The sequence below is a fragment of the Mya arenaria genome, chromosome 10 (assembly GCF_026914265.1).
Source record: "Mya arenaria isolate MELC-2E11 chromosome 10, ASM2691426v1".
Lineage (NCBI taxonomy): Eukaryota > Metazoa > Mollusca > Bivalvia > Myida > Myidae > Mya > Mya arenaria.
In genome coordinates this window covers 6,022,820-6,094,908 of record NC_069131.1, presented here as the reverse complement: position 1 = coordinate 6,094,908, position 72,089 = coordinate 6,022,820, and the positions used below count along the sequence as shown (strand labels likewise).

Sequence of the window (72,089 nt, the reverse complement as noted above, 5' to 3'; positions counted from 1 at the left end):
AAGGAGCAGCACCACGATCGCTTTCCTGACGATCCAAGTGACGAACCAGACTGACCGTAAGCGCGCGTCGCGGGAACAGCAGGTTCCCGGTCAAGTAGCAGATTCAGGCTTTCAATATCTGCAAAACTATCCTTCCATGTACGATTGCCTCTTTCAATGTCCAGCAATATTTCCTGGTGAATGTTTAAAATGCTCTTCAATTTATAAACATGTGCAAAGCACATCATGGATCGTAAATGTGTAATCCTGCGGTCTTTTTCATCCAAAGAAATCCTCGAGCCTTCATGAAATAAATGGATTAAAATTGAACAATACCCCGCAATAAATTGAGTCATGGATATGTCATTGTACTCGATCTCGGACTGTTTACATAACTGGCTAGGTACAAATGCATGAGGCCACAATTGGGGTCGTTTAACTTGTATATCAGTACATTTCGAAGATTTTCCTGATTTAATTTTCTTTGGTTTGACATTACCTGCCACACTGTTCAATACCTCAAGCGGCATTTTTGAATCCACGTTGCGGTTGAGCGATTCTGAAGCACGCAGCAGTTGAATATTTTCTGCAACCCTATGTCCAAACATGGGTCGGGATGTGGAGATGGGATCACGTGTATCTGAAATTTCCAACTCTGAAAGTTGATCTTTTAGTTCTTTAATGTCACGCCTTAATCGCCGGGCCTCAGAAGATTTACGACGCTCCTCAACCAAACGTTGGAGGGTAGCCCTTTCTTTCTTCAAAGCTTCAATGTCCTGCGGAATAGGCTTCTGTCTGGGGCTCAACAATTCCAAGTCCCTTTCTAAAATATCTTCCACACGTTCCATCTCGGAAATTTGTTCGTCCAGCGACGTTGGCCGCTTCGAACGCGAAGCTTTCGGCCGAGCTCCCGAATCCGCCATGGATAATCAATTAGACAAAAATAATCGACGACCGTTCCCGCGACTTAAATTCTAACAATAAATGTGAGCGCCAAATTAAGGAAATCAAGCAAAGTATTACCGAAAAGGAATTAAAGGTACTAGAGGTACAAGAGTTATCTCCCTTATAATTAAGATTTTTGAAGCAAAAATTGCAAATGATGCACGTGAAGTCCGTCTTTGTTGTGCAATGACGCTGTTTCTCTCGTGAGTGCTCATATATAATGTAATCCATTTACTTAGTCATAAATGGTGTCAGCCAAGTACATGCCGTGATGTAAGCCGTTAAATTGCTTTTAAATGATGAAATCCGTGTGCATGATCATTATTGATGTAAGCCGTTAACATGCTCCTAGATTATTCGGCCCTTCGGATAATCCTAAATGAGGTAGGTCATTGACATGATTTAATGATGTAGGCCGTATGCTTGCTTCTGTACGTTGTTATCCATTTGCGTGCTCATAAATGATTTACGCCGTCCGACATGCTCCTAATTGATGTAAGCCGTTTGACATGCTCCTAAATGATGTACGATATTTGACATGCTCCTAAAGGATGTACGCCGTTCGACATGCTCCTAAAGGATGTACGCTGTTTGACATGCTCCTAAATGATGTACGCCGTTCGACATGCTCCTTAAGGATGTACGCCGTCCGACATGCTCCTAAATAATGTATGCCGTTTGACATGCTCCTAAATGATGTACGCCGTTTGACATGCTTCTAAAGGATGTACGCCGTCCGACATGCTTCTAAATGATGTACGCCGTTTGACATGCTCCTAAATGATGTACGCCGTTTAATATGCTCCTAAATGGTGTACGCCGTCTGACATGCTCCTAAATGATGTACGCCGTCCGACATGCTCCTAAATGATGTACGCCGACCGACATGCTTCTAAATGATGTACGCCGTTTAACATGCTTCTAAATGATGTACGCCGTCCGACATGCTCCTAAATGATGTACGCCGACCGACATGCTACTAAATGATGTACGCCGACCGACATGCTACTAAATGATGTACGCCGTTTCATATGCTCCTTAATGATGTACGCCGTTTGACATGCTCCTAAATGTTGTACGCCGTTTAATATGCTCCTAAATGGTGTACGCCGTTTAATATGCTTCTAAATGATGTACGCCGTCCGACATGCTCCTAAATGATGTACGCCGACCGACATGCTACTAAATGATGTACGCCGTTTAATATGCTCCTAAATGGTGTACGCCGTTTGACATGCTCCTAAATGATGTACGCCGTCCGACATGCTCCTAAATGATGTACGCCGACCGACATGCTTCTAAATGATGTACGCCGTTTAACATGCTTCTAAATGATGTACGCCGTCCGACATGCTCCTAAATGATGTACGCCGACCGACATGCTACTAAATGATGTACGCCGACCGACATGCTACTAAATGATGTACGCCGTTTCATATGCTTCTTAATGATGTACGCCGTTTGACATGCTCCTAAATGTTGTACGTCGTTTAATATGCTCCTAAATGGTGTACGCCGTTTAATATTCTTCTAAATGATGTACGCCGTCCGACATGCTCCTAAATGATGTACGCCGACCGACATGCTACTAAATGATGTACGCCGACCGACATGCTACTAAATGTTGTACGCCGTTTAATATGCTCCTAAATGATGTACGCCGTTTAACATGCTTCTAAATGATGTACGCCGTCCGACATGCTCCTAAATGATGTACGCCGACCGACATGCTACTAAATGATGTACGCCGACCGACATGCTACTAAATGATGTACGCCGTTTCATATGCTCCTTAATGATGTACGCCGTTTGACATGCTCCTAAACGTTGTACGCCGTTTGACATGCTCCTAAATGATGTACGCCGTTTAATATGCTCCTAAATGATGTACGCCGTTTCATATGCTCCTTAATGATGTACGCCGTTTGACATGCTCCTAAATGATGTATGATGTTTGACATGCTCCTAAATGGTGTACGCCGTTTGACATGCTCCTAAATGATGTACGCCGTTTGACATGCTCCTAAATGATGTACGCCGTTTAATATGCTCCTAAATGATGTACGCTGTTTGATATGCTCCTAAATGATGAACGCCGTTTGATATTCTCCTAAATGATGTACGCTGTTTGATATGCTCCTAAATGATGTACGCCGTTTGATATTCTCCTAAATGATGTACGCCGTTTGACATGCTCCTTACGGATGTACGCCGTTTGACATGCTCCTAAATGATGTACGCCGTTTGACATGCTCCTAAATGATGGTCGCCGTTTGACATGCTCCTAAATGATGTACGTCGTTTGATATGCTCCTAAATGATGTACGTCGTTTGATATGCTCCTAAATGATGTACGCCGTTTGACATGCTCCTAAATGATGGTCGCCGTTTGACATGCTCCTAAATGATGTACGCCGTTTGACATGCTCCTAAATGATGGTCGCCGTTTGACATGCTCCTAAATGATGTACGTCGATTGATATGCTCGTTTATAAATAAATAAGGAGATTAGGCGTCCCTAAATTATGTAAGCCAGATAAAAGAATGAATCGGTTTTCCTACACATGAGAGTCATAAGCCTTTTGGGAACTTTTAAATAGTGAAAGCCGCCTGCCTTCTCTTATGTGTTAAGTCGTGTCTGTTGCTGCTCAAAATGATTGGAGTTTTTTCAATGACAAAAGCCGTTATATGAAACTCATTTCTGTGACATAAAACAATAATTCATAAAACAACTTGAAAATAAACAAAATGGTTTAAAAGACGCTTATGAATACACACAATTGCACTTTTTTATTTGTTGATCTTAAATTTCATCAATGCATGTATCTTATTATTATACGAAAGTATGGTAGCTTTGTATGTTTTGAAAAATAAGGGTATATTTTCTCATGGAATAAATTTACTATTTTATTGTTATTGCGTATATTAAACATAAATTTATTTAAACTTATAAATTATACATAATATTTCTACTTATTGAATGTTCTTCTCGGCATACCAATCTCATTTTAAGCAATATATATCAGCGGCAGTAAAATGTAACTGATTCGCTTAAATGCCGCCAGCCCATGCATAAAACGTGCACATATATCAAATATGTGATGTTATACTCAAAGTCAAATTCGCGTCCTCCTTCTTTAAATTCTTGAACTTCACTCTCTTCTTTTTTATGCAAGTTTAGCTTTTAAAGGGACTCGCCCATGGTTTATAAAATGCACTTTGTGATGAAATAAGGTATGGCAATTTATACGGACTGATACAACTAAGATACTGACGTAATACTGACGTCACCCTCGGACATATTTTGTTGTAAGTTTAATTTCTTTTTTTTCTTGACTGTAACGTGATGGGTTTGCCCCAATTAAAACCAGGGTTTTATACTCATTATAATACTAATTGTATTTTGTTCTGCAATTTCGGTATCAAAGAGTAAAATAATAATAATAATAGTGTTTTCGGACGCATTACCGTAAGCAATGGTCCATAAAACGTGAGCTAGTCCTGTTATAGCTGCACTCTCACAGATTGAACGTTTTGACAACTGCTTTATTTGTTGTCTTGGAACGAGCCAATTTATGCAAACATGCATGGACACCAGTCATAAACGACTGCTGACAGAACAAAGATCGCAGATTTTTATATTTAAGTTCAAAAAATGATGTTTTATGCACTTTTTCTTAAACCGTTAGAAACGCTTTTAGCCATAAAACATTAATTTATGGACGGAAATATCAAATTCTGCGATCTGATCTTTGGCATCAATCTTTTAGAACTGATTAGCAGATACGTACGCAAAAAATGGCTCTTTCCAAGACCAAGAATAAAAAAAAAGTTGTCAAAACGGTAAATCTGTGAGAGTGCAGCTTTAACAGGTCTCGCTCATGTTTCATTAGGAAGTTTAAATTCGAGGTGATACATATTGATTGTAGGCGGTATACAAGCCAATGATTCACGCTACCTAGGACACACATTAACAAACGGAATTGTATACAGTGGAGCGTAACTACCTACCCTAATAAAGTAAAATAATCATTCTTAAACTGCGTATATAAACAGGATCAGGAACGATAACTAGATTCAACTGGAAAGAATGTGTTATCACTTTATTATCTTCCTTATACAGTGCGAAATTGACTATAAGGTATTTTTTCAATCCTATCTTGAAATTCTTGATATAATTAAATAACAACGATGGCATTACATATATCTGACATAGATCTCTTTTATCTATGCCGAGCGTAACCAGTACCATAAAGATCAATGCAAAAAAGGTTATATGCATGTATCGCTTAGTACTCCTAATATTATAAAACATTTTAAGTACGAATCTGTGAGGCGGCTACAAAATTAACGTCCCACTACTTGGCTAATTTTGAAGGAAATCTAGGCGTTAATTGAATTCGGACATAGTGTTCCTAGCTCCGACTTATTTCGAAGGTCAAACCCTGGTCCACTGCAGGCGCAATTGTATTTCATTAAGATACTAACAAATCATCTATAAAAACCGAAGGTCAAAAATCATTTTGCGCTTATCAAGTACAGACACATAGTGCTTAATGCATGTGTTTACCTTTTATGACCAATACTGGTTCATGCTGGACCGAATATATATATTTTTTTATTTAGCCCCATATTACGCTATTTACGAACATATAACGAACCGACGCTAAGGCGATTATCGAGTGCATAGTGATGAGTTCCTCTGAACACTGAATGTCCAACGATGGTCTATTGCAGGTCAACTAATATTTCCCTTAAGAGTCTAAAACCCATTTACTTGCGATGTAATTCATGTCAAAGAATGTCACAAACACATAAAGGTAAAGGTTTATGCTTTTTAACAATAACAATTAAATTCGTAAAAAGAAGCTCATTTTGTTCCAATGATCGTTCGAATGCTTCAACGTTATTCCTCAAGTCAATAAACGCACAAAGGTTCCGGAAATGATTGAAGCAACAGGATGGGCCAGATAAGATCTAAGTAAAAAAGTGGGTCTTGAGTGGTTATTGAAAAGGGGACTTTAAAGAAAGACATCCAAGAACGAAACAAATGCAGGAACAACATATTCCTTTAGAAAGAATTAAGATTCGTTATATCATTCGATAAGTTGTATAATGTTTGTTTCTTAATTTGAAAGCGACCAATAAGAACATTAGTTAAGTATACTTTATCTTGTCATTGAGTGTTTGAGAGCACATCAATCTACAAAGATACCATTAAAACTAAATCACCTAAAAGAACTATAATAATAACCAAAATATGTTACTATGATCTTATTTAGTTGCTCAGATTTGTCAATTAACCCAGGACCAAAACCGCAAGCAGTTTATCAAATTACGCCACAAGAACGCGGAAAACAAATCATTTATTTAAATCACTTTTAAACGTAAATTTAAAATTGCCAACTGTACATTGACATATATTTCATTAACTCTTTATAACATGTTGATTTCAGTTTTATCGAGGCCTGTTGACAAAATAAAAAAAAAATAATGATATAAACAATTCATCGAAAAAAAATTCGCAATTGCCGATGGCAGTTCATTAAAGGAATTGAAACTGAGGTGTAAATATTGAAAAATAACACCCTTGAAAAAACAGTTATTTTTTTAAATGTTCTGTTATATCTTTATTTATTTTTCATATATATCAAAAGCAATAAATCAAAATCAATACTCTCTTTTATGCAAACATTATACTGCCTTTACCTTGCGATAATCATTGAATACATATTTAAATATTTTCAATGTCATTATTAAAGATTTAAATGGAGAACATATCAGTGTGCATCCGCTCCCATGAACAAACATTTTTAAAAACAAATATATTGTAATAAAAAGCAAAATGACAAAGTAACAACATATTTCGGTAACAAACAAAATTCCAAATTATTAGTGTTAGTTTGAATGCATTTGTATAATTGAAAACTGCATTATACCGACATTATTATGTTCAAAATAAGCCTTACTGAAAGGAACATATACTTGAGCTTGTATGAATATGTACAACACACGTTAAATAAAATAAAAAAATAACAATCTTAGTTAAGAAGTAAATATCACTAACATTTTTAATTCAAAGGTCACTAACGTTAAACACAAACATTTTATATTCTATATATAAAATGTTCATATGCTGTCAGATTCAACAGAACTCAAAATCACAGTTGTGCATCTGACGCAGTTGTCGTAATCCTTCCTCAAGCTGAAAGGATACGTACATCTGCTTAGCCTTTGTTGTTGGTTTATTCGGAGTCACTGTGTAGTTTTGTTCGTCCTGCGTAGCACTGTTGCTCCTCTCACTTACTCTTCGTTCGTCGTTGTGCGTTTTTTCACCAGATAAAATTGAAATCGCATCAACAGCAGTCTTGCCTCTGGTAAACCGTTCGGCACAAACTATTGCACCGCTATCTCCCTTTTTCGCGAAAACCTGTTTACCAGTGGTATATGTAGCTCCCGCTGATGCACCTTCTTCATCTGAATCACTGGACGTTTCTAAATCTTCTATTCCGACCATATACTTTTGATGTCTTTCGTACAAGTCTGCAAAAGTTATTTTTCCGTGTCCGGGATTCGAGGACGCTCCCCATATATGTACAGGCAAACCTTGAAGATCACTTCTGTCATGTCCTTCAAATGTTATCACATTGCTTTCGCTTTCTTCAAAATCAGCATTCCTTTGCTTCTTTCTGCATACTGTCATATCTTCCTCCATTATTCGTGCTGCGCAAATGTCAACAGGATAGAGCTGATCAAGGTCTTCCCTTGGCCTCAGAATATTGGCTACGATAATATCCCTTCTATTCGCACGCTCTATTTCCAAAACATTCTGGTTGTTGTTTTCTACAACATGTCTCGCAGTAATGGCGCATGTGCTCGTAACTTCGCCTTCGGTCTGTTCTGCAAAGCCACCCAATGTTCCAAAACAGGACCCTGCGGTTACAACCTTACTTCCTACTCTACAAATGTTGTCGCATAGCCTAATTTCTTTTGTGCCAAATCTAACAAGATAATTGCCTAAGTGAATTGTCCTTTTTTCAAGACACTCATTTAGTCGATGTATTATTTGTTGTTTTTGTTCTTCGTCGAACCCTGCATCCTTTTCTGCAAAAAATACAAATGTTCCAAACCTGTTTCCCATCGTTTTGATTTCTTTAACATCATTAAATATTGCATCAGCAATCTGAAACGAGAATTTGGAATAGTTCGAATTCTGCATCTTTTATAACAGAAAATGATTACCATTTGCAATTATTAAGTCACGTGTCTAAACTTTTTGTCACAAAGGGCACGAATTAAATATCACTGCTTCTCAAATACACGATCACATATAACGATTTCAGCAACAACATTATGTGGACGCTTAAAATGCTTTTCATTTAAATAAAAGAAAGGCGAAACGAATAAATTATATTACATACGCAATGGTCAATTTTTGTTCCAATATTCCTTGATGTTGGTCTTTCACTGATATGCACGTTGCTGCGTGCGTACATACACAAAATTTCTCCATGTAGGTCTAGTATTGACTGTCGCAGAACACCGACAAGTTGTAAATGTTTGTCTGTGGTCACTGTCAAAAAATCAAGATCCCTCGTGCTTTCTGAAAAAGAACACACATCTTTTTAATAGAATGGACACACGTATGTCTGCATAACAAAGAGTAAAATCGGTAGTCAGGCATTATCGTGCGTATACAGGGATGTGTAGTAAAGTATTATTGGTAAGCATGACCATCAAAGACACATTACACAGCGATTTAGGATGCAGTTAAATGCATATTTTATTGCATTAATTTTCTGTTATTAAGGTATTATATATATATAAATACCCTGTTCGTCAGAGCTGCTCGAAATAGCTGCATCTACTCCGCAAAATGTCTTTGTCATTTTAATTGGAGTGACTGGTGTATTTGCCCCAGACAAGTTGAACTTGTTAAGTCTTTGAAAATAATCTATGTTATCACATGCGTTAGACATCACATAAAGTATTTCAGTTCTTTCCTTGATATGACTAAATACATACATTTCGAGCATGTTACTAGCACTTTCTGCAAATGATTCCTTCGATGAAACCCAGATATTTGCGTCACCGGCCTTAGAGTAATCTTTTTGGCTCGTCGGATCATCATTGATTAATATTACCCAACGTCCAAAGAATTCCAGTATTTCTCTCGTTTTGCTGTATGCGTGTGATGACGCAACAAATATGATGGGGTTTTTGACTCCTTCTTTCATATTCGTAAAATCTCTTCTATTAAACTTTTCTATCGACATATTCTTTTCAATAACTTTGTCTTCACCTAATTCTTTGAATGGAATGTGATGTAAATCAAGAAGGTTTTCGTCATTTCGACAAAAAACGTTGACAATCACATTTCCGAATTTTGGCGGTGAATCGTTTGAAATGCCACATTTTGTTATGAGTTTGTTGCTTTTTCTATTTAGTCGCTGAACATGCTGACACGTAAACCGGTATCTTGGATACGCCTCCGGTGGCAAATTGAACTGCTTTACGGTTTCCATAATAAGTTGCTACAAGAAAAAGATAGACATTGACAATAATATGATCATTGTTAATATTCTGCTGTACGTGCTCGTATTTACTTCAATGATTGCTTTATTCTATTAATCCCTGTTTGGCCCTTTAATGTGCGAATCTGATACAATCATGTACTAATTTCGAATTAAATGTATATCGCCGAGCTCATCATTAGCTGATACGCATAATATCTTTAAATAGTCCATTATTAACAGATAACTAAACAACCCCGATTTCGTTTTGTAGTTGTTTTATCTATCACATTTTGCCCTGGACCTTATAGATTTGTAAAGGACACTTTATAAATCATACTATGAGCAATGCTGTTGGTATATGTTTCCTTTGTAATCACAATGGCAATGACAGAAGAAAAGCAGTTTATACATGAAATATTATCACATGTCATTTATTCTGTCCTGGTAATTCCATTTACACTATACTCTATTTGATTTCTATGGTTTAAATGTTTATGTAGGGTACTGATAAAATAAGTTAGCAAATGGTAACAATAAACATTTAAAGATCTTGAAATTAATGATATAGTATTTAAACAGAACTACTACTGCATTAAGAGAAACAGTTTTAAGGTAAATGAAGAATTATGCCCAGTATACATCTGAAAGATCCTGTAAAAATAATACATACTATCATCTTTTGTACTTATATAATTAATAAATATATACATAATACATCTCAAATTCTAAACGAAAATGATAGAACTTACCTTCTAAGTCCAAAATTACTTTCAATAGATAGTTGATTCATTTAATAACCATAGAACCATTCTCCATAGTTTCACTAAATCAAACATACTTATCAAAAATTATAAAATATAATTCCAGTCATTCCCTCGAATACATTTAACTCACAAGACTAACACACAACTGATCATTAAAACCTTGGCAGATTTCGTTTATTAAACAGCCGTCTTTTAAAATCTTTGGTAAATTTGTTACACCCCCAGCCCAAACATTTCCCAAGTTATATCAAATAATAGCTATATTTTATTCAGATGTAATTGATACCGTTAGCTGATATAACAATATGTGGTGATATCCATGTTGAAACGTTAGCTAAACTAAGTGACATCAACTAAAGAAGGAGATACAACCTTTGCCGGATTCACCCAGCGATGTCAACAGTGTTATAGTTTTAAAACTACCCGTAATCTATATATTCAAACTTCCGATAAATTTGTTGAAAGATTAATATGACATGTACACAACTGTTGATTATATTGTGAATCAAAGTACAAAATCTTTTTATAGGACTGTAATCAACAGAAGGGTTTAAATAGGATTTTCGCGTCGAGAGGTTTCGCGACTATGTTACTGCATCATCTCTAGTGGGTCGAGGGGATTGACAGCCATTAATTTGCCATTTTGTTTGGGTGGGTCGGTGCGTCGACTTACCAAATGCGGCTTACAGAATCACCCTAGCAACCAGCTTGATTTTGATGACTTAGTCCGCCATCTTGACTACCATTTGGTTGCATCATTTCTGGTGGGTCGAGGGGGTTGGTAGCCATTTTGTTTAATTCGATCAGATAGCGATAAAACCCATAAACCGTGACTCTATGAGTAATAGGAAACATTTATTCGATCACTGATTGTATAAACAGTGGGGTGCGAGATAACCATCAGCAAATGATTTATGAAGAAAGACCGATTTTCAACCCATAGTTGATGAGTTCAATAGTCGTGGAAAATGGCAAGACCAGTGTAAATTCATATCGCTTATAACAACATTTTCTCAAATGAAAGACATTGAAGACTATATTCCCAGACAAAAAAAACGGATCGCAAAAGCTTTTAGCACTTGGTCTGTTCCACTATACTTTTATTAACTATTTTATAAACCATATTGTGGGAGTGCGTAATTAAACATGTTTCGACATACTCAAACCATCGGGGCGTACCCCATGCATAATTGAAGGACATATGAAATGGAATGCCACTCCTATTGTGGAAGTTGTGAATATTTGAAAATTCGTCAGGTAAGATCAGCTTTACAATTTATTTGTGAAGGTTGTAGACTATCAATGTTTAATTGCCCCAAATGCATTAAGATAACACACATTCTAAATATGTGCAACAGATGATTATCCTGTTTTTTTTAAAATTGGTAATTATGTTTATCTACATGTATAACAAGTTCTGTAGAAAATCAAATATTGCTATTTCACCAATCAACCCCTATTTGATGATAACAAAAAGCAAGTAAGACATAATAAAAAATATAGAGACTTGAAAATGTAGTCAATGGAGTCGGATTTCAATATTTAAGTTATTAATTATTAGCACATAAAACTTAAAAAAATGTCGATATTATAGTTAACTTATTCACAGCTAACAGTCATTGCCGAACTCGTTCTGTATTTTTGTGGTTCAGAATCTATTTACAGGAGGGAACCCTTTTCGCACCATCAGTTTACACAGTCACCATTGTGTGTTGTTAAACTTACGGATTCAAACATAAGCAAAGCAAATGTTTCTAGGCAAAAAAAAAAAAATTTGGATGCCTACTGGAAGGCTACACAAATGAAATGCAGTTCATTACAAGTCAACATTCAAACCAGTTATATAAAGTTCGCACTGAAATATTTCCTTATTGAACTTTAAATGTGTTCCGTCCTGAAAAGGAGAATTATAGGAGATACAGATAGAAAAATAAATTTATTTTAAATACCAGTGAACAACAACAACAAATGTTCATGAAAAACAAAATGTCAATTTGATGATATAAAAGAAATAATTGACAATGCAATCATGGGAGATATCACAATATCGGACATAGATAAAAGGTTTTAATGCGATTTAGACAAGTTATTCTTAAATTGGTCTACAACGGATTATTATTAACAATATAATTTATAATTAATAAAACGCTGTGAATTATTTCTCTATGATAAATGTAAATTCTTAATATGCACATATATTTTATAAACGTAGTAAAATGTTCAAATCAACAAGAATTATCTGTCCAGGACAAAAATATGGATTCACAACAAGTTGTCGTACAAACAACATTAAATAAAGTAAAAAGAAAATTGTTTGTAAAATAAAGCAATAATGCTTTTGAAAAATTTAAATAAAAAAAATATAGAAGTAAAACATAGACAATGCTTAATGTTAAAAAACAAACAGAAAATATGGTCAAGTAAAAAAGATCAAATGGCTATCGAAAACTGTGTAACATATTTTTCCTTCAAATTTAAATTTTCAACTCAAAACATTTAGCGCATTTTCCCCTCCAAATATATTTCTGCGGATTGTTTCCGCTATTTTAGTTGCTTTCATACGGTGCCACTCTCAGTATGAAAGAAAAAGCTCATCATAGAGTACATAGCTTTCGATGAGTTAAAAAATGAATTTCGTAGAATTATGAATTCAGTGCAAATCAACTCTTTTCCAAAATTATATATAATGCAAAAACAATAACAACAAATAAGTGGAAAAAAAGGTTTCCAATGCTATATTTGTGAGAAGGTGAATAAAACAAAACTCGTCTAAACATACCTATTTTTTCACACAGTACACCTCTGCCATGCGGTTATTGTTGGCATGAATTGCAAAGAAGAGACGTTCTAAAAACATGTAAAAGGAAATCATCAATTGTGATAACGTAATTGATGTCTAATAACTCTTAATGAAGTAATAAAGTTAATATTACAAAACAAAATAGTGATATCAGCTAAGTATCGTTATAAGGGGCTTAAGAGGTTTTGAGAATCTGGGGTTAACATGGTGGACGTATGAAAAATGTTAAAATTGTGGATTCACTGATCACAACAATTCACCTTCATCACATCTAAGGCATACACTCAACTCTAAACATACACAGAAGTAGGTGTTTCATTGTAGTCACAAATCAATGCTAAACAGTCACATACAGAGCTTTGACTTGATAGGCACAAACATCAAGGCTAAGCAAACACACACTTCAACATTGTAGGCACAAACACCGAGTCTAAACAGACACAATTTATAATCTTGTTTGTGATTCTTTGTTTTGTGTTCTATGTCTTTGGCGTATACCCTGTGCAATTAAAAGGGGCTGATATTTAAACCTTTGGCTACTGAGCTTGTTTCTGTATTTTTTCACATACAACTTAATACAGTAGACACAACCGCTGTGTCAAGGTTTCTCATATTCGCGCGAGCAGTACGTCCATTAAAAAGAGTTCCACACTTATGGAAACGGTTGTTGCAATTGAAATTATTTTAGATAAAACCATACTAACATCAACGAAACCTATGAGTATTAACATTCATTGAGGCCAAAACAAGTATTTTATCAAAAGCATTTCGGAAATAATAAAAAAGTATATCGCGTAGAAATATATTTGAATGAAACTGGAGCATGTGGCATTTTATATATATTCAAGAACAATTTCAACATATTTGAATTAACAAATGTGAACTTATAATAGTGTGTATGCGTAAAATCAGCGGACGTCTGTGTTCAGTGTTTTTCTTAGTCTATATATTTTCACTGTCGCTCTCAAACTCTGAATATTACGGTATTTTGTCGTAAAGAATTCATGCTGTGCAGCAAAAAGATGTTTTGTTGTTGAGATAGCGAATTAGTCTCATATCAATTAAAGTTGAATGTCACGTTTCCGCTGAAATTTGGGTTTACGAAAACCCAAGAGGAATTGTCGAGGATGTGACCGAAGATGCTTTTGAGAAGGATGGAGCGCAGACTTTGGAAGTTTAATCGACAAGATGTCGGAAATCACCATGACCTGTATCACCTAAATGGCCGTCAACGAGTCTTTTCACGATTTTTTTACTACGGCTGACTCGAGTTACAGGGATACATGAGAAACGTCAAAATAAGATAAAATACCCCTGATCGCTCATTATTGTAGCTAGGCCTGCTGGGTTTTATAATCTGCTATAATTGTTAAGGTTTTTATGGCTGATGATCTTAACTTTTTAATAAGGTGGGACTCCTTTATCGCTCAGCTTTTGTTTGGATAAGCCTTTTCTGAGCATTATTCTCAAACAGAAAACTGAATGTTTGAACTGATTAAGTGAACAGTTGAAGGAAGTTAGTTAAATACAAAATGCTTGTGCATGCATGTACGCTGTTAGAGTTTGCAGGTAAAAATTACCTTCAACTCTATTACAAGCACATATGGCCAAGTAACTATTCAACCGATACCTACCAAGACGGTTCAATGTTACACTATGTTACATGAAATATTAAGTTTTTTTATAGTAATAATCAGTCGCAAAAATGATCGTTTCATTAAAAATATTGCATAATTTGATAATGACAATTCCATACGATTTCGCCAATGTATCTATTACTGCACTACAGACGACAACAAAACATATATACTTGTTACAAACATGTACTTTTCCAAGTCAAAGGAAGCAAATCTTATAAAAGATGGAAAAATTAGTCCCGAGTTGTCCACAGAGTGAAAAGATCAAAAGTTATGTTCAATTGAGAAATGGTTTCTTGTTTTGTTTTATTTACTCTATATATTATGTCATTATCTTGACCAATAAAACAATACAGTATTGCATTGGTTACAATAACTAATGCGGTGCTGTTTTTTAAGTTATATTTTTAATCAGATAGATTGCTAATTTGTCTTTGGATTCAAACATATTTGATATGTTCTTTACATTTTATACATCGGGTATGCCCAATGCGTTCTTTATTGCGATTCATTTGTTAATTCTTCAAAAAGATATCATAAAATAACCTTGTCCTTTTCATTACAATAAGATCAAACACGTCATGGAGACGTTTGTTTGTAGAGTTGTGTGCTGTTCTATGTTTCTTGTTTGTAAATTTGTGTTCTATGTCTTTGGCGTTGCCCATTGCCACTAAACCGGGTTTATGTTTAAACCTTTTGCTACTGAGCATGTTTCTGTAGCTTTTTTTTATATATATATTGGTATTTTTGTGGGTTTTTTTTAAGGGAAAACAGAGCTAAAATGAAATGTAAACGAACTTCATCACCTTACATGTATCAAAATAGTGAAACTCAAACAAATATTGTAAGTTGGTCTTCTAAACTTAACAACTGAGTATTTGAAGATATTACTTATGTTAAGGTGATGAATACATGATAAGAAAGTGTTTAAAAACAATGAATCGAAAATAATGCTTAACGTATGTGACTAAAGGAATGAAACTTATAAAACCTAATGACCCTGGCGTCGGTATTTCACAACGGCTTACATAGTGACCTATTGTGATAGCTAAAAACAATAAACAGACCTTAGTTAGTCTGGATGATAACCAAACTGTATCATTACGATAATAATTTCAATCTCGTCTTATGGACTTTAAACCCATTATTTAACCGACTTTTCAATCTTATCACAATGCGTCAGTTACGTGTGATTTTACACAGAGCAGAATCAAAAGTTTGATCACTCTTTAAAATAGAAGGGGTTAAAATTGGTCCATCGTCTGATAATGGAAAATCAATTAAATGCAATACTATTAAATAAATTGATCGATAATTCTCTGTTCGAAGCTTGGGGGCGTTGTCATTTAAAGTACAATACACTGATTTTATAAGAATGACAATGCTATTGTTCGAAGCGTATCATATACCCCGGTAAAAAGGAATACTCTCAATCAAACAATGAACCGGTCAACATTCCGCGGAAATCGCCATAAACCCGTCAAAGATGGCCGTTGGCGGTACCCGTCAGTTACGCTTTTTTTCCTTTGTAAAATAGGTGGACATATTATTTCTTACTGGACAAAGATATCATAAATTTTTGTGGTAATGAAGAACATTTTTTCTTGACGAACAAGGACAGCAAAAATGAAAATTTGAAAAATATTTGTCTTAAACATTCTTCCAAACTATTATTGTATGAAACGTGATTCTTTGAGACTTATAAATCATATACAATGATTAAAAGGAGAGAAGTTATCATAACTAGTGAAAACCTATTTAAAACTTGCGGAATTGTACAGAACGATGGTTGTTATCAAAGCCTCTCAATTGTGATGTCCGATCAAGAATGCCTTTATTAATACTTTATGTAAACAAGGATGAATCCCTTGTAAAAGATGGATATCAAGTACAACTATTATACCAAACGTTATATGATAAAGATAACACGATACGATTGTTCTCCCAGTGTATATAATTTATATAATGGACAGCCGAAAAGTGAGGTTAATGAACCGGGCTAAAGCTGTTTTGTGGGAATGATTTTGTCGGTGATTCATCAAAATAGTTCATCTCTTTTTTAGTTATTCCTCACCTTCAATGTCTAGTACATCATATATTGTTCTTTTAAAACTGGGGAAGAGGGCAGAACATTTGCTCTAATTTGACTATAAAAAAGGTTTTTGATAATGATATAAACTCAATTTTGACAACAAATCACATGATATCGGTATGTTTTTTAAACATCAAATAAATCCTTAAACTAGTTAAGACTGCCAGTAAATTAACATTTTACTGACCTTTCCAAGGCAGTACCTTACACTCCTTGAGAAACACCCCTAGTTATGTAGAGCATTTATGTAGTGTGTTGTGTGTGGAGTTAGGTATTGTTGTTCCATGTTTCTGATTTTGATTAGTTGTTGTTTGTGTTGTAGCTTGCTTTAACACTGTGCCATTAAACGGGGCTAATGTTTTAACTTTCGACTTCTGGACTTGTTATGTTGTTTTCATATAAATATTGGACAGTTGCCGTAGAACTTGATTAAACCTAAGCTGTCTACATCCCTGTTTGATATTTAAAAAAAGCATCTGCAAAACCAGCCACCGAGAGCGAGGTTCTACAATGAATATTGTTAATATTATCTATTAGTTTCGGTGTGAGACCACAGTACCAAGGCAAAAAAGCATAATCGATATATCCATGCTATATTGTACTAATGGGTAACAAACAGTTTTACGAAGAGGTTTGTATATAATAAAAAATCTCAAAGTGAGCCATAGTATTTGACTGATTCTTGTGACATTAGTTCATAGTCATTACATTGAATGCTAAAAAAACTAACTTTACCAATATCTTGTCTACTGATATAAAAGTCTATCTGAGAAAAAAATAGTGCGCTGTCATACGCATTTATCAATTAAGTAATAAGTATCAATTTGCATTCAAATTAAAAACAGATGCTTTCATTCATGCATTAATATAGCATAAACACAGCATCCAACCTAAAGTACGTTATTGAAGTAGGCCTTACTCAACTTCACTGAAATCATATGAGGTATTATTTACCTGATCAAACTGTTTTTGTCAGCTAGGTCTAAGCAAAACTATCAAACAGACTCAACATCCAAGGCCTGCAGTTTTAGCATAACGTTATCGTGTTCTACAGTGTCGAGTGTCTTTTGCCGATCTTAAATTATCATGCCAGTAAATAGGCCTTTAGACGACTGTTTACTTCTGCGATCTGTAAGGTGTATTAGGCAGGAGTCAGAAGAGTCGTAACCACGGAAACCACTCTGTTGTGCATAGAACGTACAATGTTTATCTACGAACTATTTCAACTGAATATATTCAGCTTGCTCAGGACTTTAAACGCATACTTCTGATCTACTACCTTTTTCAATTAAAAACTGAAAAATGAATTATTGTTAATTGCAACAAATGAAAGGTGTATCTTTAAATGATATTGTACATAGTTTTTCAAATTCCTACAAATGTAATGGTTGTGTCTAGTTTTATTAGTAGAATGTTTCCATATTGCACACAAAATGTTTGTTTAAATAACCAAATATGTGGACCTCTAATAAGGTTGTGTAATTAACTGTTTTTGATTTTCATTTCTATTCAGTGTGTTGTCTGTCATATCGATGTGAACATTATTCTGGATACACTTATCAATTTTATATGCCCCGCTAATAATATTGTCGCTGGGGAGCGGAAGAGGTAAGTCTACATTTCTATTTGAAATGCTTAAAAAGTTGAAATATAAACTATTTCAATATTTAAACACAGACAGCAGTTTTCTTTCAAACAAGATTATGACGCATAACATTTGACCAAAATAAAACTACGGCTTGTCAAGCAAGCCAGGAGATGACATAATACAATGTTAACAACAGGGACAAGGCCAAAAGTCAAAAGTACAAACATAAACCCTGTTAAGATGCACCGAGAAAGGGCGAAAGCGGCAGTGAACAAGGGACACAAACGTATAAAACATATACGCACATACAAACACCGCAAACAGACCACACACATGAAAACACAAGATGTACCTGGGTTCCCTAAGAAACTTGCATTCTTCAGTTTCCGTTCGCCTGTTTATACGCTCTTTCGTTCAGACTGTGTAACAGGTAAAACATTAACTATTTTTTCTATGATAAAAAATAAGCATATATTACGCAGGTTAATAGACTAAAGGTCAAAGCCCTATGTCCTATATTGAATATCTTCGAAATGTGTGACAAATGATCATATCACACTTCATATACTTTCCCACGCTTTCCGATAAATAGGTTCCAGTATCCCTACTGTGCCAAGGCAACAAACGACTTCAATGTCATCATTCACAATACAATTGAATCCAACCCCAAAATATGAGTTTAAAGATTTACGCGTGCAAGGAAAATCCTTTCTGCATAGATTTTTTTGCTAGCGAAGTATTGATTTAATAAACCAACAATTTGTTTTCATTAATGTATTTCATTTCAAATTAGTTGTTGTTGTTTCTAACTGCGACAAAAGCAAACATATCCGAGAATGAACACTCTTGATAACCAAGTGTTTTAGTTATTATCACAGGTAAAATCGCATCTACGGATCGTGTAGAATCTCTATACATCTTGTAGAACCTATTATTCGTGCATAATTCGTGCATAATAAGTAGGGATTTTATCTGCATTTGGCGTAGGTTAAAATAGAATATATTCGTTATGTATAATCCGTTCAGAGCAAATGACGGCGAGAACTTACATCGTCGTGTGAGGACATGGCTAGTACAATTAAGCCGTACTCATGTTCCAGACAGTAATATTTAAATATTAACTTTTTTTCTGCCTACGTATTTCATTAAAATGAAATGTAATAGTTCATGTTAAGAATTTAAATCATTACAGCTGTACTTTGATTTCGTATTTTATAAATAAACATAAAGGTATATTTTTATGAAAGTGTATACATGTATCTCAATTTTACAGAAATAAAATATTTATCAGGCAGTTTGTTATATATTTTGTCTCTCGAACATTATCTGATGGTGTAACAAGGGGTTTTGACGCGGCATTGTACGTCGATGTACTCACAGTGGCTTGATGACAAAGGCTCATTATAGTCATAATAAATATTATAAGTTAAACTAGCCGAAATTACATTGTATACATACTTGAACATGTATATCATCAATATAATACATTGTCTTAAACATAAAATGAGAGTTGACCAAATTCAAAAGTACCCTATACTGTAATATGAAACAAGTGAAGAATGTTCGTACGGCGAAAATGTAAACAACGACCAATTCTGGTTGAAAATTATGACTTCTTCGTAAGCTACAATCAGAATCCCTGGCGCATAGATGCAGTGACCCGTAATGTACACGTAAACACCGGTATCCCTGTCGAGAGAAACAATCTACAATGAAAATGCTTCAAATTGCGAATTATCACAAACGCTAGCCAGACATTGTTCTGTCAAAATGATGTAGAACCCGGCTCGCCTTCATCGATTAATGAATTTGTCGTATTTAGATTAATAAATAATTATTAATAAAACAGTCGTACATTTATGTTGAATAGTACGTGAGGTTAAAATTGTCGATTCCAAATCAGTCGTGTGACACCATTCTTTTTTAAATCATTTGTTAAAGATTAATGTCCAGAAACAGGAGATGTAAAATTAAGGCAGATGAAAATGACAAAATCTTAAACAATGGCAAAATATGTCATTCCAATTGCATTTCTGTTTAATTAAAACTTAAATACATTTGTGAACAATACTATTTTCCAAGCATGTTCCTAAATGGTGTAAGCTATTTGCACGCCCTTAAATAATGTATGCCCTTTACCTGCTCTTAAATGATATTAGCCATTTGCAAGCTCCTAAATGATGTAAGCCGTTTACATGCGCTTACATGACGTAAGTCTTTTTTAGCTCCTAAATGGTTTGAGCCGTTTACATGCTCTTAAATGACGTAAGTCATTTGTAAGCTCCTTTACTTTGTAAGCCGTTTACATGCTCTTAAATGACTTAGGTCATATCTAAGCTCCTAAATGGTGTCAGTCGCTTACATGCTCTTTATTGTTTTTCTTACATGTGTACATCTTCATGCTCAACAAGTGTATAAAACATTGTATTGTATTTTCTAATTGTTTACATTTATGATAAAGTAAAATAGGTACTTCAATGATGAATTCTATAACGTTTTAGCTTTTTGACGTTTTTTTCTATATGCTATTACTACACTCAATTTAATGATCAGCGTCAAACATTGTCCTTTCCTGGTATTGACAAAATTATGTATGCTTCGACATTAATGATCCTTATGATGCGCTTTGCTTTGATGATTTAAAAGTTATCGGTACACATTTCTGACAAATACTGATATGGATACACAAACATGCATAGTCTGTAGATATGGATTTGAAATACTAATGCATGAACCTACCATGATGTATGAACCTATGATTTAGTACTGCAACGTTGTATATTTTAAATATATGGGTGTCCACGAACGGTTTGAACTCAAAATTCATGCAGGCTACGTCATTTATGACATAATTATGAAGTATATTTTTCAAGAAATCATTAAACTAATTCATCAATTTTGTATACATTATACTTAAACTTTTTTTACTTTTAAGTTATACGTCACTTCTCTATTTCTTGAATGAACTATTATACTCAGAATACCAATTTCAAGCTGAAGCAGAAAATACTCTCTTCGATATATATCCATCCTCGGCACCACAGCGTATTCAAAGTCGACATCATATCGGTAATGAATACGCTGGGGTGCCTAGGATGTATTTATCAGTAACAATGGAAATGCATAGTTTGCTTTTATTATTATGCACACAAAGTCGTATTCGCGTGTACTCTATTTAAATATCTATTTTAATATTTAAGGCAGGCATTTCACTAAGCATTAAGGCAAATAGAAGGAAGTTTAAAAAGATGAGTGTAATGTAAAAGTATCTATACATGCTGATGATAGCCTTTGCTTCAAGCTAGCCTATACTGATACAAGAACGCGAGTGTACGTAATGGATCGTTATTATCTTCAATTATGAAGTAAAGTTATCATATTTAACTTTTGTTCAAAAGCAGTATCAGGAAAGGTAACAGATTTAACACGAACGCCTACGTCGTTACTTAATAAGCTCCCTTATATAACGTAAAGTTATTTGTAATCTTATGTTTAATGCTTACCATACATTATTTAAAACAAATACAACCTCAGAATAAGACATTAGATATTCTGAATTGGGCAACGTACTTATATTGTACAAAGAACAATGGATTCAACGAAAGTAGACAAAAACACTTAAGCTACATTTATTGCTTAGTGTGCTTAGTGCTAGAAAAATATGAAACCTTGTAGGGAAGAATTAAGGAGATGGCTGCACAACTTTTACTTCATGGCCTGACAGGGAAATCTCAGATGACGCGATGGCGCTGATCGAATGCTGACATGTAGTGCTTGATGCACCTGCGTATTATGGTGGTCCAAGGTTGGTTCACTGCAGGTGTGAGTTCATTTTACTTAGATACGAAACACTACTGTATATACTTAAGGGAAGTTTTGCTTTCATGCTTATTAAGCTCAGACATACATTGTTTAAAGCACTTGTTTATCCTTTAGCCCATTAATGGTTCATTGCAGATGAGATACAGTTTTCTTTCATGTCTTTATGTGTAATATTATCGGTGAAATAACAACAGTGACAATGTCAATGCAAGCTAAGGGGTGAACTTTAAGAACTTCTTGTATAATCAATTGTTGTTTCTGTCTTTCTCTTAATCAAAACAAAAAATATTGTTTTTGAACAAGAAAATTGTGTTAAAAATCATATTCGTATCAATCTTCACGTAATGACGTCAATTTTGAATTCGCGAGGCCTAAAGAACAAATAGGTTTATAATTAAAAAGTACAGAACATATTTATCAAGTGTGCAATTTATAGCATGCGCAAATTTTAGGTACACTATATGACCATCGTAATGCATGAAATACCTGTTTGATATTTTAAAACTGTTGTGCAGTATCAGAAGAGCTATGTTTAATGAGATAAGAGGTTATTGGTATCCTTCACACTTTTGTCGTTGGTTAAACCATACAGGGATTATGCATTTGTACGCAAATACATAAACAGAGCATTAAAATGTGACGTTTTGTTTACTTTGCTATACTATTTCATTATCACCGAGATTAAATATCATAACCTGACCCAATATCCCCGTCCAAAAACATCACGAGTTCCTGTAACCTACCTTGTGATCATGCATATCTCAGTGTGACTTTGCAATCTTATTGTTGAAACAAAATACATACCATAAGCTGCATTGTTAGCTATTCATATTTTTATTCTTTAAACGAAACTCATTCTAGATTTAACAAATTTAATCCATGGTGGCTTTGCTGTTTTTTTATTGTCAATTATAAATTATCATAATACCATATTGCCTCATATTTGCATTTTAACAACGTGAATCTATGTGGTGTTACCTGTATCTTCAGCAAGCTTATTAAACTACCTCACAAATATTTAAAGCATAGCCGTTTCTTATATGTCTATTAATAAACGAACCAGGTTGTTCCAAAGACGATTTTATAATTAATAAAATATAAAAAGAATAACAACGTTGTTTTTCAGATATGTAAATCATGTTGCAACAGTGTTTTAGTTACATGAACAAGTCTACAAATGTTATCAATGATGCGAAAATTAGTTAAACATGTTTCTTTTATCATCTTTCATCGTTAGCTATAAACCTATTGGCATGCACGTAGATTCAGAGTTTTAAGAGCATCTGCAAGTCATAGAAATATCATTCAATAACTAAAACTGTCAGTCATAAATTAAACTTATTGTAAACCATGACACTTATATATATCAACACATATATCAAGTTATCGAATAACACAATATTAGATAAGCATGCAAATATGTATGAAGCACGTTAAAGAAGAACAGAAAAAAAGATTGATTTATTAACAGCTCGTCGTCACACAGGACTAAATAATATGCAGTATGCTCATTTTTTGGAATATATATATATATATCTTAAATAAAGCAATTTACTAAAACATTCAAATAGTCAATGGTATTATGAAAATAGCCTTAATTGAAGGTTTGATAAAGATCCTTTTTTATTTAAAAAGTTATTAAAGGTGCTAGCTTCACAGGAAGTGATTTAATATCGATTTACAATAAAGAAATCATCTAGGATATCTTTAATAATGTATTGGTATATTTTTTTACGAACATCGTAAAGCATTTATAACTCGTACAAAAATACACTTCATTGGTACGCTTGAACATTTTTAGAGGTTGCGAAACTAATAAAAACAGTTGCATTGAGTGTCAGTAAATAGCTACATATAACGTAATTAAGATAATTAGTATTGATGATTTAAGATAAAGCCTAGCCTAATAGATAAATTCTGCCTTTCCTACATGCTGATTGACAACATGTAGCCCTAGTCCTCATACTTTGACACATGCATTATGCTCTGAAATATTTATTTCGCCTCGAAGGAGCCTCTTTTGTAGGAACTCCATGTAGGGTGTCTCATTTAATGTTTCGGCAGAGGAGTAATTATTTTATTCACACCTCTACTCATATGTAAACAACAATTCGTATGCTAGCCTCTTTTAGTGATTGAATGGCCAAACAAGCGGTCTCAGTAGAGTCGAACACGAAATTTATTCCAACCAAAACATATCATCCCCTTGCATAAAGACAATGAAGTTGAACAAACTCTTGAAATCGAGCAAAATTGACACCACTACCAACCAAAATCAGGGCCTATGGCTCAACAGTTTCTTCCAATTTTATCACCCCCTCTGCCAATCTTTCTATAAATTATGGTCAATACACTCTTCCTTCCTTATATTTGTGTACCTAATGATGTCCAAATTATTTCTCTGAGTTCAAACGATTGAAACAAAAAGCGATTAATTCTACCGTTTCGATTATTAATTTTAATTTTTTTTCCAAATATTGCAATTTTAGTCTTGCTTTGAAAGGTCGAGCGTCGTATTCCTTAAAACGGTAGTCTGTATAAAACGGATGAAACCACAACATTTATATACGTTCAATCAACATACACTGAATGTTATACAACAGTTGAGTTAATATGTTACAGTAACGGTCGAAACGGCATTGACCTTCTGGATAAGCAGAACAGTCGCTTATGTTAACTTTAAGCATTATAAAACTACATTAAAATTTGAAGCGTGTTGCTTACCAAGAATATAAAACATAGCATTATGTCATGAACGTTTTATTCTTGTTGCATTTTGTTCGCAGATCAATTATCGTATACTCAGGAAAACTTTTCTACTAGAATTAATAAGTATTCTATGAAATGGTGTGTTATTCTTAATTCAGTATCATGGGTTAAGTTTGCTATGATGTCATGCTAAAGTTTGATTTGAAATGCTTGTTTAATTTTACCTTGATTTAAATTTGTTTTTTTAAGCGCAAACAATTTTGTTATTCAGTAGGTCGATAAATAATTTCACACACGTTAAGGTAACATGTGTTAAATTTTTAGTAAAAAGTGTCTTGTTTATTGTAATTCAGTTTGTTCTCTTGTTTTTAAACAAATAAATAACATTATATAAGACTTAATTGATAGTATTCGAACGATTCCGTACTCATTCAAGTTCAAACATTTAATGCAATTTAATGCAATGTATTTTTCTACAATGTGTTTTCATTAATTGAAATGTTGTTTTTGGTGTTCACTTTATTACCTTAAAGTTCATTTATATAATGTATTTAAATGTTAATTGTTTAGACAAGTGTGAGGCTAGGTGACCTCAAACAAGTTTAAACCATAATAAATTATCGCTAAGTGTGTACCGACCGCCGTGGCAAGGCAGTAAGCTGTCAGTGTTTTATATGAGTTTAATGTTTCCCTACGTGTAACGTTGTGTCCCTGTATTAGTGTTTTGTTTCCGCGTTTGACATTGTTAAATATGCCTTTAAGAATATATAGCTTACATTTCAGGCTACTGGACTTGTCCCTGTGGTTTCCAGTGCTGAATCTGTTCATTTGTTGTATGATAATAGGCTTATGTACAGCATCTAATAACTCTGGTCATAATTGTGTATCCTGTTAACGATTATTCGCGTTAAAATCGTGAACTAATACCATTTGAATGCATGAAAATAGTTTATGGTTTAGCTGGTTAATCTCAAAATAGGTGTCTAAATCGTAAGCTACCGTAGGTAACATATGTTATCAAATACATAATGGAAGGTGTTTTCTTTGTATGAAAATGAAAATATTTTTCAATAATGTTTTCATTTTCTGTTAGTCCAGAATATAATGCTGTGCTGTTACCTGTATTACCGTTACTCATATTTTCAGCATTGTTTTTTCACATCATATAATTAGCTGTCCAAGGTTGCCATTGTAGTTTCGTTTCAGAGTTTGAAATCATGAGCAATGTTTGCATGTAACTACAACAAAAACCAAATGAGTATACATATGTATATACAGTTAATGTACTTCTATTTTGTATTTCATATAAAAAGACATATCCACATAACTTAATATGTGTATACCACGTCATTAAATTACGTCATATATGCTACGTCGGAAGGTAGCATTTTGCTTAAAATGAAGACTTAAATCAAAGATAACTTTTATTTTTACTACACCATAAATAAAACAAAGGGCAGTCTATGACACTTAAAGAGCTTCGCCTTCGTTTTATTAGTTTGATAAGGTGAAAAGTTTAAACAAACACTTCAACTAACCTATTTCCAAAATAATGTTTTGACAGTGCTCCGTCAGACGGCCGTATTTTGTAAAGGTTTTTCAAAGTGTTTTAAGAAACTTAACTCCCAATCAATCACTGGTAAAAACCTTATGCGGGGCTTTGCGAGTGGCGTAGACTTCGCTATGTTTCATTTAATGGTTGAGAAATAGGAAAGTAATCTTTATTAAAAGTCTTCATGCGAAGAACAATATTGCCTTCCGACGTAGCATTTATGACACAATTTATCACGTGGTATACACACACTGTAAATAGCTACCCTAGAATACTATCGGAATGATGCTGGCAATTTGAAATAATATTTTCAAATTAAAGACCTTGTCTGGTAAACAACTCTAATGAACTGCTATTTGATTTCTGTTGTTCCTTTCTGTTTTATTGTTATTCTATCTAATCCTTTGCTGACCATTCTTGAACTTAAATTGCGAGAGCACGTACCCGTATAAAATAAAACCATGAAGCCAATCTGGACATTCATATAATTCATATAGATATATTCTCATGGTATTGTAAACGGAAAAATCTATATCACCCGCAAGTGGTTATGAGTCAATATTTACATTAACACTTCATTTTTTAACGATGCTTGTTGTTTATAAATTTCACATTATTTCTGTATAAAGTGCAATTGCAGTTCTCATCGAAATAGCGTGCGTTTGTTCGATACTTCTGTCCTGTCATTGGACGCAATAATACTAATTGGCGGGGCATATTTACTACGAAACTATTTTTTTCAATGAAATCGTAGTAAAATAATTGGCAACATGCAAAACTGTCATCTGCAGTAATTTGAATGATTTTAATGTACATGATTTCATGATAGTGGAACAGTTGAAGACGTATTAAATGACAATGACGACGACTTATTTCGGAATTTGGACTTGACATTTGGTAAAAATAAAACATCTGACAAAACAGGAAATCGAGGAAATGAAACAATAACATATTGTAGTGCACCCAGCAACGTCCAGAAGAAAGAGCTCAGTTCAACACTAAGTCTGTTCGAGTCTTCTGGCTTTCTTTCCGCGAAACTTCACGTTACCCCAGGGCCACTGTCGTTTCCACAAAGACGCTTCATCCAAATTTAATGTTTACTTCCAAAGAAATGACAATGCACTTACTGATTTGTCCAACACCGTATTCCAACATGATGTATACACTAACTGATTCTTCAAATAACGCTCAACAAGTAAATTGACTGGAATTTCTCTCCAATTTGAAAACTCGATTGTGACTTAACCAAAAGTAGAATCGGGTATTTTCGGGAGATGTGATAACTTTGTAGGTGGCAATATTTTTGTTGTTTTCTTGTTTATTTTTTATAACTCAAGTTGTATTTTTCTAGTTGTAATACAGTTATAATACGTATTTATAGTATATGCTTGACCTTGTTATATAGAAATTAAACATATAAATAAGAAACTACTTTATCTGCGCATTCTTTTTTGTATAAAATTAGGTTACGATAGCTGGTCTAATTAACCCACCGTTGAGAATGAGAACAACGAGAGAAAGAAAAAAAGAGAAAATGCTCTTGAATGATCTTTTTATTTTAGCAGAAATGTAGATTTAAATAAATGTAAATATAAATATTAAAATTCGACAAGTTGCATTTTTGGGGGTATGGTATACAATGTCCGAAGGACTCCACCAGCATTTTGAACTGCGCCATTGCATACCATACCCCAATAAAATGCAACATGTCGAATTTTAATCCTTAAAAAGTTGGTTTCAATATAAAGCTTTAAAATGGAAAACGACGTTTAGCATTCATGCAGACATGACTCAATTTTGTATCCTGTACGTTTGTTATCCAATCTTTCTCATAATAAATAATAATATGAACAAAAATGATTGGTTGGTAAAATACGTATGTTAATCTTTATAACTGATCATATTAAGCAGTTGGTCTTGTTTAAATTGTCTTAACAACTGCATTATGTCAAATCACATCTTATTTACCTAGCCGAAGGATCAATAGCAGTTTAAGGGTGATACGTTTATACCCGTCTATATTATACATAGCGTTTACAAATTTCTTCGCTCAACGGACATGGATTATTTAACGGAAGAAAATTTGAAAGGAAACAGACATGGCTTAGTGATTAAATGAAAGTTAAAGAGCATTGCTGAAATGGCTGAGTGGTTAAACTTCAAGTAAATGGCATGGCTCAATAGTTAAAACACACGTACGGGCGTGGCTCAGTGGTTAAAACACAAGTAAACAATCGTGGCTCATTGGTTAAAACACAAGTACGGGCGTGGCTCAGTGGTTAAAACACAAGTACAAGCGTGGCTCAGTGGTTAAAGCACACGTAAATGAGCGTGCTTCAGTGGTAAAAACACAACTACACGGGCGTGGCTCAGTGAATAAAAAACAGAAGTAAACGGGCGTGGTTCAATAGTTAAAACACAAGTTCGGGCGTTGTTTAGTGGTTAAAACACAAATACGAGCGTGATTCTGTGGTTAAAACACAAGTTAATGGGCATGGCTCAGTGGTAAAAACACAAGTAAACGGGCGTGGCTCGGTGGCTAATTCACAAGTAAACGGGCATGGCTAAGTGGTTAAAACACAAGTACAAGCGTGGTTCAGTGGTTTAAACAAAAGTAAATGGTCCTGGTTCAGAATTTTAAACACGAGTACTGGCGTGGCTCAATGGTTAAAACACAAGTTAACGGGTGCGACTCAGTATTTAAACACAAGTACGGGCGTGGCTTAGAAGTTTAAACACAATTAAACGGGCGTGACACAGTATTTAAAACAAAACTTCGGGCGTGGCTCAGTGGTTAAAACACAAGTCCTGGCGTGGCTTAGTGGTTAAAATACAAGTTAATGGGCGTGACTCAGTATTTAAAGACAAGTACGGGCGTGGCTTAGTGGTTAAAACACAAGTTGACGTGCGTGACTCGGTATTTAAACGCAAGTACGAGCGATGCTTAGTATTTAAAACACAACTACGGGCGTGGCTCAATGGTATAAACACAAGTAAACGGGCGTGGCTCAGTTGTTAAAACACAAGTAAACGAGCGGGGATCAATGGTTAAAACACTAGTAACGGGCGTGGCTCAGTGGTCAAAACACAGGTAAACGTGCATGGCTCAGTGGTTAAAACTCAAGTAACGGGCGTGGCTCAGTGGTCAAAACACAAGTAATGGGCGTGGCTCAGTGGTCAAAACACATGTAAACGGACGTGGATTAGCTATTAAATACAAGTAATCTGGCCTAGCTCAGTGGTAAGAATACAAGTAAACTGGCGCTGCTCAGTGGTAGATACAGGTAAACGGGCATGGCTAAGTGGTAAGTATACAAGTACACAAGCATGGCTCAGCGATGAAATTACAAGTTTACAGGCATGGCTCAGTGGTAAAAACACAGGTAAAAATACGTGACTCAGTGGTTAAAACACAAGTTAACGGGCGTGGCTAAGGGGTAACATAACAAATAAAACATGAATCTCAGTGATACAAATTTAAGCAAACAGGCGTAGCGCAGAAATTTAAATAAATAAATGGGCAATGCTCATTTGTAACTATAAAAGTAAGTATAAAAATACAAGTGAAAGGGTAAGGTGCAGTGATAATAGAGTACTTAAGTTTGGAAACATATTTTTTTTAATTCATAATACAAATACATTAGGTTATGGCGACCGGTGTTATTTATTTAATGTGTATTCACGCTATTAATATAAAATTGTTTTGTACAATCATTAAGTTTAACGTTTTGGAACAGATAAATCTCACAAGAAGTGAAGTAATATTTTTAAAAACAATTGACACAGAGAAAACATCTTTAATTTACAATGAAATTGCACGCCTTGAAAACAAATTTCTATTACAAAATGTTGAATGGTATGTCATAACTTAACAAATATCTTTCCAATGAGAGGTTGATGCAATTGTTTAATAACGTGTAAATGTTTTAATTCAAAAACAGATTTAATTTAACTTCTTTTAGTACTTATATGTGTACTTATGCCTGACTAAAGGTTTTATGAGTAACTCCATTTTTATCTGAAGAAATTTAACAGTGTCAGGTGAGGGGTTGTCTGCAACATGGTAAAGATGATAACCATGAAGTATACTCGTGCCTGATATATTTGTCAAGATTCACTGCAATCATTCAAAATTAACTTGCTCTTGAATTTAAGATTGACATAGAAGGCCCAAATTGGTTGGTACAAATGCATGATTTTCTTTAGTAATATTTTTTGAAATATGTTGATGTTGGTGATATTTAGAAACAATAAAAAATATAAATGAACCACACAATTGACACGGTTTTATTAGTAAATATGTCGTCGACAGGAAACAGATTTCTGTGTGCTGGCACACATTATGCTAAATATTTTTATTGTTATTGGTCCTATATGAAATAATTTACATAACAACAGTATGAAACTTAGCTAAGTTCAAGTGCCATTGTTTTGCTTTATTATACCGTTATAGATAATGTTATTTACACGGTTATACATAATGAGGTGGATATCTAGTTTGATTCGGTTAAAAATACTTTCAATGTTCCAGGATATCAACGATATTATCAGTCTGTATGTCATTTATCATATGATTAAAGTAATTATCTACCTAACGAGTATTGTTTTACACAACACTATAAGTGACGTCAGTAACAGTTACTATATTTTCTGTCGATTATTTTATCATTACAAACAACGGGAATGACGTCCAGTCATGATACGCACGCGAGTTATTAACAAAAATATAACTCATGTCGGTGAATACCACTCTATGCCAATGCATAACATTTTTATGGTGCCACATGACAATATCTCGACGAAAAAACATGGCGGAAACATATTAACCATATATCATTATAGGTCGATCGGTTAATGAACTGCTTTACAAAGAAACTATCAATTGCAATTAAATCTTTTGTATTTTCATATCGGTAATTCATTGGTTTTTATTTAGTTTTTTGACGTATTTATGAAAAATAAAGGGTTCAAGCCGATCGCGAACTGATTTTGGTAACAGAGTTTCGCATAATCACCAGACGTCTATGTTTCTCTCAAATATATCAGTTTTGTCTCGAAATTGTACATTGAAAGGAGCCAGGATAAATCTAGTTACGCGTTAGGAGTTGCAAAAACATATAATTATACAACTTTATGTGTAGTATTTTTGTAGTGTGCCCGCTTATATTTGTATATAAAGACAGGTTAAAGTTGTCAAGTAAGGGGTATAAACACATTCGCTTGATTTATTACATTTAAGGAAGTTAACGCCTATTTCTAATTACAAACAATCGGATACATGCCAATTGAACAGTTTGAGCATACTGCTTCGAACATCAACTTGTATTGGAAACATGACATTCTAAATCACGCGAACGAGTTGAATCGGTTTTAATGGCATACTCAATTTATACGACTCAATGAATCATAAGTAAACAACTTCTTTAAAACTTCCGCGTCTATTCAAGGGTATGTTGGGGTATTAGCACGTAAGCTTTAACTTTGACTTCTTTTTTAATCATACATATTCAGATATATTCTTCACCTGATTCGGATATAAAGATGAATAGTTTAAACAAATCACTAATAGTTGTGTTTATTATCTTGATAAAAGCCGATTCCTGCGTCTCTACGCCGAGTGAGTTTTATATTTTGCTAATTACTTTCTACATTGAAATATTTTGGTAAGATGGACTTTAATTTATTTAAAGCTTTAATTTTTCAGCAAACATTAATTTTATGTTTATGTTTTAATATAAGCGCTATTAATATTCATAGTATATAAGATTGTATATACTTTATTTATTTAGCATACTAGCGTACTAAAGTAACACAGACACAATTACTATTCCATGCTTTTATATGACCATGGTGTTTATGTTTGTGATGTGTTTTTCTTTTGTAGATATCAATGTCATCTGATCAATACAAAATCTGATTTTATATTTCCTTGAACCTTCAACTTTTGACACTAATTTTGTATTGACTGTGACAAACATTTTTATTCAACTTCTCTAACCTTATAGGATCAGTAAACGATGTAATAAACAAAAGGCTTACATATTAGCCTTGTATATTTAAAAGAAGCATTATGATTCTGACACTGTCTACGGATACAGTCTGCTTTATATCATTTTTTTTTATTCTGTTCAGGTTGTTTCGCAAACTGCGCTTTATGTGAAAATTCAACTGTGTGCACATCATGTGACTCTGGATACTACTTACGGTCAGCTGAGGAATGTAGATCGTGCACGTACGTAGGAACGAACTGTGCTACATGCAGTAATGAAACGCATTGTAACGAATGTAAGCAAGGAAAGTGGGGCACCATTTGCCAATCATTTTGTTCTGACGGTTGTAACACAGAAACGTGTAACTCGTTTGATGGAACATGTACTTGTAAACGTGGTTTTTATGGACGTACATGCCAACTCCAGTGTTCGGCAAACTGCCTTACTGACACATGTGGGGTTAACGGTGAATGTGAGTGCAAAGACGGGTATTATGGAAGACAATGTACTGAAATCTGCTTTGATGATTGTGAGAAATGCTCGTATGGCACATCTTGTTCTGTTTGTCCAACTGGAAGATACGGACAACTGTGTGGCTTTACGTGTGAATGCAATGGAAGATGCGATATTCTCACTGGTGAATGCATGAATGAAACGTGTCCTGATAAGTGTGTATCATGTAGTGAACGTGATCAGTGCAACGAATGCACTTTTGGTTGGTATGGTGCACGATGTAACTACCGCTGTTTAGTTAATTGTAATGGGGGTTGTGAGCAATATTCCGGACATTGCGATGCTTGCTTTACTGGCTACTTCGGAAATAAATGTGATATTCAATGCATTTACTGTCGTAACGGTAACTGCAATCAAGAGGGGGAGTGTACTTCGTGTTATGATGGCTACTATGGACCACTATGTAATAAGAAATGTTCTGTGGACTGTATTGGCCATATTTGCAACCAGGTAGATGGGGCATGTCAACTGCCGGTTCAGTGCCCTGAGAATTGTGTCAGATGTACGGAAACACATACTTGCACTGAATGCGATGTGAATCATTATGGTGACCTGTGTGCATTAGTGTGTAGCAGTACGTGCAAAGATGGTCGTTGCGATATAGAATCTGGTCGTTGTGATCATTGCATTTTATCATATTATGGGGACTTTTGCGAAAACCGTTGTAGCCCTGCATGTGCCTCTGCTGGTTGTAAAAGGCAAACTGGTGCTTGTTTTGGGTGTAAAGAACTATCAATTTATGGCCCGTTTTGTAATTTAACTTGCAGTAATAAGTGTACAGATCTGCAATGTTCACAAGAAGAGGGTAATTGTTCAAATGGTTGTATCCCTAATCATTATGATTCAATGTGTGACAGCATCTGTTCCGAGAACTGTGTAAATACAACAAAAGGAACAAAATGTGACTCTACTGGTAAATGTTTTAGAGGGTGCTTTGATGGTTTCATAGGCGATACGTGTACGAAAGGTACGATGTATACTTTGTACTGCATTTCTGATATAATTAATGGTTAAAAAATTAACAAAATATATTTTCTTAAATTCCTTAAGGACTTTTTCTATGATTTTTGTAATCAAATATTATTGTCGTCCCTTTTGTTTTATTTGGCATTTATCTATTTTTGAATGCTTGTAAGTGGACACAACTGATAACGGAAGCAATGATGGACAAATGTCGGGTACTCCGGCAACTGGTATTGGAGGAGCTGTCACAGGCTTGGTGGTATTGGCTGTTGTCGTCGTTCTGGTTGTTGTTGTTTTAAAAAGAAGGTAAGGTAAAAGTATTATTTTGTAACTGCTTTCGGTAAATTGAGTAGTCGGAGAACAAAAGAATAAAATTGCCGAAAATTTTCCTTTTTTAATCTAGTTGGTTGATAGCAAGGGCTCATTTGACTTATTTCAATCAGTGTGTGTTTTTTACGTTATTTTCCTCGCTCCTTAATATAACCAATTAACCTACCAACACCGACAACGCATCTTTAATTCATTTTTACCTATATTACTCATATAGAAAAAGGAGGAAGAAGACATACGAAGACATGTTACCTCAAAGAAGCAGCCAAGATAAACCCTACTCAACATTGGCACTAGAAAACACGAGTATGAAATACTTTTGTTTTGTTTTATTGAACAGTATGATTATCATCTGGAATTATTCAGTAACTACATAGTTAGTTCTTAGTATACTCCAGTTTCACATGTGCAATGGTAACTGTGACTACAGTTGGACGCCTGTTTTATTACAAAACCTTGGACTAGAATACCATTTGTATACAAGAGAGATATTTTCATACAAATATTCAGATAAAATTTTTATTTTAAAGTGTTCATTAGCCACCTTCATCTTGAGAAAAAATCAAAGGTTAGAGAATAGAACAGATATAACATGTTCATGTTTACTCCACAAAATAAATGGTTAGTGCGTCGTAATATGTGCTGTAAGACTAAGTACATATTAACAATCTTTAGCTTTTAGACGTCAACATTATACTGTGTAAACTATCAATTTACACTGTTTATATCTACCGTTTTACTTTATAACAATCTGAGCAACTTTTAACAAATTGCTTTCTTATTTGACAATATATAATTTTTACCACTGCTATACAATCTAAATAAATAAACTAAACTAAAATAGAAATTAAAGGAAACCTGGTTTGGTATAAAATTGATTTTATTTGAAGAAGATGTATAACTAAAACATTGATTATATATCTTTCTGGGTTATGTGCATCCAAATATTGTTGTATAAATGTTTTAGTCAAAATCCATTAATCTTTTTCTTTACAGCCCAGTATGAAATACCCGATTCCGAACCACGGTCTGGGTTTAGCATGGAAAGTAAAGACACTGGAGTGTACTACAATAATGAAAATGTCTACTACAAAAATGTTGGTGGAAATGTTCAGAAGAAATGAGTATCTACAACATCAATTTGATGATAGTGGCTTTGTTTATTGATCTTTGAGTTGTCAGAGCTGTGTAATTTCACACAAATAAATATATCAGTATATGTGTTGGATAGTTAAAGTTGCATCCATATACATTCACATACACGTATGAACACGTTTAACAATAAAAGTTGCCTTGTATTGCTTTAAATAATATAAGAAACGACAGATATCAAAATTTCGCCTGCTTCTAAAAGACAGTGCGATAGTTCGTTAATGCTAATCAGTGGACATAGAACTACTGTATTTTTTTACACAAACACGTATTAATACAGAACTACTGATGCAATTGAAGTCCGTTTTTGTTGTTCCTCTCGTGAGTGCCCATATAAAATTATAATGTTATCCATTTACGTGTTCGTTAATAATGACATGCTGTGATGGAAGCCGTTGAATTGCTTTTAAATACTGTAACCCATTTGCATGCTCATGAATGATGTAAACGGTTAACATGCTCCTAGATAATTTGGCCTTTTGTATGATCCTAAATGCAGTAGGCCATTGACATGCTTCCGATGATGCAGGCCACGTGCGTGCTCATGTATGTTGTAATCCATTTGCGTGCTATTAAATGATGTAAGCCGTTTACGTGCTTCAAAATGATATAAGATATTTGTATGTTATCCATTTGCATGTTTCTTCAAAATGTAAGTCGTTTATATGCTCTTTAATGATATAAGCCGTCGGCATGCTTCTAAATGATGTACGCCGTTTGACATTCTCCTAAATAATGTTTGATATGGTCCTAAATGATATAAGCCGTTGACATGGTCCTAAATGATGTTCGTCGTTTGACATGCTCCTAAAAGATGCACGCCGTTTGACATGCTCCTAAATGATGTACGCCGTTTGACATGCTCCTAAATGATGCACGCCGTTTGACATGCTTCTAAATGATGTACGTCGTTTGACATGCTTCTAAATGATGTACGCAGTTTGATATTCTCCTATATGATGTACACCGTTTGACATGCTTCTAAATGATGTACGCAGTTTGACATTTCCCTAAATGACGTACGCCGTTTGACATGCTCCTAAATGACGTACGCTGTTTGACATGAACCTGTATGATGTACGCCGTTAGATATGCTCCTAAATGATGTTCGCCGTTTGACATGCTCCTAAATGATGTACGCCGTTTGACATGCACCTATATGATGTACGCCGTTTGACATGCTTCTAAATGATGTACGCCGTTTGACATGCTCCTTAATGATGCACGCCTTTTGACATGCTCCTAAATGATGTACGACATTTACATGCATCTAAATGATGTAAGCCGTTAGACATGCTCCTAAATGATGTACGCCTTTTGACACGCTCCTCAATGATGTACGCCATTAGATCTGCTCCTGAATGATGTACGCCGTTAGATATGCTCCTAAATGATGTACGCCGTTTGTCTTGTTCCTAAATGATGAATGCCGTGCTCATTAATGATGTACGCCGTTTGACATGCTCCTAAATGATGTAGGCCGTTTGACATGCTTCTAAATGATGTACGCATTTTGACATTTCTCTAAATGATGTACGCCGTTTGACATGCTCCTAAATGACGTACGCCGTTTGACATGAACCTATATGATGAACGCCGTTAGATATGCTCCTAAATGATGTACGCCATTTTACATGCTCCTAAATGATGTACGCCGTTTGACATGCACCTATATGATGTACGCCGTTAGATATGATCCTAAATCATGTACGCCGTTTGACATGCTCCTAAATGATGTTCTCCGTTTGACATTCTTCCAAATGATGTACGCCATTTGACATGCTCTTAAATGATGTACGCCGTTAGATATGATCCTATATGATGTACGCCGTTTGACTTGTTCCTAAATGATGTACGCCGTTTGACATGCTCCTAAATGATAAAGGCCGTTTGACATGCTCCTAAATGATGTACGCCGTTTGACATGCTCCTAAATGATGTACGCCGTATGACATGGTCCTAAATGATGTACGCCGACCGACATGCTTCTAAATGATGTACGCCGTTTGATATGGTCCTAAATGATGTACGTCGTTTGACATGCTCCTAAATGATGCACGCCGTTTGACATGGTCCAAAATGATATAGGCCGTTTGACATGCTCCTAAATGATGTACGCCGTTTGACATGGTCCTAAATGATGTTCGCTGTTTGACATGCTCCTAAATGATGCACGCCGTTTGTCATGGTCCTAAATGATGTACGCCGTTTGACATGGTCCTAAACGATGTACGCCGTTTGACATGGTCCTAAATGATGTACGCCGTTTGACATGGTCCTAAATGATGTACGCCGATTGACATTGTCCTAAATGATGTACGCCGTTTGACATGCTCCTAAATTATGTATGCCATGCTTATTAATGATGTACGCCGTTTAACATGGTCCTAAACAATGTACGGCGTTTGACATGCTCTTAAATGATGTACGCCGTTTGACATTCTTCTAAATGATATACGCCATTTGACATGCTCCTAAATGATGCACGCCGTTTGACAAGCTCCTAAATGATGTACGCCGTTTGACATGCTCCTAAAAGATTTAAGCCGTTTGAAATTATCTTGAATAAGCAGATTATATGTGTTCTTTAATATTAGCCAGGCAAAAAGATGGATTGGTTTGCCTACACATAAAAGTCATAAGCCTCTTATGTACTTTTAAATAGTGAAAGCCGCCTGCGTTCTCCTATGTGATGTTAACCTTTTGAATTAGGTCTGTTGTTGCTCTAAATGATTGAAGTTTCTTGTATGACAAATGCCGTTTTGAACGTTTTTTTTTTAATATTGAGAAGATATCATTCCAATGTCGAGTTAAGGCCTAAGTTTCTTTCAAGCGTTCATCATATAAATAGAAGATAAATAAGAATTCCCGGTAATGCATCTAAAAACACTTATTTTACCATTAATTAACTCTATGATATCAAAACTGTATACATAAATACAGTCATAGCATAAAAAAGTATTTTGGTTTAAATTGGGTTCAAACCGACGCCGGTAAAGTCAAGAAAACAGTAGTAAACTGCCAGCTAGTCCACACGGCCACCGCGACCTTAACAAATGTAGTGGATATGTTGACCTGTTAAGGATAGAGTGATAACATCACTTGATAAGTCAATCAACCAATCATGCAACAACACAGCCGTAATCAATTTTCAACCACGTTACTAACGCTAATGAAAATTGTGGTCTTCAAAGACGATATTTAAGCAAATATCAACATTTGTTAAAGGGTTCCAGCTTTTGGTATTTTTGTTTAACAGTCCTTTTGATTTGCCACACTTTATTTCGTAATTATAAAAGTGCATTTTACAAACCATGTGCGAGTTACTTTAATGGAATGTATTGAACGAGTATTAAACAATTTGGTAAAGAAGAGCCTTCATTTTTGTTGAATTTTGATTGACAGCGAAAGTGATATTATATTTATAAACAAATTATAGCATAAACACTGATTTGATGATTAACTCTTATATATGTCGCAATGGTCACTTCATCGATGTATTTCTCCTTTAATCGTTTACTTGAACAAATACAATAAATGGTTATCATAAGCAAATATCAGATAAAGTTATACACATTACTTCATTGAACGCATCAGGGAATGTTTTTGTTGAACAAAGCCATTTTCGCGTAAGGGCAATGTATGATTTGACATACATTATTTAAATGATGCGCTTTTCATCTGAAATATTTCCTTTGTTAGTAAGTTTTGGGAAAATGCTAAAATATTGACACTCTTTTTTTGTGACATGAAACAATCATTAATAAAACAACTTAATAAACAAGGTTGTTTGAAAGCCGCCTATGAATAAACACACTTGCACTTTTGTATGTGTTGATCTTAAATTTCATCAATTCAGGTATCTTTTATTGATGTATCCACGAATGTTTTGAACATTTGGGTATGGCTATGTCATTTATGACATATATGTAATCTTATAAGGGATTTTAGAGTATATTTTCTCAGAGAATCAATTTACTACTTCGTTGACATTATGTATATTATACCTGAATTTATCTTTACTTTTAAGCTATACATATATTTCTATTTATGTTTGTTGGTTTTTGCTCGGAATACCAATTTCATTTTAAGTGGATGGCCTTTTTGCAAAATATATCAGCGGCAATGAAATGTAATATGATTCGCTTAAATGCCGCCAGCCCATGCATAAATTGTGCACATATATAAAATATACAATGTTAAACTCTAAATATCGAATTTGCGTCCTCCTTTAAATACTTCACTCTCTTTTTTTTATTCAGGTTATGCAAGTTTATCTTTAAAAGGGACTCGCTAATGGTTTGTAAAATGCACTTTTGTGATGAAATAAAGTGTGGCAATTTATACGGACTGATACAACTCTGATAATGATGTCTTAGACCCTTTAACAGATGTTAATTAAAGTAATTCCCTGTATATAACATAGTACTCTTTCGCGAGCGATTTTGTTGTCAGTTTTTTTCTTGACTGTAACGTGATGGGTTCGATCCCCATCAAAACCGGGGTATTATACTCTTGTTTTATTAAGAGTAAAGTAATAGTAATATTAGTGTTTTCGGATGCATTACTGTAAGCAATGGACCATACAACGTGAGCGAGACCTGTTAAAGCTACACTCTCAACGTTAGTATAAGTGTTTTTTTGTCTTGGAACGAGTCCATTTATGCAAACATGAATGGAAAACAGTCATAAAAGACTGCTGACAAAAAAGAACATCGTAGATTTTTATATTTAAGTTCAAAAAATGATGTTTTATGCATTTTATCTTAAACCGTTAGTAACGCTTTTAGCCATAAAACATTAACTTTCGGACGAAAATATCAAGATCTTCGATCTGATCTTTTGTCAGCAGTCTTTTATCACTGATTAGCAGATACTTAATAACAACTGGCTCATTCCAAGACAAAAAATGCTGTTTAAATAGTAAATATGTGAGAGTGCAGCTCTAAGGCAAGTACAAGGACGTTTAAATTCTAGGTGGTTCATATTTATTGTAAGTGGTATACAAGCCAATGATTCACGCTACCTAGGACACACATAAACGAACGAGATTGTATTAAGTGGAGCGTAACTACCTACCTTAGTAAAGTAAAATAATCATTTTTAAATTGCGTCTATAAACAGTATCAGGAACGATAACTAGATTAAACTGGAAAAAAGTTGTCGCCACTTTATTATCTTCCCTAAACAGTGCATAATTGACTAAAAGGTATCTGAAATCCTATCTTAAAATTCTTGATGTGATTAAATTACAACGATGACATTACATACATCTGACATAAATCTATGCCGAGCGTAACCAGTAACATAAAGAGCAATATAAAAGAAAAGGTTAGATGCATGTATCAAGTACTCTTAATATTATAAAACATTTGAAGGGCGAATCTGTGAGGCGGCTACAACATTAACACCTCACTACTTGGGTCATTTCGGAGTTCGTATAGGCGTTAATCAAATTCCGGCATAGTATTCCTAGCTCATAATTATTTCGAAGGTCCAACCCTGGTCCATTACAGGCGGTATTGTATTTCATTTAGATACTTGAAACTCATCCGTACAAAACGAAGTTCAAGAAGTGTTTTTGCGCTAATCAAGTACAGCTCAATGCATTTGTTTTATGACCAATACTGGTTCATCATGGGCAGAATTTATTTATTGTTTTCTTTTATTCTTTTATTTTTATTTTTATCCTTACACACCACTGAATATCTGTTTAACAGAACCTAAAGGCACTATAATTATAATCGACATATGTTACTATGATATTGATTAGTTGCTCAGATTTGTCAATTAACCCAGGAACATAACCATAAACAGATAATCAAATTAGGCCACAACAACGCGGGAAACAAATCATTTATTTAAATCACTTTTAAATATAAAATTGAAACACTAATGCCAACAGTACATTAACATATCAAACATTAACTCTTTATAACATGTTAATTTAAGTTCTATCGAGACCTGCTGACACAATGAAAACAATAATGAGATAAACAATTTTGAATTTAGATGTATATTGTTATGCGATGATTCGCGATCCGAATATATCTGAAATTGTTGCGTTCATCGATAAATATTCGCAATTGCCGAAAGGCAGCTCATTTAAGGAATTGAAACTGAGGTGTAAATATTGAAAAATAACACCCTATAACATTTTTATTGTTTTGAATGCTCTATTTCATCTATATTTATTTTTCATATCGATCAAAAGCAATAAATCAAGATCAATACTCTCTTTTATGCAAACACTCAACTGCCTTTACCTTCCAATAATGATTAAATACTATTTTTTATACCTTCAATGTCATTCATAAAGTCTTTGATACACTTAAATGGTGAAAGTATCAGTATGTATACCTTTTAATGAATGATAAGTCTGTCTTACAAATGAAAACAAACATATTTTTATAACAAACCGATTAAACATGCACGCAACGTTTAATGTAAAAAAAATCAAAAAGACAAAGTAACAAAATGTATCTTTAACGAACACAACTCCAAATTAATAGTGTTAGTTTGAATGCACTTGCATAATCAAAAAAATGTATCATACTGACATTATTTAAATAATAATGTTAATCTTAATTATGAAGTGACTATCAAAAACATTTTTAATTCAACAGTCACTAATATTAAACACAAACATTTAATATTTCATCAAATATGTTCACATGCTGGCAGACTCAACAGAACTCAAAATCACAGTTGTGCATCTGACTCAGTTGCCGTAATCCTTCCTCAAGCTGAAAGGACACATACATCTTCTTGCTCTTTGTTGTTGGTGTATTCGGAGTCACTGTGTAGTTTTGTTCATCTTGTGTAGCACTGTTGCTCTTAGCTCTTACTCTTCGTTCATCATCATGCGTTTTCTCACCAGTTAAAATTGAAATGGCATCAACAGCAGTCTTGCCTCTGATAAACTGATCGGCACAAACTATAGCCCCGCTATCTCCCTCTTTCGCGAAAACCTGGTTACCAGTGGTATGTGAAGCTCCAGCTGACGCACCTTCTTCATCAGAATCACTGGAGGTTTCTAAATCTTCTATTCCGACCATATACTTTTGATGTTTTTCGTATAAGTTTGCAACGGTTATTTTTCCGTGTCCGGGATTCGAGGTCGCTCCCCAAATGTGTACAGGTAAACCTTGAAGTTCACTTCTGTCTTGTCCTTCGAATGTTAGCACATTGCTTTCGCTTTCTTCAAAATCAGCATTCCTTTGCTTCTTTCTGCATACTGTCATATCTTTCTCCATAATCCGTGCTGCGCAAATATCAACAGGATAAAGCTGAACTAGGTCTTGCCTTGGCCTTAGAATATTGGCTACGATGAAATCCTTTCTATTCGCACGCTCTATTTTCAAAACATACAGTTTGGTATTGTCTACAACATGTTTTGCTGTGATAGCGCATGTGCTCGTAACTATACCTTTGGATTGTTCTGCAAAACCACCCAACGTCCCAAAACTGGATCCTGCAGTGACAACCTTACTCCCTACTCTACAGATGTTGTCACTCAACCTAATTTATTTTGTGCCAAATCTAACAAGATAATTGCCTAGATGAATGGTCTTTTTTTCAAGACACTCATTTAGTCGATGTATAATTTGTTGTTTTTGTTCTTCGTCGTATCTTTCAGCATTTCCTACAAAGAATAAAAATGTTCCGAACCTGTTTCCCATCGTTTCGATTTCTTCAACCTCGTTAAATATTGCATCAGCAATCTGAAACAGAAATTAGGAATTATTAGAATTCAACTTATTTTATTAGTAAAAATGATTACCTTGGCAAACATTAAGTCATTTTTTGAAACTTTCTGTCAAAAAAGGATCGAATTAAATCAATGCTACTCAAGCACACGATTATAGATCAAGTTTATAGCAATACATTAGCTGGGAATGCCTTCTATGTATACAAAAAGAAAAGCAGAACGAAGTATTAATACTACATACGCAATGGTCCACTTTTGTTCCGATGTTCCTGGATTTAGGCTTTTCACTCTTGTGCACGTTGCTGCGTGCGTACATACACAATGTTTCTCCATGTAGGTCTAGTACTGACTGTCGAAGGTCATCGACAAGTTGTAAATGTTCGTCGGCGCTAACTGTCAAAAAGTCACGAACATCCATGCTTACTAAAATAAACACACATGTTTTAATTAGTATGTTTGTAATACAAATCGTAATAATGGTAGCCATACATGATCTTGCGTAAACAGTATTGTAAATTAATTCAATTATGGTAAACATGACCATCAACAATACATCACCCAGCGATTAAAGATGAATTCAAATTCATATTTGATTGAATTTATGTTCCATTATTTAGGAATGAAATATATACCCTGTCGATCAAAGCTGCTAGACATAGCTTTATCTTCTCCGTAGAATGTCTTTGTCATTTTTATTGGAGTGACTGGTGTTTTGCTCCAGACATGTTGAACTTGTTAAGTTTCTGAAAATAATCTCTGTTATTACATGCGTTAGACATCACATACAGTAGTTCTGTTCTCTCCTTGATATAACCTAGTGTACACATTTCGAGCATGTCACTAGCATCTTCTGCAAATGATTCCTTCGATGAAACCCAGATATGTGCGTCTCCAGCCTTACAGTAATCTTTTTGGCTCGTCGGATCATCATTGATTAATATTACCAAACGTCCAAAGAATTCTGGTATTTCTCTCGTTTTGCTGTATGCGTTTGATGACGCAACAAATATGATGGGCGTTTTGAATCCTTCTTTCATGTTCGTAAAAACTTTTTTCTTAAACCTTTTCATCGACATATGCGTTTCAATAACTTTGTCTTTATCCAATTCTTTAAAATGAATGTGTTGTAGTTCAAGAAGATTTTCGTCCTTTCGACAAAATACGTTGACAATAACATTTCCGAATTCTGGCGGTGAATCGTTTGAAATGCCACATTTTAATGAGTTTATAGCTTTTTCTGTTTAGTCGCTGAACATGCTGACACGTAAACTGGTATCTTGTATACGCTTAACGGTGTCCATAATTAGTTGCTATAAGAAAAGGATATACGTTGACAATATTTAAATATCGTAATAATCCGTGTCAATATTCACAAGTATTTGCTTTTATGTCTTATTGACTTCAATGTTTGCGTTATCGTTCTAAAAGCTGACTGGTTCTTTAATATCTGAATCTGAGCAATAATTTACGCACTAATTCCTTAACAAAGGACGACAATAGCCACGACAGCGTTATTTCATGACAAATACTATCTTTAAATAATCCATTTGTAACAAATAACTGAATAAAACCGATCTAACATTACTTGTCCGTTTGAATTGCAGTTGTTCTATCTATACAAAATGCTGGCGCTATTCCAACACATGAAAAAGACAAAAGTTTAGTCCGTAAATCAAACCATTATCTACACTAGACTCAATAGTTTCGTACAAAGGACACTTAAGTAATCTTAACATGCGCACTTCAGCTGATTTGTGCTACATTTATTATATTAACAATAACAAGCAGATTGCCAAAATAGGCTTTATATGAATTTTAGGTCATTTATTCTTCCTGTTAAATCCATTTACACTTTACAATTACATTCAAATTGTAAGGTTTTGATGTTTATTTAAACCATTGAGAAAAATAGTATAGATTTAGTTGATGGTAAATATAAAAGCATTTAAATCTCTTTAAATCAAAGATTAAGTATTCAAATAATGTTACTACTGCAGTATGAGAAACATTATAAGGGTATGTTTATAATTGTGATCAGTATAAATCTAGAAGATCCTGTAATGCCCAAGCATGCAAGGATACAAGAAAACTTTGTTTATGTATATTATTAACAAATGTATACATTGTTTATCTCAAAAGCTTAAACAAAATGAAGAACTTACCTTCTTAGTCCAAAATTACATTCAAAAATTAAGAAACACTAGAACCATTATTTATGAGTTCACTTCATCTAAATCAGATCAGTCGAACATACTTATTTAACTGTTTTGATAAAAAAAATCCCTTCGTATATACGTAATTAATGTTAACTTGACACATAGACAACTGGTCGATTAAATCTTTACAGATTTTAGTAACTAAACACCTTTTAAACTAAATTTGGTGAATTGATACATGTACCTCCCCAAACCCAAATCGGTTCAGTTCTACCCAAGTAATATTAAACATATAGCTTTAAGTTATTCAGATGCAACTGATATAGTTCACTGATAATAATACTGTGTTATGATATCCATGTCGAAACGTAAGCTAAGCTAAGTTACCTCAAGAAAAGAAGAAGATAGAACATTTGCGCGTTTCACCAAACGATGTAAACTAGTTATAGGTTTTAACTACCTGTTTACGTGTAACTTATATATTTACGCTACAGTAAATCAAAACCTGCAATATTTCGGTAACATGTACATCAGTTTTGATTAAATAGATTCAAAGTACAAAATAAATTTATAGGACTGGACAATTTTAGTAAAAAAAACATAAAGCATTTAGAAGCACGAGGCAAAGGACTAGGGACAAAAACGTATTAATTCCACAGACGCAAATATACACAACACAAACATACCACACACGCATTTAGATATCTTTACCGATACATGATGGGATTACCGCCTTGAAATGATCAATGAGATACGAGTTCACTGGAACACGAGCCTACCGGGGGCTCAAACTAGTTTATATAGCGCCTTTTTAACTAGTGTAAGTCTCATGTGTGCAATAACCTCACACTTGTCCAACTAGTATTTTTTTATATTAACAGGGTTGGTTAACAGCCACAAGCGAGGAAATTAAAGTACCAAAACAAGCTACATATTCAAGAAATTAGCAGTGTCGTGATAAATATTTGGGTATCGCCCTTGAACGGTCAAATTCGAACATTCATCAATTCAATATACCATAAAACTATTCTTTATAGCTGCTACACCACACGTGTATCGACATCAAATTTTAAAAGCGGTGTCAGAAGACTTTCCCTTATACGTGTATCGTTTCCCTCGTTAATCACTTCACAGAGGAAAAACGATTTGAGACCGAGGACTTCCTTGCAACAACGACCTTACAATCCCTTTTCTTATATAGCAACCAGAGACTTAGATTAGAAACTTCATTGCCAAGTTCAACCTTTTTGAAGAAGTTTAGTTTCAAAACAACGTTGGTGTTTTTTTCCCATTTATTAACAAACCATCGGACGCCAGTATATTCAAGGCATTGCAGCATTCAACACTCTCAGTTCTTTGATATATGGATGTGTTTTGAGATCTGTCTAACTAATGCACTAGCAATTACATACATATTTATATTGATTATGGTTTGGAAATATACTTCATGTACTTTGAATATCAGACGTCAGACGAGTGAAAAAATTTGTAGTAGTCTGTTTTTATAGCTTTAAATAAAAAAAATTAAGAGGGTTCTCGCCTCTCACCCTTTTAAAAAAGGCTTTTGCCATTTTCTATGCACCTCGAACGCATATTCGGCGCTTCAGCCCCTTTAGGTTCTCCTGTTCAAACTTGCCTATTCAACAGTGCATCCGTGTTGCGTAAGCTATTTATGTTTTCAATGTTTATCACACTGTTGTTAATTTGCCCCTAGCTGTGGCCCTAGTCCTTCAGTGATTTCAGCACTTTGATTGTTAGTGGCAAAACCTGAGGGAAACCTCCAAACGAAGGGAATAAACCGCTATGTGGAGATTGAACTGACACGAGCGAGCAGTAGGCAAAAAAATATAAGAAAGTCCCTAGCTCATTGAAACTTCCAAAAAAAAAAATATTTTTCATTAACTGAAATCCTCAAAGTTAACGAATTCATACCTTTTTCTGGCAGTAAAAACAAATGCGTTGTTAATTACGTAGTAATGAATTTGATATTGTTTACAAACATTTAATTTTCAACGACAGTATTCAGTTTTCATTCAGTTGATTAATTATATTTCTAAAATGTTTTCTAGATAACATAGATTTTAATGCAGTTCAACCAAAGTTTTATTGTTCATGAATATAATAAGAACAGCATATATTATCCGTAACGTCTAGTTATACGATTAAGCGAGAAGCATTGACTATAGATATTGAATCACGCTGAACTTTAGCAAAGATATTCATTATTGATCAAAATTAAAAATAAAAATAAATCGATTACCAAAATAAATACAAATGTATATGCTTCCTAAGAGTGCATAGTGCAAGTTGCTTCATATATAACTCTGTACATTGTCACTATCATTTACGCATGGCAAAAGTCCAAGATCAAACAGATATCCATGAATGAGAAAAGGACATATGCTTAAAAACTAACGTAAGTAAGATATGTTACAACCAAACGTCTCTAGCATAAAGACACACAACATTTGTTTCCGATTGTACTGCTTCCCCCAAAGCAATGAATGTAAATTTTCGTTCGGCATTGTTGGACTGTCTTTAGATTCAACAAGCAAATATAAAAACGTTAAATGAAATTTAAATAAGGGTAACACAAAATATATCAATTTCTCCATTGTAAAGTGAGCCTAGATAACCACTGTTGTGAGTGTGATAAAACATAAAGCTTTAAACAAAATAAACAATTGCATTGAGAGCATTTAAAAGACAATTACTGATAATATAACGTTTCCGCCAATGTATCAGATGCAGTAAACAACACAGAACACCTTTACGTTGCCAGCTGGCACATCCCAATCCCCGGGCATCGCACTTACTAGAATACATTAAACAGCTGATATCAGTAAAGCCAAGCATACAAAAGATATACCAAGCATTACACTTTAAAAGTGAAATTTGGGAGACAAAGAAATAAAAGTAATCAGGAACGACACTAATAGTAGAAAGTAGGAAATACTTTCTATTTCATAAGCACTTTATTTTAAGATCATTCTAAACTTTTTCTTAATTGAAAAGCATGCTATAGACAAAGTTGAGAAAGATAATAAAGGGTTCTCTGACAAGATGCGGGCGATGCAAACAGAAACTGCACGACATGGGATTGATCGGAGATTAATTTGCCAGTAACAGCAGACCTTATAAGCAGACGACATTACCGGAATGAGCGAACGGATCAGCCTTATCTGCCACTAAGGGAGTGGATTATAAACGGTTTAATAAAAAAAATCTGATACAGATTTCCTTCAAATATGGTGGTGGTGGTGGTGGTGGTGATGATGGTTGCGTTCTGATCTTGATTTGAGAAGGAACACACAAGTTTTAAAAAAAGTTGTCAAAACTAACCTGAAATACGATAAGCTTGCTCATGATTGTTCACAAGGAAATAGATGCCAAGTAAACAATAGAATCGCATGATGTAAATTGTTCGAGAAGGAAAATGGCACTTGTTGATAAACTGACAACTACGTTAATTTCTTTCATTTTCTCCCACCTCTGATAACTAGATCCAATAATTTAACCATGCTAGAAAATGTCAGTATAGAACTTCTTTTTAATGGTCACCACATTGTAATTACCTCCCTAGTTAAAGACTGTCGTCTTTAGCATCATGAAAATCTTGTCTTGTGGCAATATATATATATAACGCTTATTAATTATTTCCTGTTTCAAATGTCACCATAAAACAGTTTTCGCGCACCTTTCAAGAAATAATGCTTAACTCTCCTTAGAACTATTTAAAGACCGATTTGACTATAAACATAATCTGAATCACTGCGCGCATATCCATGACAACCACGAATTATCGCATATCCATACGCAATTATTTGCACTAAGCACAAAAGGGTTTCAGCAAAAAATACATTTTTACTTAATTTTGTTTAACTGAGGTGGGAGAAAGGGCATCTACCATAGCCATTCGTTTAAGATAGGTTCATCTCGACCCTCGCGCAGATTGTTTTGCGGAAACGCCCTACGCTCGGGTCGGAATGAACCTATCTTACACTCTCGGCCACAAAAGATACCTATAATATACGTGTTTTCTTAACAAGTTCATAACAAGTTTCCAACACTTAACATAACACGCCAGCATACTGAAAAAGACGATGTAATGGTGTATATTATGCGATACGTAGACAGTTAACTGTTATATCTTTGTTCTTTGTTTAACCTGAAATCATAATCTACCTTTTTGCATTTTAAGGTCTGGTTGAGCTAACATTTCCCTTGGAAAAGTGAGGAAGCATACGAGCTCATGAAGGGGGAGTACCAAGAATTGGTAAACATATGTAGTGAGAGCAGTTGGAAGACGTGGATATAGTGAAAATGCGTAGAAGTCAATGCAGAAAATACTGGTAGCCGTGTAGGGAAAGGAAAAAGTAGTTCTTTGACATCCTTTCCGTGTCTGAAACTTTGTGTGATTTCTTCACTATCAATAAGATAATTATACTTATATTGTTGGCATCAGGACATTTCAACTTATTTATTACACTGATATGTTTCATGCTTTTCCAATTGTCTCTTCTTTTCCAAATGTATAGCCCTTCTTCATAAGCCTGTCATTGACTAGAAGTCCTCATGATGAAACTTAATTTTAATAATTGGTATTATGTGCCACCCACTCTTTCCTTACCATGTGTTGATATTTACGCACTCTAAGTTAAATTCGAACAAGTCCTTAAAATCTTACTTCAAAAAGCAGTTGAACTGTGTGTTCAGATCAATATTACTGACACAACTCAGGTGTGTCTTGTTTTCATGATACAGTTGTATAAGATTTAAAACAAATTAAAACAATCCGTTTTATTTTTTCTCCTTCGAAACCTTTTTTCCCTTTTATTTGTATTTCCTTCCCCTTACCGTTTTGTTTTAAAATCCCGCTAGCTTAAAGATAAGAAAATGGCCGAAATATATTGAACTTGCATGTAAATGATGAATTCATTATTGTTTGTGATTTGAAGCTGACGGTCAATATTGCGAGATAGATCAAAGCCGAGCAAGGACATTTTCTTACTTCTCATTAATATCTGCTCCTCAATCAATATGACTTTCTACCAGTAAATATCAGATCATTTTCAATGGCTCAAAAAGTGAATAATAAAGTATACATGGGCTCATCCCTTTCAAAAACTGTAAAGTAATAAAATTCGGAGTAATATTATACAGAATTACTTACATGCATGATTTTAACCAAGGTAAAACACACAATCGATTTTATACCATTCTAACAATTGCGTATACTACTTTCATGCATATCGGTTAAAGAATAAAAAACATTGGTGAATGATAACTTGATATGATTAAACTGCAGACAACTCGGAACTACTTTTTCCATCTATTGTAAGATTTGCTTCCCTTTACTTGAAAAAGTACATATTTGCAAAAACAAGAGTGTACATAATTGTTGTCGTCTGTAGTGGCGAAATAGACACAATGGCCAAATCGTATCGAATTGTCATCATCAAAGTATGCATTATTTTGAACAGAACAAACATGTCTGCAATTGATTACTATAAGAAAAAAATGAAAAAATGAACCATTTTATGTATGAACTATTTCATACTGTTAACCCTCTTGGTAGGTTATATTAAATATTTACTTTGCCACATGTGCTAGTAATAGAGTTATAGATCATTTTAACCTACAAACTCTACAAACATGTATGCACAAGCATTATGAAAATTACTGATTTTCTTAAACTGTTCACCTAGCTTCATCAGTTCATGAATTCAGTTTTCTTTTAAATATCCTGTAATGCTCGGGAATGGCTTTTCCAAAAGCTGGAGATAAAGGAGTCCCGCCTAATCAAATAGTTCAGATTAGCGGCCATAAAATCCTGAACACTTATAACAGATTGAAACCAACCAGGCCATGATTTCAAACATCGTGTCGTCTAAGAATACTTCCAAAGTCTGCGCTCCATCCTTCTCAAACGCATCTTCAGGCCAATCCTCGATGTTTTCACCGTTTTTTCCTAAACTTTTAACGCCAACGTGACATTCAACTTTAATAGATTCGAAAATTATTCGCTAACTCAACAACAAAACACCCTGCGGCTGCATAGCGCCATGAATACACCACCGATGAAATATCGTAGGGTATACAGTCTAAGGACGACAGTGAATAGATAAACACTACACATAGGACAGTTGATTTTACGCATTTACTATTATAAGTCAATAGTTGTTAGTTCAATTATGTGTAAATGGGTCGCAAAAGTAAGAAAACATGTCAAATGTTCCATTTTCATTTACTTGTATTTCTACACTATATATGTGTTTTTTATTTCCGCAATGCTTTTGTTTAAATACTTGTTTTGTGCCTCAATAAATGTTATCGTTGATGGTATAAGATTTTTATCTTAAACTTATTTTAATCGCAACAACTATTTTCATAAAGTAGGGCATTATTTTTAGTGGTCGTACTGCGCGAATTTGAGTAGCCTTAACATTGCGGTAATGCCGCAGTTATTTCTCGTGATTACAAAAAATATCTGTGACCAATCGTGAAACAAAATACGATTTTACACTGAATTCAAAAAATATACTCTATATCATCAACGTATATAAGGAACATGATATATTTTTTTTAAATATGACTCAAACGGGTTGAATTGGTTTAAATGTGACATTCAGTTTAACCGACCCAAGTTTCAGAAGTAAACTGCCGCTTTTAAACTTCCGCGTCTATGTCGGGTTATATTTTGGTATAAACACGCTAGCTTATGCTACGACTTATTTCTTGAATAATATACATATATTCAGATAGATTATTCAGCTGATTCGGATATAAAGATGAACAGTTCAAACAAATCACTTATAGGTATATTTATAATCTTGATAACAACCGATTCCTGCGTCTCTGCGTCGAGTAAGTAAATTGCTATATTTTGCTTCTTACTTTCTACTTCATTATGATAAAACAACTTTAGTTTCTTTAAGTTTAAGTTTTTGATTGTATATATATTGGTTCTTAAGATGAGAAGTTTAGTGTTCGGTATGTTTTTAGATTTGGTCGTTCCGTATATCAATATTATAAAATTATTTAATATGCTATAGTCATTAAACGTGTTAAAGTACCACAAAGACAATTACTATTCGTTGTTCATATATCATTAAAGCATAATTCTGTGATGTGTTTTCGTTTGTAAATAACCACCTCCATTGTTCAATGAAATTTTCATAAAAGATATATACATGTATTACCAAAAGTACCATAATCAATAGTGTTCAACACCAAACCTGTTATATCTTTCTATAAACCTTGAAAGGTGTATCTAATTCTTTATTGACTGTATCGTGTAGGATCAGGGAATGTTGTAACAAACAATAATCGTACATATGATCCAAAACTTCAACATTTTGAATATGACACTGGATTGAAAAATGTCTATTTTAGAACCTATTAAATATTCTGTTCAGGTTGTATCGCAAACTGCGCATCATGTTCAAATTCAACCGTATGCACATCATGTGACTCGGGATACTATTTACGGTCAGCTGAGGAATGTAGAGCGTGCACGTACGTAGGAACGAACTGTGTTACATGCAGTAATGAAACGCATTGTAACGAATGTAAGCAAGGCAAGTGGAGCACCAATTGCCAATCATTTTGTTCTGACGGTTGTAACACAGAAACGTGTAACTCATTAGATGGAACATGTACTTGTAAACAAGGTTTTTATGGACCTATATGCCAACTCCAGTGTTCGGAAAACTGCCTAACTGACACATGTGGGGTTAACGGTGAATGTGAGTGCAAAGACGGCTATTATGGAAATCAGTGTACTGGAATCTGCTTTGTTGATTGTGAAAAATGCTCTAATGGCACAGCTTGTACAGTGTGCCCAACTGGAAAATATGGAACACTTTGTGGAATGCAGTGTGAATGCGATGGAAGATGCGATATTCTCACTGGTGATTGTATAAATGAAATGTGTCCTGAAACGTGTTCATCATGTAATGAACTTGATCAGTGCAACGAGTGCACTTTTGATTGGTATGGCGCAAGATGTAACAATACTTGTTCAGATAAATGTAATAGGGGTTGTGAGCAACATTCTGGACATTGCAATGCATGCTATACTGGCTATTTTGGAACAACATGTGATATGCTATGCACTCAATGCCATGGTGGTAACTGCAATCAAGAGGGGGAGTGTATGTTGTGTGAAGATGGAAATTATGGACCATTCTGTAATAAAACCTGTTCTGAGGATTGTGGTGGCAATACCTGTAACAAGATAGATGGATCGTGTCAACATCAGGTTCAGTGTCCAGGGAACTGTGTCACTTGTACGGACAGAGTAACTTGCACTAAATGCAATGTTTATTATTACGGTTATCTTTGTGCGTCAGTTTGTAACAGTACGTGCGAAAGTGGCCGTTGTGAAATAGAATCTGGTCGTTGTGAGAATTGCAAGCCATCATATTATGGGAACTTTTGCGAAAACAATTGTAGCCATGCTTGTTCAAGACATGGCTGTGAAAAGGAAACAGGATTGTGTAATGGGTGTATGAAAGGAACTGTTCGTGGACCGTTTTGTAATATAACTTGCAGCAATTACTGTACAGATGGGCAATGTTCACAAGAAAAGGGCTATTGCTCAAATGGTTGTATCCCTAATCATTATGGTTCAATGTGTGACAGCATTTGCTCCGAGAACTGTGTAAATACGACAACAGAATCAAAATGTGACTCTACTGGAAAGTGTTTTAGTGGATGTCTTGACGGTTTTATAGGCGATACGTGTACGAAAGGTACGTTGCATGCCTTATTTTAAATATCAGGAAATAATGATTAAGTACAAAATATGATATGTTTCATTTGGAACTTTTCTTAGACTTTTGAAACATCTTACACTAGAGGCGCAAGGAGAGTGAATAGTTTAGTTGAATATCTTGCAGTAAAAGGGACAAATGCCGATAACAGGAAAAGTGATGCAAAGGTGTCGGCTGCTGCTATTGGAGGAGCAGTTGCAGGGATGTTGGTGTTTGTTGTGATCATCGTTCTAATTGTCGTCGTCCTGAAAAGAAGGTAAGTAATTTAGCGAAATATCATGTTAATGTTGTAAGAGTTATATTCTTGTTAATGGAAATGGAAATCAATTGCATATTTTAATATTGTAAAATTACTTTTCAAACGGATCACTATTAAATTATGAAGTAATTGAAGACTAGCAGGCCGATAGGATAATTTCAATTTCAAAATGATTATTATAAACAAGAAACAAGTTGTTGCTTTCCTTCATCCAAATATTATTAACTTTCACCGTATTTATACCGATTATTCGTTAAAAAGTTGACCTGCATTGTATTTAAAAGAAACAGTAAGCCCTATGAAGATCAAAGTGACGAAAGTGATCATGGGTACCACACAATAGAGCCATTGCATGGAGGTAAAATGTGTATTATCTTTACCAGTGTTAGTCGTATTATGTAATTTCTTTTTTTATTTTGCAAATCAGTTACCAGCAAACAAACATTTTAATGATACCAAACTATTGCGGGTAACTAGTCAACACAATTAAACATTTTCCACCAATGTCTCGACAAACTGAAACAATATTGTGCACCTGAATTCAATTTCTAATAGGAAACCAAAATATGAATTGTAAGACATACTAGTATTTTATATGACCCTATTTGTATGTTTTGTGATACCGATGTTATAGTGAATCAAGTTTCCATGATAGCAGCAACCGCAGTTTCGTTGGGAACAACAAACGTTAGTTTCAACCATGTATCGGATACAATAATGCTCGGTGGTAGCTTAGAAACAGCAACGGACGATGGTGATCTTGAAATTGGTTAGTTTGAAACAAATAATTTACATAATGATAATAAGCATAATAATAAGGTTTGAATGTTTGAGGCTGATGAGTCTAAATAATAATATGTAATCACAGTTTTCCAATTATAATGTGATCGACGCCTCCCTCAGTTTCAATGTCATTGGATACAGCAAATTCGTCGTTTTAGTTCAATTCAGTTTCATGTAAACTAACTAAAGTACGAAGTCCTGTCCGATGTATTTAAAAGTCAAAGATGTATGTTAACACGGTAAATGCTCTAGCTATATTTATCTTCGGATAACTACCGGTACCATTCGCGTTTGATGTGATGGAAAAGTGATTATTTCTATTCAACATACAACTACAATAACTGTCTAACATTGCGTATCATTCAGTGATTTAAATAAGAATTTATAACTGAAAGGATGCAAGTTCGAACCATGCGTTTTAACTGTTCTTAAATATATAAACAAAAGTATTTCTACCGCTTTCCATTAAAGTGCTTATTGTCCCCATGACTAGTTATATTTTTATATGATTTGTGAACTTTAAACGTGTGCAATAACTTAATTTCTGAGAGAAAGGTTGTAAGTATCTGTTTCCGACCGTTTAACGAAATTTTAATTTAAGAAAAACCTTGACAAGATGCGCGATGAACAGTAAGCTCACTGATATAACCACTGAACAATCGAAGAATGTTTTTATTGCAATATTTGGTTTTCGGATCGATGTTTGATTTTCGGAAAACATACGAGAGGTATCGTGGATGAACCAACGATAAATATTGCTTAGGCCTAACAGTTAAGTAATGTACCTTTGACAGTTTCATTGCCCTTATGGTTATGCACCTGTGACAGTTTCATTACCCGTGTAATTATTCACATGTGATAGTTTTATTGCCCGTGTAATTATGCATCTGTGAAGGTTTTATTGACAGTGTAATTATGCACATGAGACAGTTGCATTGCCCGTGTGATTATTCACATTTGACAGTTCCATTGCCCATGTAATTATGCACATATGTCAGTCCCCTTGCCCATGTAATTATGCACATGTGACAGTCCCATTGCTAGTGTAATTATGCACCTGTGACAGTTTCATTGCCAGTGTAATTATACACATATGTCAGTCCCATTGCCCATGTATTATGCACATGTGACAGTCTCATTGCCCGTGTAATTATGCACCTGTGACAGTTTCATTGCCAGTGTAATTATGCACATGAGACAGTTGCATTGCCCGTGTGATTATGCACATTTGACAGTTCCATTGCCCGTGTAATTATGCACATGTGACAGTCCCATTGCCAGTGTAATTATGCACATGAGACAGTTGCATTGCCAGTGTAATTATGCACATTTGACAGTTGCATTGCCCGTGTGAGTATGCACATGTGACAGTTTCATTGCCAGTGTAATTATGCACCTGTGACAGTTTCATTGCCAGTGTAATTATGCACCTGTGACAGTTTCATTGCCAGTGGAATTATGCACATGAGACAGTTTCATTGCCAGTGTAATTATGCACCTGTGACAGTTTCATTGCCAGTGTAATTATGCACATGAGACAGTTGCATTGCCAGTGTAATTATGCACATTTGACAGTTGCATTGCCCGTGTGAGTATGCACATGTGACAGTTTCATTGCCAGTGTAATTATGCACCTGTGACAGTTTCATTGCCAGTGTAATTATGCACCTGTGACAGTTTCATTGCCAGTGTAATTATGCACCTGTGACAGTTTCATTGCCAGTGTAATTATGCACATGAGACAGTTTCATTGCCAGTGTAATTATGCACCTGTGACAGTTTCATTGCCAGTGTAATTATGCACCTGTGACAGTTTCATTGCCAGTGTAATTATGCACCTGTGACAGTTTCATTGCCAGTGGAATTATGCACATGAGACAGTTTCATTGCCAGTGTAATTATGCACCTGTGACAGTTTCATTGCCAGTGTAATTATGCACATGAGACAGTTGCATTGCCAGTGTAATTATGCACATTTGACAGTTGCATTGCCCGTGTGAGTATGCACATGTGACAGTTTCATTGCCAGTGTAATTATGCACCTGTGACAGTTTCATTGCCAGTGTAATTATGCACCTGTGACAGTTTCATTGCCAGTGTAATTATGCACCTGTGACAGTTTCATTGCCAGTGTAATTATGCACATGAGACAGTTTCATTGCCAGTGTAATTATGCACCTGTGACAGTTTCATTGCCAGTGTAATTATGCACCTGTGACAGTTTCATTGCCAGTGTAATTATGCACATGAGACAGTTTCATTGCCAGTGTAATTATGCACCTGTGACAGTTTCATTGCCAGTGTAATTATGCACATGAGACAGTTGCATTGCCAGTGTAATTATGCACCTGTGACAGTTTCATTGCCAGTGTAATTATGCACATGAGACAGTTTCATTGCCAGTGTAATTATGCACATGAGACAGTTTCATTGCCAGTATAATTATGCACCTGTGACAGTTTCATTGCCAGTGTAATTATGCACATGAGACAGTTGCATTGCCAGTGTAATTATGCACCTGTGACAGTTTCATTGCCAGTGTAATTATGCACCTGTGACAGTTTCATTGCCAGTGTAATTATGCACATGAGACAGTTTCATTGCCAGTGGAATTATGCACATGAGACAGTTTCATTGCCAGCGTAATTATGCACCTGTGACAGTTTCATTGCCAGTGTAATTATGCACATGAGACAGTTGCATTGCCAGTGTAATTATGCACCTGTGACAGTTTCATTGCCAGTGTAATTATGCACATGAGACAGTTGCATTGCCAGTGTAATTATGCACCTGTGACATTTCCATTGCCCGTGTAATTATGCACATGTGACAGTTCCATTGCCAGTGTAATTATGCACATGAGACAGTTTCATTGCCAGTGTAATTATGCACCTGTGACAGTTTCATTGCCCGTGTAATTATGCACATGTGACAGTCCCATTGCCAGTGTAATTATGCACATGTGACAGTCCCATTGCCCATGTAATTATGCACATGTGACAGTCCCATTGCTCGTGTAATTATGCACATGTGACAGTTTCATTGCCAGTGTAATTATGCACATGAGACAGTTTCATTGCCAGTGTAATTATGCACCTGTGACAATTCCATTGCCGGTGTTATTATGCACATGTGACAGTCCCATTGCCCATGTAATTATGCACATGTGACAGTCCCATTGCTCGTGTAATTATGCACATATGTCAGTCCCATTGCCCATGTAATTACGCACATATGTCAGTCCCATTGCCCATGTAATTATGCACATGTGACAGTCCCATTGCTCGTGTAATTATGCACCTGTGACAGTTTCATTGCCAGTGTAATTATGCACATGAGACAGTTTCATTGCCAGTGTAATTATGCACCTGTGACAGTTTCATTGCCAGTGTAATTATGCACATGAGACAGTTGCATTGCCAGTGTAATTATGCACCTGTGACAGTTTCATTGCCAGTGTAATTATGCACATGAGACAGTTTCATTGCCAGTGTAATTATGCACATGAGACAGTTTCATTGCCAGTATAATTATGCACCTGTGACAGTTTCATTGCCAGTGTAATTATGCACATGAGACAGTTGCATTGCCAGTGTAATTATGCACCTGTGACAGTTTCATTGCCAGTGTAATTATGCACCTGTGACAGTTTCATTGCCAGTGTAATTATGCACATGAGACAGTTTCATTGCCCGTGTAATTATGCACATGAGACAGTTTCATTGCCAGCGTAATTATGCACCTGTGACAGTTTCATTGCCAGTGTAATTATGCACATGAGACAGTTGCATTGCCAGTGTAATTATGCACCTGTGACAGTTTCATTGCCAGTGTAATTATGCACATGAGACAGTTGCATTGCCAGTGTAATTATGCACCTGTGACATTTCCATTGCCCGTGTAATTATGCACATGTGACAGTTCCATTGCCAGTGTAATTATGCACATGAGACAGTTTCATTGCCAGTGTAATTATGCACCTGTGACAGTTCCATTGCCCGTGTAATTATGCACATGTGACAGTCCCATTGCCCGTGTAATTATGCACATGTGACAGTCCCATTGCCCATGTAATTATGCACATGTGACAGTCCCATTGCTCGTGTAATTATGCACATGTGACAGTTTCATTGCCAGTGTAATTATGCACATGAGACAGTTTCATTGCCAGTGTAATTATGCACCTGTGACAATTCCATTGCCGGTGTTATTATGCACATGTGACAGTCCCATTGCCCATGTAATTATGCACATGTGACAGTCCCATTGCTCGTGTAATTATGCACATATGTCAGTCCCATTGCCCATGTAATTACGCACATATGTCAGTCCCATTGCCCATGTAATTATGCACATGTGACAGTCCCATTGCTCGTGTAATTATGTACATGTGACAGTTCCATTGCCAGTATAATTATGCACATGTGACAGTTGTTTTTCCCATGAATAATGCATATGAGACAGTTGCATTGCCCGGATGATTATTCACATGTGACAGTTCCATTGTCCGAATAATAATTATTCACATGTGATAGTTTCATTGCCCGTTTAATTATGCACATGTGACAGTCCCATTGCCCGTTTAATTATGCACATATGACAGTCTCATTGCCCGTGTATTTATGCAATTGTGACAGTTTTATTACCCGTGTAGTTATGCGCGTACGACAGTTTCACTGGCCATGTAATTATGTACCTTGGACATATGAATTGCCATTTTTTGCTTTCACCGTTGACAGTTTAAATGAACCGGACAATACCACATTGTAATATGAACCCATATCTATGCATGACAGATTTGGACGAAGCGAGGAGAACACAGAAAAGGAAACTGGTCAAGAGGGTTGAGGAGAACGTTTACTACATCGGGATACATGATATAGAGAAACGGAAAGTGAAAGTCGAGGAACTGGCGGTTTTTGTAGCTGGAACGACTCCGGATTACTATGAGGAGGAATTCGATGTACTTATCAGTATATTACAAATCACAACTTATTACAAAACATTAAAAGTACATTTTATTTATGTTTGTTTATTGCTTTAAATTTGTAACGAAGTAAAACAAATAATATGACTATAAATGTTTTAAATTCAATTTAAATCATTTTCACTATGATACGAATTTCGTTTGCTTATATTTGCCCTTTATCTCCTGAAGAAATTCTCTGACGGCCTCACAAGGAGCTGTGACGCTGCCAGATTACCTCAAAACAAGGCAAAAAACAGATACAAGGGATTATATGCATGTAACAATATTATTAAAGATAATTTAGTTGAGGTATAGAAGTACACCGATCAATGGACAGTTATCACTAAGTAACATTAATTATATTTTTGTTCATTTAAACATGCATTTGAAGTTATTTTTGAATTAATATCAAAATAGTTGTTATTTGAGGTTTGTCTGTATATATTAATAGGATGCAAATTGTGTTTTTAGATGATGCAACAAGGGTGAAAGTGACTGGTTTTGATACTGATTACATCAATGCTAACTACATCGATGTATGTTAATTATAATACGAATACAGATCAAATGCTTGTTTACTATAGCATTTGTATTGTGAAGTAGTGCTGAGCTTCAATTGAAATGAACAAAACCATATCAAGTAGAGTTATAACAATTTTGACATTTACTTTGATAATCTATTTGCAGGGTTTCAATGAGAGAAATGCGTACATTGCTTCGCTTGGTAAGAACAAACATTGCATTAATACGGTTCAGAAAATTATGTGTCAATGAAACCTTCATTTTTGCTTGCTTTGATCCTCCAGTTATTAATTTTACTGGAACATTGCAAATCAGTTTCCTGAGTACTATTCGGTTCTAAGAATGAGACGGACTACTTTATTGCACGCTTTTTTAAATACGAAACAACCAATAATATACATGCATGAATGACAAATACAGCATAAACAACACGATTGCTACCGTTTATATGGTGTTTGTTTTATCCCAGGTCCAATGTCGAAACAGATGGGAGACTTTGGCATGTTCTGGAATATGATTTGGCAACAGAATGTGGAGAAGATCGTCATGGTTACCAACCTGATGGAAGAAGGGGTATAAATTCAATGATTGTCCAAACGTAATCCCGCGGATATATGTTTACGTAAACATTGGAAAACCTTAATTAAGTATTCAAGTATACCAATATTTCGAATAGTATAAATATATTGAAAAAGGTTTCATTCTCTTATTTTTTTTCGAGTTTTTGAATGCCATTTTAGTGTATAACATATTCGCAATGTTACCAAAAGACATCGATATACAAGTATGTGTAAGTCAAATTCAATTAGTGCAATCGCTAAGGCGTTTGGATGTTGAACGTATCACATGGTAACACACAGCAACACAACACTTTTTTAAACAGATTTTATAATTGGTATCTAAATCCTGTTTTATACCATTCAGAAGGAGAAATGCGAGCAGTACTGGCCTCGTGTTGGGACCACTAAAGACTACAGCGGGGTGAAGGTCACCTGTCAGAGCGAGGATGAGTATGCAGAGTTCACGAGAAGGTTGCTGCTCCTAAATGATGTAAGCGTAGTTCGATGTTATTTTAATATAAATGTATTATTACATACACAACTTTTGGTCATTTTTATAATAATTTTAATGCGTACCTATATGAAATATTGTTTTAACATGTGACTTAAAGGAAAAATTAGAACCTTTTTGCCGCGACTGCAATTAAAATAATTGTTTACAATGCATATATTTTTTTCTAAATGAAATATTGTTCCTTAAAAACGAACTTTAATCTTAACAACTATTATAATATGCATTAACATACATCAGTGAGTCGGGTGTATGTACTTTTCAATTCATACACTTGACATTACAAGCATTCATCATAACTTGTGAAAATTAGGCAAAATACCCGGAAGATTAAATAGTACTCAAAACTTAATGTTAAGCGTCAGTAAATGCTGATAATTATTCTCACTTCACGCTATACAAATAAGCACAAAAGAACACAAAAATATTGCCATTATATGGAAGAATATTCATAACCTTCTCTGTGCAAGCATTACTATAGTATTAAATGTGTTTGTTTAAAGTCCTTTGCTCAATTACATGACACTCTTTATACTGATATCAATATACACATTACAAGCGAAGGTAACAAACTTTTATTTGTATCAAGCTTTCATTTTAGTTTGGTAGTTGATCAAATAATAACATATAGTGGAAACTGATATATGTACTTGATCTTATTAGAGAGAGGTATTTTTTTCGCCAACAACCTTAAATGTTAGTGCCTGTCCATAAAAACACACTTCAGTACCGCCCATGTCTTAAAGGACAATGTTTAAAAGCAATGACTTCAGTATCTTATGAAAGTTTCTTAAATACATAGGTAATTAATGAAACAAAACACACCTTAACAATAATTGAAATATAACGGTCAGCTACAGCGCGGTGAAGGGCACCTATCAGAGCGAGGAATTATGACTTAAAAGTTCCGTTGACGCGACAGAATCAAAATGCAGTACTCGAATTATAATATTAATTTAGGAAATGCAATTATTTGTTGACCTATGAAAAGGTAATTTCGGGCTGTGGCCACACACTTTCTTTAGCGCATGAAATATTTCAGCCATTGTGTATTTTATGTCTTTTCTATATTAACCAGTGTGCTTAGACGACCAATTTAAATCTTAGTCATCAAATCAAATCAATGATTCGGATATGTCTACTAGTTTTAACCCTTGAACGTCTCAATCATTCAGTTTTTAATTTGACAAAGCTTAAAGAAAATATAGGCAAAATACACGGAAGTTTAAATAGCAAGCAAACCTAAACTTAAAGCACCCGTAAATGCTAATGATTATTTCGACTTCACGCTACCGGAATAAGCACAAATATTTACGGAGCGACAGACACTGTATTGAAGCTTTTAACCTCCTGCGTTCAGTTGAGAGTGAAGTGATAAAATGTGTATTTACTTTCTATTTACGTATTATATTTCATTTTTAAAGCGATGTATCCAATTATTCTGCTTATTGATATCAATATCATGTAAACATTGCAAAGAAAGATAACCAGCTTTTACTCGTTATATGCTTCCTTATGAGTTACTGTTTAAAATATTACACAAATAATACAAACTTATTCAATAATAATAATGATGTTGAAAGGTAGAAAAAAGTGAACTAGTCAAAGCATTAAATAAATAATACATTACAAAACACTATCCGACATAAACATTACTTTGTAGAAGGATCAATGCTCTTAAGAACGGAGTTGAAGTATATGTTTCTACCTGGAGTACACTTAAATGTAAAGATTGTTAAAATCCACTTCCGTAATGGAGTTTTTTGAAAAAAGAGCCAGGTAATTTGGTGTCAGGATCAGAGTGTATGTGATGTTTAAGATTGTAAAGAACTGTATCAATTGAAACTTGGTAGCAATATGCCATCCCCTTGATCACAGCATCATGGCTGTATGGCATCAACAAAAGAACAACATTAATAATGATGCATTGTTTGAGGTATATACAATTTACAACTATGCACCAATCTTGACAATCTCATTTAAAACAGATTCATGGTGTTACGCTATCGTTTAGCAACGTAATGCAATGGAAATCAGCGTAAAGCGAACGCGACGAGATTAATAACCGGAAAACATTTGATTGTTTCAGACCCAAGCAACAATTAAACTACTTTAAATTTTAATGACACCGCCTTTGAGCCATTTCAAAAATATAGGCATTATATATATAAGAGAGAGAGAGAGAGAGAGAGAGAGGGAGAGCAGCCAGTCAGACAGACAGAGACAGACAGACAGAGATAGGGCGCAAGGGAGACCTGATTCAACGTACAACACGCTAGTATGTTTAATAATAATAGGGACAAATACCATCTAGCTGGAATACATAACAATAACTATTTCAGGGCGAATCGGAGAGGCAGCTGCACCACCTCCACTTTACGGCTTGGCCTGATAGGGGAATCCCAGAGGACGTCACGGCGCTGATTGAGTTCCGACATAGAGTGCTCAATTCTACTGCTCATCTCGACGGTCCAACGCTGGTTCATTGCAGGTGTGGATTATTTATCGTCATTGAACGTTTGCACCTGTTATAAAAGTAATATTTGAGGGCAATATAGGGAATTCCAAACAATTGAACATAGAATTGTTCTTATTTTGTACCAGTTCGTGCCAACGAGGAATTCAAGCCAAGCTTGTTTGAACTAATGAGGTTCGAATGGTATTGCAAGTGCGAGATGTTTTTTATTGCATATTTAAGAGCCCTTGCCATGTTATGAACGTCAAAGATCAGAGTGTCACGGTGCTGATTAAGTTTAGAAAGATGGTTCTCATTACTGATTGCCCCTGTACTTATTTATGTCTGAACGCTGCATATAAGCAAATTAGACCATTATTTTAATTAATATGTCCTTCAAGAAATGTTTTACAACCCTGGTAAGGCTTTATTTGACCATTTCAAAGAAAGAAACAGAACGAACTAGGGAAAGTAAAATCGCTCTCAAGGGTCTTGGCATTAGGTCAGACGGATATCGCAGATACTGTGTTCGTTTAGTACTGTGATTGTCTTTGTAAGTGTTGAAACAGAATCAACAATAAGCACATCTGAAGCTATGTTGTATCTCCCTCAAAAGGCTAATGTAAAGGCTTGTAGTAATGGTGTCCTCCTCTCATTCAAGAGGTCCTGTTTCCGAACGCCACCAGAACCATTACTTGGCCTGTAAATTATGACACTGATGACACAGAATTGGTTTCCGAACGGACTCGAGAGTGATTTATATCAGCTTTCAGCACTCGTTATAATGGAGTTGATAATACATTTCTATAAATTAACTAATAGCGCATAGCCTTAAACCATTTGTTGCGATCGATATATGTCATATATGGGTGTTACTTTTAGTGCGGGAATCGGTCGAACAGGGACCTATATTGCGTTAGATATTCTAACAAAGGAAGGAAATTCGAACAAGGCCGTTGAGATTCCAGGATGCATCATCAATATGAGACAGAACAGGCCAAACATGGTCCAGACAGCGGTAGGTTGATATTTAGATCCTTGAACCACAAATAACGTAGCGTGAGTGACGAAGTAATTGAGAAGTACAGTACAGGCAATATCGATAAAACTGTATATCTTGCCTTAGAAAGCGTGTTCTTTATTTTTTGTAACTCAGTTATGCACGTCTTTAAGATATGCTTCTTATACAATAGCTGGACATATACTGTCTCAGATAAAAATATACTGTCTCCCTTTGCAGCCTCAATTGCTTATCAGTTTTATAATTTCTCTTGCAAGTTTGTTTGTCTACGTTTGCATGTTATATTTGAACTACGCACTGTTTATGCTTGATTTATGATAGGCCATTCCGTAGACCCAATAAACAAGGATTTGAATCATGAGTATATCAGTGTTTATTTCCTTATTTCAGGAACAGTACGAGTTTCTACACCTTGCCCTGGTTCACACCCTGACATTTAACTGTGAGCAGGTACCAGGAAAACAGTTTCAGGACTACATGATCGAGACAAGCAAGGGCGATCTTATCAGGCAGTTTAAGGTAACGCAATCTCCAGTTCTCTCAATAAGTAGTTTTATACCGAAAATTACACAGCGATGTTTACTTGGTATATAAAGTGTTTTATCCAGATAAAAATAGTCAAATGAAAGTAATTTTCCAACCGATTAGGCTCAAATTAATAATTATTTCAAAATGTATTAGTAATATTTTCTTTGAAACATATGTAAATGCATATATGCTCAGAACGCAAACGAAAAGGCAATGTAAAGTATTTCTCCTTTGTAGAAAATTACAGACTCTCCCCATGTTCACACTGACGACGAAATCCTTGCTATAGAACGAAACAAGTCTGAGAAAGGAAAGAACAGAAGTGGAGCAGATATTCCAGGTACAAGTTTGTAAAGAATATCGCGTACCCATTACCCACTTTACGAAACACCCAACATTTATCAACAAGCCATACGTAACGCTTCAGCTCTGCTGACCATATATCATGACCAGTATAACTGCGCGATGTTGAAATGACATTCGGAAATGAAATACTGCGCTATCAAAATGTAAAATTATGGTAACCAAAAAGGTATATAATAAAATGGTTATTACCTTCAGGCGATGAATACCGCCCTCGACTTTATCTGGGAATAAGACATGGAGATTCAGACTATGTCAACGCTGTCTTTGTTCATGTAAGGGTATACTGTGAAATTACTATGTAACATTTTCAAAGAACTTAATCAAGTTTAAAAAGGCTTTTATTTAACATTTTCTCTCTTAACGGTAGTTTCTCATATATCTCATATATATATCTCAACATATACTGCCAGTTTAATCTGCTAAATATTTACGTTATGAGAACCTTCGATTGAAAATCCTATTCTGATTGCTTAGATCAGTGCATTCATACCGTTACCTTAAATTGCAGTAATATGTTCGTATATCGTGTTCGCCCTCGCCGTACATTCATACCGTTACCTTTAACTGCAGTAATATGTTCGTATATCGTGTTCGTCCATCATCGTACATTTAATTTGTTTTGCAGGCGTTTCAGGCGAAACGGAAATACATCGTCGCCCAGTCTCCGATGCCAAATACTGTTCAGGATTTCCTTACTTTGGCATACCAAGAACATTGCTCCTGCATTGTCAGCTTTGAGCAAAGCGACGGAAAAAAAGTACGATTAAGATGATCAATAAATTCGTGTCATTTTGTCAAAAGTCTGTAATGAGTCGACACGACGAAATAACATGATATGCACAGTTTTCTTTTACTGCTCTTTTATTCCAAGACGGAAAAACATGATAAATTTCAGTTATCTCCTATTGTAGAAGATATATAAGTCTTTATAAAATCCATATTAATGGAATTTTATTAAAAACGAACTTAACATTATTTCCACCAGGATATAGGTGAATATTATCCAGCGGACAATCAAGAACTCAAGAAAGGTCAACTGTCTATTTCATGTGGGAGGGATAAAGTCAAGAACGAGTACAGTATCCAGAAATGGCTAACTATTGAGTTCAAGGGAAGCACACAGGTTAGTTTAATATCAATCTTATACATGTAACTGAATTTACATCATTTGAAAGAAGATGATATTTTTTTTTAAAACAAGAAGGTATATTCGACGTAAAAATGTATAGGGATGACATCAAGAACAAAGCTTAATTTTGAAACTTGCATTGCTTTCATTGAACAGTATAATTTCTTTAATTTATTGATTTCGTTTAAGTTTTAAACCAGGGGATTTCTATGACAGTAATGGAAATATACGTTTATATGAGTGTAGCTTAAAATTTTGTTACAGAGTAAAGGTGGCAAAAGCACATTGCGACACTTTGAGTTTACAGACTGGAACCAGACTGGAAATGTTCCACGCAGCCCTGCTTACTATGTTGCATTTCTGAGAGATGTCAAAATGGCATCATCCAATGGGCCTGTGCTTGTTCACTGCAGGTAGTACAAATTCAAGCTTTGTAACCCATGCATTGTCGTTGGAATTTATTCCCAAGCTTATTTTTTACATATCTAGATTGCGGGTCTTTGGACCAAATATGGTTTCATTGGGACAACATATGGTTTCATTTGAACTTATATTCACTTTAATCAATCTAATATGCTATATTTTTCAGGGATGGAGGTAGTAGGAGCGGGCTGTTCTGTGTAATGGCATTCCTCTTGGAGAAGATGGAAGTAGAGCACGAGGTCAATGTGGTTAACGCCGTAAGGAAGGTCAAGGCCAGGAGACCCAACGCCGTACCCACTCAGGTTCGCTTGCCATTTTAATAGGATTAGATTTTAAAATCGCATATACATGTATATGTGCTTAATACAATTGCACATTATACCAGTATTCCAAATAAATAAATCCAGTATATGTACATTTCTTTGTCATACACGCAAAATTTGTATGTGTTAAACAGGATAAAATAGTGTTTACTCTTACAGAGAGTAACGATGATAACCCCATACCTTCAAGTAATGTACGATATAACATATTCAACCTAATATCCATTAGATAAAATGCAGAGAACGGTGACTCGTAACAGTGTATCGCGTGTAACATAAGTGTTTTGATGTTTTTTATTTGTAGGCACAGTTCGACCTCTGCCATGATGGTCTTCTGGAGTTCGTCCGTTTGTTTAAAACATACTCCAATTAGGCGGAGCTGTAAAATGTGCCTTTGAAAACAATACTTAACTATCTTGACTGCTTATTCTGTCGTCACTTTGATGTTTATTTTTGTTTGTTATAAATTGCATACCATTATGAAAGGTACGGGAACGTTCAAGTTTAGCAGTTTCCACGATAACAATTTAAACCAAGTTCATACAGCCAACACAATAACTTTATGGCTTTACTTAGAATTTACTATTCCAACATTAAGTTCGGCCCCCACTTATACCTGAACCTAAATGTTTTTTATTAACCCTGGACAAATGGGGACAGCTGAAATGGTTTATACTCAAACAATACTTCTGTGAACATACTTTCTGCATATCTAATTATATATATACGTATATAAGCTTCTACTATGTTGAACTTATGTAAAATCAAACAAATTGCTTCGTTTGTATAACATATGAACGTTTCGTATTTGAATTGTGTTTAGCTGTAGTTATGCTTCTACCAGTTCAGCTTTATCTGTTACTTCGTTCACAAATGAGTTATATTCATAAACACGCTCCTGCATGCATCAGCCTTATGCTAATTCTATAAAACTAATCGTGTTGTCTTAGTGTGTTACTTAATACAATGTTTAAGAACTTCTGCAACATGTTGATGGGTTTATTCGTAAATTAGAACATGATAAACTGTGTATATATTGAAGATTTGTGATACTTTTCTATCGTCGTTCACAACTACCCAGGACGTGCACACTTTCCGCACATGGGAATAATAATACGTAATGTTAAATCTGAATGTCTACAAACTGCTGCTTTGTTTCGACTTTTTCTATAAATGAAATATAGCCTTGCGGTAAAAATGCTTTGAATGAGTGTTGTACTAAATAAAAAGCTGAATATTTGGAGTTATATGTTTAATACATTAACATGCGGACTCTTGTGATATGGATTGTACGAAATCTCAAATAAGTTATACAATGAGTTAGTTCAACTGAACAACATAATAAATTCCTGCATATTGTAAGTATACAACAGACGAAATGGATAGGTTGTAAATCGGCTCCAAACGTAACAATTTAAACAGTTTCATCAGAAATAATAAAATGATACAATCAACTATGATTTGTAACAAATACATTTTTATTGCTTGTTTAAACAGTGTAATAGCAATATCTATGTATTATGTTCGAGAGCAAAACATATGGCCTTGCGGACAATTGTTTAAATACGAATCGTTGAATTAATAAATCAATTTTAAATGTATGTAAACGTATTAACCTTGCCGTAAAACTGTCATCACAAATGCTACTTTATAAGAGAAACCATTGACCGAGTTAATACAATGATATTAAAACCTACATATCTTTCAATTTTGATTTACTAAGAAGTAAAGTTATTCATTGACTAACGGTATTTGTGAGAAAATATGGACGCATGGTTTTATCCTGATGGATCAATACAAATAAACGTCTTACCTGTAATAATTACATTTCTTCTTGCTATTCTGTCAGGATATTTATATTATTTGTTTATTTTGCATGAAGTATGAGTGTACCCAGTGACCAAAGGTACTTATAAGCCAAAACCTATTGTAGAAGTTAACACCTTGGTTAAGAGACCCAGACGATAGACAGGCCACAACTATTTGATAAGCTGACTTTTGTTCAATTCAATTAAAAAAATGTCTTTTTCCCCAGTATCTGATATTTATCAAACAGTGAACACGAAATGCAAAAGGACAACACAAATATATTGAGGTAAATACAAACAAGCATAATACTGTCTACAGATAATGTTTCAAAATGTAAATAGGTATTTGAATATTGTTTCAAATTACCATAATTGATTATTTACACTCAAGCTATATAACGTATGTCATAGTAACTGACATTGCAAAATTCGGTATTAATGTGTTATCTCTAATGAGACAATAACGATGTTTTCCTGGTATTTAATATTAATTGTTCGACAAACACCATTCTAACATTAATATTACAATTTTGTTATTGATTCATATACTACCTCATAATTCAGACTTCTCAAAAACATCATGACGACCAGCCACCAAGACATTGTGTGTCAATTCATTTATTACCAATAAGAAATTCCATATTCCACACTCTATGATAAGACAATGATCTTTTGGAAATGGTTGTGCTTGCTTTTTTCCCCGGCCACATCAATTAATCGATGTTGTCACCGGAGCATTGTATGTTTTGTATATAACCCCTAAAATTCGTGGTCTTATTGTCAACTTCAGAAAACCTTTTAATTGAATACCTGCTAACGATAATTATAGATATTCCCCGGACCATTTGTTCTAACATTTCAAGTTCAGAGACAATTCTCACACGATAATAATGTTTCTCCCACCTCAGATAAGTAGATCCATAAAGTTGGCCATGCTGGAAATTCTTATCTTGCCCACGGGCAAAGATAAAACAAGTACCCGTATGGAACTCCTTTTTTGATTGTCATCACATAATTACCCCCCTTGTTGAAGACCGTCGTCTGTATCATCATGGAAACCTTGTTTTGTGTCAATATTTAAACTCCTAATTAATAACTTCTAGCTTCAAATGGCACCGTAAAAGAGTGTTCACGCTCCATTCAAGAAATAATGCTGCTCTCTTCTCAGAACTATTTAAAGAACGATTTGACTATTTACATAATCTGAATCACTGCGCACATATCCATGACAGCCGCGAATTATCACATATCTATACGCACAATATTTTCACTACATACAAAAGAGTTCAAGCGAAAAGATACATTTTTGTCAAAATGTCATAATTACCATGATATTGATGGGATAAAAAATACTATTGACAAATACAATAGTTTTTCTTTCAATGTATGTTTGAAATGTCTTTGAAACGCGTACACAACCTTGCATACTCACATTTGTTTATGTTATAATGACTTTAAAATAAATAATACTGGTATTCATCAAAACTGCCCATTAGGAATGTTGCATATAATTACATTTTTGAAACATTATCTGTATGATAATACTGACACCTTCGTTTTTTCACACGAAGGTAACCACTGTCCTGACAGGAGTGTACTTTGATAGGAAATGATATCGTGTGCCACTTCAACTCACCAGAGTATTTCTTTAACGGAGGCTGTGTTCCATGTACCGCCGTTGGGCTTGACTGTTTACGATGTAGCAATGCGTCTCAATGTGAAGAAGGCATCCATGGAAAATGGGGATGACAGTGTTTTAATAAATGTGGAACGGGTTGTAAAGATTGTAAATGTAATCATGAGGACGGGTCGTGTACATGCATTCAAGGATTTTACGAATCTGACTGCAAAAGGCAATGTTCACCGAACTGCTTGGGCAACACTTGCTTGGACAATGGTCACTGCAATTGTACAACGGGATATTATTAATGAACGTGTATCGCAAAATGTTACTTGGCATGTGAAGAATGTTCTAACGCTTGCTCTTGTATTGTATGCCGGACTGGAAGATTTGGAGATAAATGTCAATTTGAATGTCAATGCAGTGAGGAGACTGGCTGTGACATTATAACACGTGCATGTATAAATAGAACGTGTCAACATGCATGTACATCATGTGCTAGCAGTGATCACTGCAATGAGAGCGCTGTTGGTACGTTTGTAACCTAGCGTGTCCAGATAACTGTAACGAAGGGTGCATGCAGTCGTCTGGTGTTTGTGATACATGTTTACAGGGATATTACGGTTTAAACTGTGACTATGTATGTAGTTACTGTAGTGACTATGACTTTACACAAACTGGAGAATGTTATAAGTGCTACCCAGGTTTCTATGCTTGTCCTTCTAAATATTCAGCAACCAAACAGATGGGTCCTGTACATTTAATTGTCCTTCCGACTGCTTAAGCTGTTTGGACCGGTTTTCATGCACGGAATG

The 72,089-nt window shown here is 34.8% G+C and overlaps 3 protein-coding genes across 5 annotated transcripts; 2 read left to right on the top strand and 1 right to left on the bottom strand.

The window, feature by feature from the left end:
- Positions 1–31,865: 31,865 nt before the first annotated feature.
- LOC128206657 (multiple epidermal growth factor-like domains protein 10) lies at positions 31,866–35,419 on the top strand. The gene is made up of 5 exons (XM_052909260.1): positions 31,866–32,021; positions 32,537–33,874; positions 34,044–34,176; positions 34,418–34,506; positions 35,197–35,419. The coding sequence occupies exons 1-5, from the start codon at positions 31,946–31,948 to the stop codon at positions 35,322–35,324; spliced, it is 1,764 nt and encodes a 587-aa protein (XP_052765220.1). The 5' UTR covers positions 31,866–31,945; the 3' UTR covers positions 35,325–35,419.
- A 7,451-nt stretch (positions 35,420–42,870) lies between these two features.
- On the bottom strand, positions 42,871–45,503 carry LOC128206384 (uncharacterized). Of its 2 annotated transcripts, XM_052908787.1 has the most exons (4): positions 45,226–45,503; positions 43,696–43,806; positions 43,305–43,486; positions 42,871–43,076 (listed from the first exon to the last, which is right to left on the bottom strand). In XM_052908787.1, exons 2-4 carry the CDS (start codon positions 43,751–43,753, stop codon positions 42,879–42,881), a joined length of 438 nt encoding a protein of 145 aa, XP_052764747.1. In that variant the 5' UTR covers positions 43,754–43,806; positions 45,226–45,503; the 3' UTR covers positions 42,871–42,878. The 2 variants fall into 2 exon arrangements, with proteins under 2 accessions (XP_052764747.1, XP_052764746.1); XM_052908786.1 differs by having other exon boundaries at positions 43,696–45,503.
- A 6,370-nt stretch (positions 45,504–51,873) lies between these two features.
- LOC128206332 (receptor-type tyrosine-protein phosphatase kappa-like) lies at positions 51,874–69,088 on the top strand. Of its 2 annotated transcripts, none has more exons than XM_052908717.1 (21): positions 51,874–52,086; positions 52,638–53,975; positions 54,123–54,252; positions 54,540–54,613; positions 54,914–55,024; positions 59,835–60,001; positions 60,197–60,284; positions 60,479–60,543; positions 60,695–60,731; positions 60,999–61,102; positions 61,454–61,579; positions 63,943–64,091; positions 64,938–65,073; positions 65,467–65,595; positions 65,842–65,944; positions 66,166–66,242; positions 66,596–66,727; positions 66,956–67,093; positions 67,364–67,512; positions 67,689–67,824; positions 68,150–69,088. In XM_052908717.1, exons 1-21 carry the CDS (start codon positions 52,011–52,013, stop codon positions 68,216–68,218), a joined length of 3,534 nt encoding a protein of 1,177 aa, XP_052764677.1. In that variant the 5' UTR covers positions 51,874–52,010; the 3' UTR covers positions 68,219–69,088. The 2 variants fall into 2 exon arrangements, with proteins under 2 accessions (XP_052764677.1, XP_052764676.1); XM_052908716.1 differs by having other exon boundaries at positions 51,875–52,086; positions 54,890–55,024.
- Positions 69,089–72,089: the final 3,001 nt, after the last annotated feature.

Coding starts and splice junctions, on each gene's coding strand:
- LOC128206384 (XM_052908786.1), bottom strand. CDS start 43,753: ATGACAAAGACATTCTACGGAGAAGATAAAGCTATGTCTAGCAGCTTT. Junction 43,487..43,695: donor TAGCAGCTTTGATCGACAGG/GTATATATTTCA, acceptor TGTTTATTTTAG/TAAGCATGGATGTTCGTGAC. Junction 43,077..43,304: donor GAACAAAAGTGGACCATTGC/GTATGTAGTATT, acceptor TTTCTGTTTCAG/ATTGCTGATGCAATATTTAA.
- LOC128206657 (XM_052909260.1), top strand. CDS start 31,946: ATGAATAGTTTAAACAAATCACTAATAGTTGTGTTTATTATCTTGATA. Junction 34,177..34,417: donor GTTGTTGTTTTAAAAAGAAG/GTAAGGTAAAAG, acceptor TTACTCATATAG/AAAAAGGAGGAAGAAGACAT. Junction 34,507..35,196: donor ATTGGCACTAGAAAACACGA/GTATGAAATACT, acceptor TTTTCTTTACAG/CCCAGTATGAAATACCCGAT.
- LOC128206332 (XM_052908716.1), top strand. CDS start 52,011: ATGAACAGTTCAAACAAATCACTTATAGGTATATTTATAATCTTGATA. Junction 65,596..65,841: donor ATCTTATCAGGCAGTTTAAG/GTAACGCAATCT, acceptor TCTCCTTTGTAG/AAAATTACAGACTCTCCCCA. Junction 66,728..66,955: donor AGCAAAGCGACGGAAAAAAA/GTACGATTAAGA, acceptor TATTTCCACCAG/GATATAGGTGAATATTATCC.